Below are 72089 nucleotides of genomic sequence, written 5' to 3' on the forward strand. Positions count from 1 at the left end.
GCACTGGGATCATGATCTGAGCTGAAGGCAGCCGCTTAACCGACTGAGCCACCCAGGCATCCCTACATCTCTGTTCATTCATCTATCAACTACTTCTTCTTCCAACCCCACATCTTAGAGGTCTTTCTAGGTCTGTTTTCATATTTGCAATTCTCTTTTGGACAGAAAAATATGTTCCTATCATCCTTAACATATTTTTATATTTGATAAATCTCTCCTGTGTAACCAATCTCCTATTATCCTCTCTCCCCTAGCCCTAGTGTGCCCTTCTTAGCACATGCCAGATCACCCCTTTCTGTGGTTCTAACATGTTATGACATCCCATGCCATGGAATACCCACCCTGCCATGAGTGCTATCCAAGGATTTCTTTATTTCTAATATATTTATCAGTCTTAGAATATCTATTTGGTTCTGAAATTTCCTCTTTGCCCATTGTATCCATCCTTTCCTGTAAATTCCTCAACACAACTTAGTTTTTTTAAAACATTCTTGTCTGCTAGTAACCTGCAAGTGTCTGTTGACCGCTTACTCTTTTTTTTTAATGTCTACCTTCTTTTTATTATTGTTTTAATTCTAGTGAAATTAACATACAGTGTTGTATTAGCCTCAGGTGTACAATATAGTGGTTCAACAATTCAATATATCACTCGTTGCTCATCATGATGAGTGTACTCTTAATCCCTTTTACCTATTTCACCCATCCCCCCACCTACCTACTCTGGTAACCATCTATTTGTTCTCTGTAGTTATGAGTGCTTTGTATTTGTCTTTTTTCTTTGTTCATTTGTTCTGTTTCTTAATTTTATGTGAGTGAAATCATGGCATTTGTCTTTCTCTGACTTGTTTCACTTAGCATTATACCTTCTAGATCCATCCATGTTGTTGCAAATGACCAGATTTTATTCCTTTTAGCTAAGTAATATTCCATTGTGTGTGCGCATACACCCACACACATACGTATATACCACATCTTTATCCATTTACCTATTGATGGGCACTTGGGTTGCTTCCATAATTTGGCTATTGTAAATAATGCTGCAATAAACATATGGGTGCATATATCTTTTCAAAGTAGTGTTTTTGTATTCTTTGGGTAAATAACCAGTAGTGGAATGATAGATCATATAGTAGTTCTTTTTTTAATTTTCTGAGGAAGCTCCATACTGTTTTTTACAGTAGCTGCACCAGTTTGCATTCCTACCAACAGTGCCTGAGGCGGTTCTTTTTTCTCCACATCCTCTCCAATGTTTATTGTTTCTTGTGTTTTTGATTTTAGCCATTCTGACAGGTGTGAGGGGGTATCTCATTGTGGTTTTGATTTGCATTTCCTTGATGATGAGTGATGTTGAGCATCTTTTCATGTGTCTGTTGGCCATCTGCATGTCTTTTTTGGAGGAATGTCTGTTCATGTCTTCTGCCCATTTTTTAATTAAGTTATTTGTGGTTTTGGTGTTCTTTATATATTTTGGATACTAACCCTTTAAATGATATGTCAGTTGCAAATATCTTCTCCCATTCAGTAGGTTGTGTTTTTTGTTGATAATTTCTTTTGCCGTGCAGAAACTTACTTGATGTAGTTCCAACCTATTTTTACTTTTGTTTCCCTTGCCTCAGGAGACATATCTAGAAAAATATTGTTATGGCCCATGTCAGAGAAATAACTGCCTGTGTTCTTTTCTAGGATTTTTATAGTTTCAGGTCTCACATTGAGGTTTTTAATCCATTTTGAGTTTATTTTTCTGTATGGTGAAAGAAAGTGGTCCAGTTTCACTCTTTTGCATGTAGCTGTCCAGTTTTCCCAACATTTGTGGAAGAGATTGTCTTTTTCCCATTGCATATTCTTTCCTGCTTTGTTGAAGATTAATTGACCATAAAATTATGGGTTTACTTCTGGGCTCTCTATTCTGCTCCATTGATCTACGTGTCTGTTTTTGGGCCACTAACATACTGTTTTGATGACTACAGCTTTATAGTATATCTTGATACCTGTGATTGTGATACTTCCAGTTTTGTACTTTTTAAAGATTGTTTTGACTGTTTGAGGTCTTTTTTGGTTCCATACAAATTTTAGGATTATTTGTTCTAGTTCTCTGAAAAATGCTGTTGGTATTTTGATAGGGATTACATTAAATCTGTGGATTGCTTTGGGTAGTATGCACATGTAAACGATATTTGTTCTCCCAATTCATGAGCATGGAATATCTTTCCATTTGTTTGTGTCATCTTCAATTTCTTTCACAGTGTTTTATAACTGTCAGGTCTTTCACCTCTTTGGTTAAGTGTATTCCTAGGTGTTCTTTTTGGTGCAATTATAAATGAGACTTTTTTCTTAATTTCTCTTTCTGTTACTTCATTATTAGTTTATAGAAATGCGATAGATTTTTGTATATTGATTTTGTATCCTGTGGCCTTACTGAATTCATTTATCAGTTTTGGTAGTTTTTTTGGTGGAGTCTACATAGTATCATGCCATCTGCCAATAGTAAAAGTTTTACTTCTTCCTTACCAATTTGGATGCCCTTCAATCCTTTTTCTTGTCTGATTGCTGTGGCTAGGACTTCCTGTTGACTGCTTACTCTTAATAATAGGTCTGATTCCTCCCCTCTTGATGCCTTAGAATTTTAAAAAATGTATTCTGTATTGTACATAAAAGAACAGTGGAGAGTAAAGTGTAAGTTTGTGTTTGTCGAGGGAGTGCATGCCTTTCATTCTATGGTGATGAGGGAGAGAATTTACCCTTCAGAATTCTCCACAAGTTGAATTGAGCTAGAGCTGGGCTGCAGCTTTAATTAGATTAAGTTCACCTTCAGTTAACCCAGTCCCTAATCTCTCATGCTGTATCTGTCAGACTGAACAATTTGATTATTTTAGTGTTTGAACTGGAGTAAGAGTTGTGTTTCACTTTTAGTTTGGATTCAAATGTGGTTCCAACTCTGGCAATTGTGATGCACAAAGCTACATAAATTCTCTTTGCCTCTAAGTCCACCTCTACTGCCCGTTTTTTGGCAAAATTCCAGGGCAGTTGGGTCAAGCCTTTAATGACCTTTCAGACCCATCTCACCAGCCCACAATATCCTCGAAAGTTCAGTCAGTTTCTTTTTTTCTGCAAAATCTCGTCTATGGCAGCTCCATTTCTACGTCACCAGCATCCAGATAGGCATGTGTCCTAGGTATAGAAGCTGCTTCAGTCTCTGCTTACTTATGAAGAACTCATCTCTCTTCGGGATTTATTTCACCTAGACTTGCTTGTATATACTACTCTGCAATAGCTCCAATAAATTGTATGTTTATTTTATCCGGAATTTTTCTGTTTCCACTGAATCAAAGTTCTTTTGTATTTTATATCCTAACCAGAAGTGGAAGTCAATTTCACCATGTTTTTGTAAAAATGAAATTTATATTCACTTCAAGATAGTGAACACATGCCTTTGTATCTTCTCCTCCAGTTCCCATTAAATTACTAGTAAAGGAACAAGTACATGGTACCATCAAGATGTAGAGAAAGGAAGGATCCTTCTCACCAGACTAGAGATTTCAGTACACAACCAGAAGACAAAATAGATAGAAGAGTGTTGAACTGGGGAGCCAGAGAAAAGCAAGCTGTAGCCTAGTAACTGCCTCACAGAAGATGCTTCTGGGGAGGAACCTCTGACCAGTCCAGGACAACCCCAGAAAGACTCCAGCACCAAACATTGCCGGGAAATTAAGGGAGGGTCTAAAAATTGAGGGTGATATTAGTGCAATTAATAATTGAAGATCTTTGTATTGACCAGTTGCTCCTCTTCGGTATGCTTATGTGCTTGTTGCCAGGTGTTTGGCCCCTTGACAAAATACTCAAAAAACAAAATAGGTCAGTCAGAGAAAGACAAATACCATATGATTCATTCATAAAAGTATATCCATCATAAGAGGTGGTTGTGAGGATTTAATGAAATCATTGCACAGCAGTGCTTTGCACAGTGCCTAGAACATAAAAAAACCATTCAGTAGATGATAGCCATTGTCATTTTTACTGTTATTGATGAATTAGTTGCTTTATTGGGAAAGGAATCTAAAGCTTAGGTGTTGGAGAAAAAGGAGTATGGTAGAAGAGATATAGTGGATATGAATTACAAATTAAAACCCTCACCCCATTTTCCTTACCAGTACCTACTTGTGTAGAAGAAGAAATCAATGTATGTAAGGACTCCAAAGAACTTAGAAATGTCTATTATAAAATTATATTAAAATGGCACCTGAGATTCCATATATATATAGAAACAAAATTATTTGAGAAAATTCATTGTGCTATTTGCGTTTCTAAGCCAGAAGACAAAGGATCCTTTAAAAAGAAATTCTCTATATGGAGCATCATTAACATCCACTATCAGGGTTATCTTCAATGTCCTGGGGTTTGAAGGATAGAACAAATGACCTGCTACAAAAATAAAACTGCTTTCAAGTCTTCTGACTTACACTAAAAATTAATGTAAATCCTGCTTATCAGTACATTGGTATATTTTGATATAAAAATACTTTTACTTTACATGGAGTAAACATTGCTGGCCTAGGAAGATATACCATGTTCCTCTCTGATCCTTGGCATACTACTAAAAATCTTCAGTTTGGGGGATGACAGGGTGGCTCAGCCGGTTAAGTGTCTGCCTTCAGCCCAGTTCATGATCCCAGGGTCCTGGGATCGAGTCCTTCATCCAGCTCCTTGCTCAACAGGGAGCTTGCGTCTCCCCCTGCTCGTGTGCTCTCTCTGACAAAATGCTCTCTCTGATAAATAAATCTTTTTTTAAAAAATCTTCAGTTTGGGATAGATCAATTTTTATAGGTACAGACCAAACAATAACAACAAAAATTTACTAAAACTGTCTACTTATTCTAATCTTTTTAAGTTAATACCTATAAAATGCTGTGAGGTCATCACACAAGATGACTGGTCAGTTTTATTTTTTAATCAAAATGGTTTTTACGTATTAATATTTAAAAACCTAGTGATGAACCTACAGATTTCAATTTCGAATCAGCTTTGGTCTAAGTAAGAATAATAATAGCAACAGTATTTCCTAATACACATAAATGTAAATCGCTGTCAACAAAAGTTGCTCAAAGCAATTACTACTTAAAAGTCATTGTTTCATACTTGATGTATTACAACTAGTAAATAGGGAAGATACCCCAAAAGTGAGATACTTGTAGTTTCCCTAGCTTGTTCTCAATCTGTTTATGTTTATAGGCCAATTTTTTTCTGACTTTACAGTCTGTCACTGATGAGCATTGCCAACTTCTTTGTTCATCACTTTCTTTTAATAATTTCCATTTGTGGTAAGTCTCCAATTTGTCTATGTTTCTAATGGGAAATCGATGAAAGATTCAGTATCATATCGGAGTCCAATGAAAATGAACTCAACCAGCAAAAAGCTATCTTTTTTGAGACATGAGCTATATATTCATTGAAACCTGAGTTTTTCCTTCTTTAATCCTGACACTACTTTTTTAAAATGTGAAATGTTTGGGGCACCTGGCTGGCTCAGTCAGTAGAGAGTATGGGACTCTGGATCTTGGGGTTGTGAGTTTGAGCCCCACGTTGGGCATGGTGTTTACTTAATAAAAATATATTTTAAAAAATGTGAGATGTTTTCCTTTTACCGATTCTGTAATAGTCTTTAGTAATTATTTAATGAGGATCTTGAAATAATATCCACTTAAAATTATAAAGAAAATGAAGTAATTTACAATCAAGTTATTCCAATTTCTCCTTACGATTCTAAATTCACTCAGTCAAAAATATTCTTATACTACCTCCTATTATGGGGCAAGGCACTCTTCTGGGTAATTGTACACCAGAAATACCAACGTGTGTGTTTCTGCCTGAAAAGGGAGGAAGATCTAGTGTGTTTCCAATAGTGGAGATGTTCAAAAGTAATGACAGATCTAACTCCTTTGAGCATTCACTATGAAAGATACCTAACAACTTTCTTAGTTGTTAGGCATACATTTTCTTCTGGCATACATGTTAGCTATCCTCTGTGGAAGGTAATGTAGAACACTACTTTGAAGGAGACAACTCTAAATGGCAAAGAATACATATAAAAGGCAGTACCCACAACAGCAAATATATTTAGGCCAAACTTAACAAACAAAATGTAGAGTTACAAATAGATTCTAATTTAAGTTACAAATAGATTCTAATGAAGATTTTACTTAAAAAAGATCTACCCACTAATGCATTCAATATAAATGCATTTTAATTAGTAATGCAACTTTTAATAAACTTACGAAAACACTGCTCATAAAAATGGTCTTCTGTACAATTCTGTACTAAGAGCAAGATAGAAAGCTATGCAAAGATAAATCCAAATATCCCAGGGAAGAAGAGTTTAGTCAGAGCAAACTAAAACAAAAATTCTTAATGAAATAATAGCATAACTGAAAAATTATAAGAAGAGAAAGAACTTGGCTCCTTAATTCATCACAAACAGTATATAGTTTTTTAAAAGATGTTTTTAGGGGGTAGTGTTTTTCTGGTTTCAGCAAGGTATCGTATAAGAAAAATTAAATCAACATTATGTTGAAAAACATCTCCATGTTAACTATTTTTTAGTGGGGTGATAAAGTTTTGCCCTAAAGTAATCCTATCACTCCCAGTAACTCCTTTGTAAACATATGGTATATAAAATGAAAGCCATGAGAAAATTATCCTTACTAATTGTCAGATATAGTTTTTAATCTTTAAGTTAGAGTAACCAATCAATTTATCCCTCCTATAATGTTCTTTATATTCTGTCAGTTACTTTAATGTTTTAAAATGGCAGCTTTAATTTAGGATGCCACCTCTTGTCATTTTATAGTTTTTTGTTTGGGAGGGGAATTCATCAAAGTGGATTGGATATTCTGTGACTTTGTGGTTATTAATTGGCTTGAATCACATTTTTAGCTCAGAACTTTTCTGGTCATAGAAAATGGATATCAGAACACTAGCTTTGTGGCTGTAAAGTCTGCTACCTTTTGAATCGGATTTTTAGTACCATCTTACTTTATACAGAATGCAGAATATACCTTTATATTTGGCTTTCTCAGAGTAAAGATATATGCTTTAATTAAAGCTAATTTGCTCAATATTGGCTTGGAAATTTAAAAGATTTTACTTAATGTTATTTTTTTGTAGCTAAAAGCTCATAATTTTAACACGACTTTTCTGCTTATACTAATTCTGGATAGTAATGAAACATTAAACTATTTCATTTGGATAATGTTGATATAAATATGTAACCAAATCTTGGAAAATTTCAAATCAACCTACCAACCATGAACTCTAATAACACATGGGCATTTTTTATGACTATCACTTTTAATATATTAAAATTATTCAGTAACTGTTTTTTTGCACATTACATGAAAAATTTTTAAAATTTTATTCAAAGTATTAGGAAAATCATGTTCAAAACACAGAAATCATCAGACTGTAACAAGGCTGCATAGATAGTGGTATACAAGTTCCCTGACACTAAGTGACTTCTACCTAACAAAAACTTCAATGTTCAAGTCACCAGGTAGAAAATGGTAGAGGCATTAGTTCCTCTCTCTGAGGATGGAAAAATGGCTTCAGTGGTGAGAAGTCACACTTTAAACAACAAAGATTAGATTATCCCCTAATTTACTTCTACTCCTCTCTTGTTATTTCTCAGATATGAAAATTTAGAATGTAAGGATTACTGGAAGGGAACAGGGGGTAAATTACCTCTTAGGGGATACCCTGATCAGTGCCTGCTTTAATCAGATAAAACACTGAATTAAGTTTTAAAAATTACAACCACACCATTATGCAAACTAAAACTAAACACTGGCAAACTAAAATTGCCAATACGAATACTTTTTTTACATAATACATTACATGTATACAAGAAAAAAAATGACCTGTTTTCAATCCTTTGACCTTCTGTAGAAAAAAATGTCATCACTAATGAGAGATCTGAAAGATAATTTTCATGGCAGAGCATTAATTCCATAGAGATCAAAATCATTTCTGAATAGCGAAAATAGCCTCAATCAATGAGAAATTGCTAAATTTTTAAAAAGTTTACTTTTCGAAAGGGAAGACAATTTATTTGGAAGGAATTTGTAGCTGGAAACATTGTTCATTAAAACAGTTACCCTGAGAAAGACTCTTAAAATTGCCAGTGCTTTCAGAGCCCCTCCCTCCACCCCAACAATGCAGGAAGGAGCGATCTGTAGGCTTCTAGCCTCTTACAGTTACCTACAGGAAGAATGTTTTGATCTCAACAGTCTTTTGGGCTTTACTACTACACTGGTAATAGGCCACAACCAAGACATCTGAATGGTAGACTATAAGCAAATTTTTGTACTCATTTCAGGCTTCTCCCTTTATCCTTTTTTAAGAAAGAGTTTGTAATTCTTCAAAAGGTCTTGGACTCAAACCTACTGTTGACAAAAAAAAAAAAATCTTTTTGTAAGCAAATTGGAAATTTTCTTATAATAGTAAACGGTCTGGTCTACAATCTCTAATCTATGCCTAGAAAATAAGGCATTATTAATTCCTCATTGGCCACTGCAGAGCACAGACAAGTGTTTTCTTTCTAATCAGAGGCATATGCAAACATTCCTCAAAGTGCAGTTATTTTTAACCTCTGTGATGCATTTACACAGCATCAGCATTTATGACTCCTTACATACTTGTAGGATAAAATGCTTATTCCCAACATCTTACATACACCATAATTACTTGAGAAAAGACAAAGTGAGAGCAGCTACAGAAGTAGCAAGGTATTTTTCACAAATAAAAAAACCATATACAAAAAATGGCAAGTTAGTGGAAACCGGTAGTATGAACTCTCAATAATATTCCACTTTGGGTTCCAAATTAAGATTTGACAAGTTTGAAGCCTTGTCCTGTGTCCAGCACAGTAGGAAGAAACCAACTCATTTTTAATCTTTTCAAACACCTAAAACAACTTTTGCAGATCCAAAAAAGGTTCAGACCGCACAACCAATTTGCCAAATGCACCAGTGGATATGTAATACGAGGAAAGTGTAACATCCAGTGCTTGGCCACATCGCTGCCTGTTGGCAGATGCAGAGTGTAGTCACTCCACCGCTTTGACACACCGTAGACTGCTTTCACAGTGCGTCCCTTTTCAGTCCAGCAGATGTTATTACTGGGGTTGCAGTTATATTCTACCCAGTCCTTTGTAAAGTCACCCAGCTGTGGTGGGTCAGCTTCTTCAATATCTATGGTCTTTGTCATCTCTGCTCCTTGCACCGCAATGTACTGATCATTGATTTTTCTCACTTCTTTCACCCACGGAGTTGAATTCTCACTGTCTAATACGATAATAAGGCGAGAACAGAAGGAGGCATTCTTTTCTCTCCACCATTCTAAAAGTGTGTCAAGGCGCAGTATGTCTCCACCTGTGAACAAAAGAAAATTCAATAGAGTAATAATTTCTGAAGCCTCTTCTTAAGTATAGTTTAAGTTCCTGGAATTAAAGATGTAGGCCAAAAAAAATAGATGGAACCTTCCTTTCAAAGTCTCTTGTCAGAAGAGTTTTTTAAAAACAGACTTTCCACTTCAGGTAAAAAAAAAAACAAAACACCTTGTTATATTAAAAAGGAAATAGGTTATAATAAATTAAGAAAATTGTTTTTATGAAGTTAAATTTAGTGAAAAAATTAAAATTTAGTGAAAAAAATGAAAAGCTAATATTCTGTATCACAGGCAGCAAATTATGGCTCATGGGCCAATCCAGCATGTCACCTGTGTTTGTACAGCCTGACAGCCAAGAACTGATTTACATTTTAACATGGTTAAAAATCAAAAGAACAAAAGTTTGTGACATGTGAAAATACAGGAATCTCAAATTTCTTATTATTTCCATAAATAACATTCACGTGCATTCTGTCTATGGCTGCTTTTGTTCTACAGTGCCTGAGCTGAGCAGTTACAATAGGGACCTTAGGACTACTAAGCCAAAAATACCTGGCCCTTTACAGAAAAAGTTTGTTGGTCTTTTGATAAATCACTAATCACTCATAAATTAATGTTACCTTGCCTTGTATATAGGCATCTACCAAAGGAAAAAGAAACACTCTTCCTACCTGTACCAAGAATGAGTTTAGAATGGACCTTTAAATGTGTTTTATTACCTGAAAAACAACACAGGATTAAAAAAAATACATAACCGGAAAGGTCTAAAGCAAATTTGTCTTAAAGCTAGTAGGTTTTACATCTAGTTCATTATAATAGGTCTTTTTGTATTAATTTTGATTTTTAAATATATTGCACTAAAATACTATCTTGACTATTTAATTTTTGGCATCCTCTTAAATTCTGTGACTCAAGCAATTGCCATCCTTACCCTACTCATGGCTCTGTTTCAACAGTACATTAATAATTCATAGAATCATTCCAATTCTAGGGAATTTATCCTACAGAAAGGGCAGAAATGGGGACAAAAATTACATATAAAGATCTTCTCTTCCCACTGCTATCTATGATAGTGTAAAATCTGAAATGACCAGGAGGAATGGAAATAAATTGTGAGGGAGAATTATAATAAAATGGTATTTATAAAGAAATTTTAATGATGAGAAAATGTCTATGATACTAGGAGAGAAAGCATAACATGGAAGTGTATCAACAAAAACCATAGTGGTATTGCTGGGTGTTTGGATTTCAGGTGGTATTTGTTACACTTTCCTGTATTTTCCACCATTTTTATATTGAGTATATGTTACTTTTATGATTAGAAAAAAGTCTTAACATGGTACAATTTACTGGCACAAGCTCCAGCAACCTCAGATACACATTTCTACCTAGAGCAACCATTCTCTTTGCTAAACTATCAAAATGACACTGGAGAGAGAGAGAGAATCCTTTAGTATTTGGATTCTTTTAGGAATATGACCTCTGAAGCCAGGGCATAACACATTCTTTATGAACAATTAATATTCTTTTATTCATCAGCCTACTATATCTTAGATTCTTGACAATGAAAAAGTTGTTTCATGGATTGTTCTTATACTCATGCTTATCATTTCAGAGCCACTATTTCAATACATGGTCTCCACATATTACTAATGTGTTGCTTCACAGAGAGCTCCCAGAAGATAACCTTTTATTATATGGTAAAATGTTAACTTTTCATTATTGTCAGTTCTCTTCAATTTCTCTAGCGGTCAGAGAATGACACAAATTACAAGAGCTATTATACAAAATCCATCTGCCACAAAACATCATGTCTAACTTGCCTTCTACAACTATTTCAATAAATATTCTAAAAGCACATTCTACACTAATTCTCTTATATACATGCTCTTTAGATATCAATAAAAGATTTAAAGGGGCATTAAAGCCTTTACAAATGACTATTTCTCTTCTCCTGTTTGGTTTGCTCTGCTTTCTCCTATGAATAGGTTCTATGTTGCATTTGGCTTTTGGCCCAGATGGAAAGTACTTAAATTTATCTCAGCTAACAGCCATCTGATGCAGTTAAAGTAATTGAGACTGCTTTTTAAAGGCTTTGTTTATCTGTGATAAACTGCTTTATAGATTATCTACATTTTTTTCATTTATTTCTCTCTTGTCATTATCATAATTGTTTTTACTCTGAAAGAGGCAAAAATATCCAATTCCATATTATGAAACTCCATAAATGTAAGGAGATTACTACATATTCTAAGAAGTAGTGTGAGTAAAGTTAGGTGATATAAGGGCAAACACAGATTTTCTTTCTCACAGTGGTATTTAGTTCTGGACCTGCTCTTAACTTGCTAACTCATGTAAAATCCAGTCATGTTTTCAATTTTACAGGTTTTTAGAAAGATAATTCTCAGAGCTCAAAGCTGTCACATGGGCTGGAATGGATTAAAGCATTTTCCTCTGAGCAGGAGGGTTCAGTACTATTTTTGAGTACTATCTGCCTTTGAGGGCTATGTCTCTAGCAGCCCAGGGCAGGAATTGACTGAAAGGAGGGCTCAGCCTCTATGCCTGGTTCAACCTGGTTACCTCCAAGTGGGCTTGGTGCCTCAAGCTGAGAGAGTACAGAGTTGCTGAATTAGGATGGATGAACCTACCCATCCTGAAGGCAGGGCTATGCGCTTTTTCCATTGTGTTCTTCTACTTTTTACAATAAAGTCTCCAACAAAGAAAGTTACACCTACAAGAACAAATCTTCTTGGCTAAGAGAGGAATTCTATAATGGTCAACTCATTGGTGACATAGTCAAAAAATATTATAAAGATACCATTCCAGAATGTAATTGCTAGATATTTACCTAAAATATAGCCAGACTTTAGAGTTTTTAAGTCTTCATAAATTATTGCTAACTCATAGTGAGTGAAAATTTAAGAACACTGATATATATGTTATTTATCTTGGTGTCTATTTTTCCTAGGAAAAGAAAAGTTGATGTAAATAGTAGTAAACTGTACATCTAGAATTTTTTCCCAAAGCCATCATTTAAAAGATAATTGAAATAAATTTTTAAAAGATTTAAGAGGAAAAATATAAACTTACTGAAAAATGCTTATATTAATAAATCCTTCATGTAAACATCAACAAGCTTACTTTTAAAATTACTTTCTTAAAATACTTAAAATAACCAAGGATATATGCATGACCACCAAAATTATGCCTTTTCTCCCCATTTGATTTGGGGAGAGTTCATTATTATAAGCATTACAGTAAGTTTTCAATAATCAATCCTGGGTTGTAGGTCTGAAATTCTATTTCTGTAAAGATTTCTGAATTGACCATAACTTTTTCTTCTGTGCTCTAAGGTCAAGTACACAGAATGCTATACTTTACCTAGAATTAAAATAGCCATAAAAGTTTAAAAAGTTTTCTACATTGACTTATTAAAAAGCTACAGGTCAAGTAAAAGATTTCACAAACTATATTCAAGTAATTTTGATGTTGACTACCTTCTTCGATAGTATTTAGAAAATGGGTGAACAGCGCTAACAAAAATATCTACTAAACCAGAACATGATTTTTCTCTACCTTAATGGTTTTAGCCTTGGCAGCACATGGTACAATGGGGGAAAAATACACTTTAAGGGGTTAGGCAGATCTGGATTTGCATCATGGTTCCATCACTTGCCAGTTGTATGACCACAGATATGTAACAACTTTAGATTTTCATTTTATTCTTTGAAAAATGAAGATGATAGAGGTGATAGTACTTTCCTCAAAGTTTTTTAAATGAAGATTAAATTTAATGTATATAAAGTACCAAGCATAGTAACTGCTTCAAATGTGCCCAATAAATGTTTGCCTTCACTCCTAGACAGCCATTAAGTTATTCAATATTTATTTGCAAAACCAAAAATTACAACAGTTTTTATGATGAAACCCTCATTACAAACCTAGCATGAAATTAGTGAGACCATGATGGTTTAAAATCATCTCTACTTTAACCTTGAATCATCTCTACTTGGAGTTCTTATGTCGGGAGCTCTACCTCTGTCCTTCCAGAACACTTCTATTTATATATGTCCTTGATCTGAGTATCTATTTCTACTTATGTCTATTTTATTATTTGTAGGTGTTCTTAGTATAAAACATCTATAATATTTAAGAAAAAAGCAGGATAGAATTAAGTTCTAAAAGAACTATTTCTAACATAAAATAAGAAAATTACGCCCCCCCCCCTTTTTCCCCATGATTCATTCAATGATCTATTACTTGAGGATCCCTACTAGGGATCTGCTAGGCTCTGTTCTAGGTGGTAGGCAAATAATTCCTAAGACAAAGCCCATGACTTACATGGTCTCTCTTCTAGTTGGGAAGCCCAAAGAACAAATTTACATATAATATAGATCTCATTTTACCATTGGCAAGAAGATTTATTATAACCCCCTCATTTTACAGAGGAGAGAAATGAAACTGAGAGAAGTTGGTGACAAAAATAACACTATTGTGACAAAATCAGGACCAGAACCAAGGTCTCCTGACCTAAGAGCTACTCCCACCATTTTATCTCACTTGGCTGTTTAAACTCCTGGTGAGTTTTCTAACTTAAATAAAACTGCACATGCGCATAACTATTGAAATCAGCATCCATAACATTTAAAGACTTAGAAGTACTAGTCAAGTTAATCAGCTTCTGAAAAATATAACTATATTTAATAATTCTGAAAATACATTAAAGGGAAACTGATAATGTCTCAGAGTAAGCAGATTTTTTTCTTCCAACTAAGACATAATTCTCAAAACCTTTAGAGATTACTAATACTATGCTAAACAGGTATGCTAGAGAAAAACAAAACAGTCATCTGTATACTTAGTAAACTGTGAAGTAGAAAATTGAGAATTTTGGAAATTTAATGTTTCAGTGTGAAGGGCAGATTTCCATAAATAGGTCTATCTTCATAACAGTTAAATTGCCAGAGGTGCATTTACCTGCAAGAGCCCACTCTCCCGTGCCATGGGTGTGCCCACTGTAATACAAAACATACGTATCATGTCTAGGTCCATCCACAGTCCGAAGTTCAAGGAAAGATTTCAGTTTGGAATGTAGAGTATCAAAAGACAGTCCACTTGTGGAATAGTCACATCCATAGGTCTCAATCATATGATATGCAAAAAATCTTTGGATAGCATTGAGCATGCCAGTAGACCTCAAATTTAACTCCTGTACATGTTCTGGGGGAAGAAGTGTTGGCTGACCATCAGGACTGAAGAAAAAAAAAATTATTTCGGTGTTTATAAAGAGTGTCATTCTATGTCACATTCTTATTCTTCATTTATAATTAGCATCATAAGAGCTGCTGATAACTAAATGGCAGAATTTTTTTTAAATCTTCTTTTCTAAAGTGCTAAGAATTAAGCTTGAACATCGAAGCCTAGTTTCTAAAAGTTGTATTTCTATATAACTTTTATATAGCCAATGAAACAATCACCAACCTGAAAGCTGGGAAAAGATCTCCAAAAGTAGATAATATTATTCTTTGTTCTGTGTTCATACACTTTTACCAAATGACAGATATTGAATAAGACTTTCTAAAAGCAAGATCATACTGATTTTACCCTGTGTTTCAAGAACACTCAGGTGGGAATTATAATGAAAGAACTTTTTTTTCCTTAACAAAAAAATTTTAACAAAATATGGAAGCAATGTTTTATATTTCTATATTGAAAAAGAGTCTTTATAAAGTTGCATTCAAGTTCTAACTTAAGGAACATAAATGACAGAAGAAATTGTTAGTAAATGACATTTTGAAAAGGTTATTAAAATTTAGGCCCACTGCCTTATACTACTGAACACTAAGTGAAAACAGATCTGATCCTAGAACAAATGTAAAATGGTACTATAGTAAAGATGAAAAACCATGTCTTAAAGCTAGCAGAATCAAAATATCAATATCGAGCAAGAAAAAAAATCATCACTCCTATCCAGAAAAGGAATTTCTTGCAGTAGTTTTGAAAACCTCATATTTTGCTTCATATATTATCAGTACTATTCTAATGACACTAGTTTTCATTAAAATAAGAAGACACTTTGTTCTCTATTTGTAACATTTAGCAGTCACAAACAGTAAAAGAATAAGCAATGTATTAACAAAAATCAGAATAAAAATGTGTGCAAATTACTATTTCCACATATTCTCCCTGCTAAACTGTCACATCTTACTTTATGGGACCCTCTTAAATCTATTTCTTCTACTCCTCATAAGAATTTGCAGCTCTTTATAAAGCCTTCAACATGAAGGAAAATATTTACTACAAATAGTCTGTTTTGGTTTTTATGTCAAAGATTTGAAATAAAAAATTTATTTCTAGTCTTCCCCCTCCCCCACCCCAAAAACCACCAAGGATAATCAAAACTTATTAACAGCAAAGAATGATTTTTTTCTGTTTCAAAGGTACTTACTATAAAAAAAATTTTAATGTGGCAATATTTACAGATTCAAAAAGATTTGCCACACAATTTAGGGACAAAAATTATTTTGGAATAAAACTACAACGAAACTAATACATGTTTAACTTCATTCCCAATTTTTCCAGTAAGCAGAGTATTTTTACATTCATATTCTCATTAGCTCTTCATAATGTTCCTCTGAGATGGGAAGACTAGGTATTGTTGTTTGCATTTTTTTTGAGGGGGGAGGGGCAGAGGGAGAGGGAAAGAGAGAATCTTAAGCAGGCTCCATGCCCAGCGCAGAGCCCAACGTGGGGCTTGATCTCACCACCCTGAGATGATGACCTGAGCTGAAAACCAGAGTCGGACACTTAACCGAGCCACTCAGATGCCCCTGTCGTTGGCATTTTAGGTAAAAACACTGAAGTTCAGAGAAGTTATGATTTGCTTAGGGTAACACAGAACTAGCATTTAGGACTCTCAGGTCCAGTATACATTCTATTAAATTTCACCATGTTGTTTCACACGACATTTTCTTAAACAAGATAAACCTTTTCTAAAGAAAGGGTAGGAACTTTCCTTAGAACCATTATTCCTATTTTCTGATTTTTAGCCAAGTATAAGCTAATCACATTTATCAAAAAAATATTTAAATTGAATCCTGAAGATTACATCATTATGCAGAGTAAATAAAAGTTTTTAAACATTTGGCATAAATGAAAAAAACTGCAAGAGCATTATATTTTGAAAATATACTTTTGAAAAAATGAGCTATCACATTTTATATTCAAATTCATACAAATATTAGGAAAATGTTGAGTAAAACAGTCACTACTAATTATACTAGATTACTGTACCTGCAAAAGTTGGTGGGAATCACAATAGCATATCCAACAGATGTTCCTCCTAAACAGTTACCCAATTCATGGAAGAGTCCATGAGCCATGGATTCCAATGGTAAAACTATCAGAAACATGCTCAAGAAGATTCCATTTGTTGGCTAAAAGAAATTTAAAACAGCATATTTATACAGTGATTGCACTTACGTGTGTGCATATGTACATATACATACATTTGCCCCTACTTCCAAAAAAGATGAATTAATAACCTAAAAACAATTATAAGCTGGAGCAGAGAAGTATATATGGATGAGCAATGAAACCTAATTAATCTGGAAGCTTCTTGGAAGTTGTGGCAAAACAAATACAGCACATCATATTTTTTTAATCTGCCAGGTAATATCCTACCCAAACTAAAAAACAAAACAAAACCCTCTTGCTATGACAGAAAAATCCAGAAAACAAATCCTTTCCTGTTAAAACCAACATATTCTAAATCATTTTTCAAATAACATACTCATTTATCAGAAAAGTTACTTTAGAAAGGGCTCATTTTTTTCCTGTGAAAAGTCCAAAATTAAACATCTTACAGAAATCTTAAGATTCTAAAGCTATCAAAATGAATCCCATTCTTATAAACTTTTAATAAACTTTTCCTTTGAAAAGCTCTAGACTTTGTAAATTCAAAGTTGTAAAAAAAAAAAGTGTGTGTATATATATATTCTATATACATAAAGGGCATCTAAGCATCCTAAAAGCAGAAGAGAAAAAGGGAAGCAGAAAAACCCAGAAAAAATAAAGGATCCATTTAAGTGAAAAGAAAATGGAATGATGATAGTCACTCAGTACTGATCTATAGCTTCACAATACTAATAATTATTCCATATTCTTTGTTTTGCTACTGCACATAGTATATGGTTATGTGCTTCTGTGCATGAGCATGCATTTTTCTAACGCTAAGAGATGGCTGATTCCTTCAGAATTTTAATAAAAAAATAGGTGATTCCCATAATGGAAAAATGGATATAATGCCCTATTTTGGGTACATTGTTTGCTATCAATTGCATAAAATACAGTACATGCTCAATTTAGAAACATTAGAAAATACAATTAAAAGAGATAAGTCATTAAAATCATTGCAAGTATTGTCCTCCACACGTTTTAAAATATTCTGACTTCACATAATAATGTTTATCAAAGGATAATGTTCTGTACACTAATATATTTTGTAAGCCTATTAATATAACGCTAATCATTTGTAAAGAATGGCATTCTTATATGTATAAAATTTTAACTAGCTGATCCATTATTGCTATTTAGATTCCATTTAATTTTCTATTCTAATAAAACCAGAATAAGTATTGAGTTCTCTTAATATTTTAAATCCCTTTGATAATTTGAGTTTCATCTTTGGTGAAGTATTAAATATTTTACTCATTTTTCCATGGGGCTGCCTTTTTATTGATTTATAGCTTTGTTTTGTTCTCAGTATATTTAAGACTTTTGTGGGTTGTATGACAAATGATTCCCTCCCATGCCTTTTTTTTTTTGCTTAGCATGGTTTTTTTTAAAAAGATTTTATTCATTTCTTTGAGAGAGAGTGTACATGCACGGGGGAAAGGCGAAAGGGAACATGGGAGAAGCAGACTCCAAGCAAGCGCAGAGCACTAGAGGCTTGATCTCACGACCCTGAGGTCACGACCTGAGCCGAATCCAAGTCTGACATTTAACCAAATCAGACACCCAGCTGCCCCCTGCTTAGCATGTTTTTAATTGTAATGTGACTCTGTGTAAGTTAAAGAAATCTTCCTCTACCCAAAGGTCAAAAAGATTATTTTACATTACCCTTGAAAGGCTTTATTGTTTTGCCCTTCACATTTTTAGGCCTACAATCCAAATATAATTGATTTTTGTTTATGGTCCAACTCCATTTTTTCTATTTGTATACTCAATTACCAATCACTGAAAATCTCAACCATTCCACACTGCTCTACAGTGCCGTCTCTGTCATTATGGGATTTGTTTTTATTAAACTCTATACTGTTCCATTGGTCTGTTTTGTTCTTCAAATACCTCCTTTGGTCTTTATTTCCTCCTTTCTTTTGGGACTCCAATAAAATAGAGATCTTCTCACTGTATCCTCTTTGAGTCTTAGTCTTCTGTATTTTCCCTATTTTTCGTGTTCCTTCTTGTATAGCTTCTTCTGAAATTTATCTTCCAATTCACTAATGTTCACTTCAGCTTTATCTGTTAGTCTTGCACACTGAATTAATTTCAGGTATTTTATTTTCTGATTCTAAAACTTGTCCTTTTTCAAATCTGTCTTGTCACTATTGTATAGTTTCCAACTTCCTACCATTATATACTATCTTTGCTTTTATTATTTTCAACTTGGTAAATATGGTTTACTCTCTTTGATAATTCCAGTATCTCAAGATTTTCTGGTAATCTCTTGTCTGTTGGTCCTGCTGCTTATTGCTCTTGATGCCATGTGTGTATGTGTACCTGGTTATATTTATGAGCTGAACATTGTATGCAAAAATACACACGTGTGCATATGTGTGTGTGCATATATATGTATATACATATGTATATATTATCCTAGGCCTGAAATTAGTCCTTTAACTACATCACACAGACACACACATACATACACACACACACACACACACACACACACACACACACACACTCATAGGACTAATTTCAGGCCTAGGATAATGATACCTTTCTCCAAGAGGAGTTTTGTTTGGTTCTTCCAGGGAGCTGGGGGCATTACAACTCAGTATCTTAATACAGGTTTGACCACTTAATCCAGGTCAGATCACTCACAGGACACAAGGTCTGGATGCAAATTCACGACAGCGCTGTCTTGGACACCGTTCCACTCTTTTCTTTCAGTGTGTCATCTTAAAATGGGAGGTAATTTACCAGACACCCGACCTCTGAAGTCCTGGGCTTTGATTTTTGCTCCTCTTGATGGCACTGGAAGTGCCGCTCAGCTTTAAACCTTCCTTCCTCAGTTTTAAACATGTCCACAGGGCACAGCGTTTAGTACTATCCCAAAAAGTCTGATATATGTATTTTCATTTATTCAAGTCTTCTTTCAAAACCTTCAGTGGAGTTTATATATCTTTGTAAAAATGTCTTAAGTTTCTTTTAAACCTTTTTCATTTTATGCTTGTTGTATGAATGGAATGATTTCCATTACATTTTCTGATTATGGACTTACAGGATATTGACTTTTGTATATTTACCTGTTGTTATTTGCCACCTAAATGCATTAAAAATATATATTCCCACTATACACCATTTATTTCTTCTTATACTACCTACATCCTACAATTCCAAGAAAATTTACATAGTTTTTATCGTGGCTAGGTTTTAATGATAACTATCCACAAAATCAACCTTTTATGACAGAGTTTAGGATGTTAAAGATGCAGCACAATTCTCACAACTGTTACTAGAGCATTTTCAGTTGATTTTCCAGTTAACTCTTAGGTTTGTCAGGTAATCATCTTACCTACAAATACTAATAATCTCAGTACTTTCTTTTTCTATACTTCTATTGCATATGTTGCTCCAGGATAACAAAAAATCTTTTGTTTTTAGGGGTTTAATTGATCAAAGGATTACTTCTACATTATGCCAGCCATTCATATAAAAGAATGACTAAATAACATAACTAATATGACAACTTTATTATTTCTACCTTTAACTTTATACAAACAGTACTTTTCTGATCAAGATAGTAATGTAAGAAACTAAATAACTCACTATGCTATAATTTATAGCACAGGTCACAAAAGCCTTCAGGTGCCAGAAAAGTGGTATGTGAAGCAGCTGTGATAAACAGTGGTAAGGATTCTAAAGGAAAGTGCACTGCTGCCTAAAGGCATACATTTTTTTAAAAAGGCATCTGTAAAAACTTATTGAAGTATAATTGACATACAATGTTATACTGGTTTCAGGTGTGCAACATAGTGATCCAACAATTCCATACATTACTCAGTGCTCACCACGGTCAAGTGTAGTCACCATGCAACGTTATCACAGTTTTATTCACATTTCCTATGCTGTATTTTCATCTCTGGAAGTTTGTACCTCGTAATCCTTTTCATCTCTTTTGCCCACCATCCCACCCCACCCACCTCCCCTGTGGCAACTACCAGTTTGTTCTCTATATTTAAGAGTTTGTTAGTTTTGTTTAGATTCCACATATAAGTGAAATCATACGGTATTTGTCTTTGGCTCACTTATTAAAGGCACTTGTTTTTTAAAAAATTTTCTGGCTAGATAAAGCTGGTCTACTCAATCTTACAGGCATGTTTATTTATTTATTTTGCTATACAGACATAATTACAGGATTTAAAAAATATATTTACAAAAAAAAATAGCACCCTCTTAAAAAAAAGAAGTCCCTGCACGTTATTCCAAAAATTAGGATAGTTTCTAGCAGCAAGACTGAGAAGTTCAGGTTTGTACAAAGACTTTCTGTACTAAGAGTTACTAGGAAATTTCATGACATAGATACATAAAGATAATTCGTAAGCAAGGAACTTGATATTCTAGAGTGGGGAACTAAATTTTGACATGTAAATTGTAAAAGAATGTTGTACCATGAAAAAATGTTAACTTTTCATTTTGTTTAATCAAACCATTTTCCTTTATTTAAGACTATTTATTAACTTGATGTCTCATCTTTCCTATTTCTTAAAGACAATGGAAATTTCCATTTCTGAAAGTGGCCCAGAAATATTTAAATTTGGCCCTACTTATCAAATTATGTCAAGGGTACAGACTAGCCTTTCTTTAAATATTCGTATGGACACAATACCAATGGTTATTACTGACTTCTGTATTACCTTAAAGAATTTTATAAACCTACTAAGATTTTTTGTGAAATTAAAATACCCTAATTTTACCATTAGAAAAAAGCATTGCATTAATGTAGTTCACTGCTAAATTATAAACTATTTAATGATAAACTTCAATTGCAAGTTAGTCTGTACATGACTCAAGTTGGAAGCCTTATTAAATAATTTAAAATTCCAATTAAAATGTTAACTGATAGTGGTGTTATTCAATACTCTCATGTCAGTTATACAACACTGATGGTAATATTTAATAGGACTAAATAAGCAGATATTCAGAGTTACTGATAATTCATATATAATAGATCTGTTATTTTTATAATCTTAGAAAATTGATAATTTTATGTTATTGATTTTTAAAAGTCCAATTTAAAAGAGAAAATGTTAAATATTTGTATTAGGTTATCAAGATAACACACACAAATAACAGCGAGCAGTTCGGCAACACCAAAAAATTAGCAATCTTAACTGAACAGATGGTAAATATGTCCAGGGGGGAGAAAAAATAAATTTAGGATGTTTTATCCACTTGCCACTTTCAGAAAGCTTCGATTTTACTGGCATGCAAAGATTTATAGCTTTAACCTAAAAGTCATTTTTGACTTTGGTGTACTCCTTATATTTTAAACAGTTCCCTGTAATAAATATGATCAGCTTACCTAATCAAAACTATTAAGTGTAGGTACTTTTTCTTCCTCCATTTCTCCAAATCACTGTAAGCTCACTATCGAACTATAGGACATGAGGCAAATTTCAAAGCAGACAGAATCTGAACATACTAGCAGACCAATAAACAACTCTAAGTAATATCCTTTGTAGAAAAGTAGTTACTAGCTATTCTCTGTTCAGCTGGGCTTTCAAGTCATGGTCAAAACATTCAACACTTTCATATCATAAAATTTCTCAGATAATAGGAACAAAATCTCTATGCAATATACAGATATCAAAGTTGGAATTTCATATTTAAAAATCTGGCATTTACCTAAGAGATAAAATTATTGTTTAGAAGTATTTTTGTATGAGTCATCTTAAGTAAACTAGTTTGGGAAAGAGTATACATGAAAGTCTAAAGAAAATGAAGTCCAACTTATTAACAGAATATATAAATGTCTATTACACAGCAATATATAAATGAAGGTATTATGCTCTTTAATATGAGAAACCCGTATTTAAGAAACAATGGCAGCCTCCAAAAATTTCCTCAGCAGAGGAAATTTTAAGAACATTAGGAAAATCAGAGGGGGAGACGAACCACAAGAGACTATGGACTCTGAGAAACAAACTGAAAGTTTAGAGGGGAGGGCAGTGGGGGGGATGGGTTAGCGTGGTGATGGGTATTAGAGAGGGCACATACTGAATGGAGCACTAGGTGTTATATGCAAACAATGAATCATGGAACACTACATCAAAAACTAATGATGTAATGTATGGTGATTAACATAATAAAAAAAACATTAGGAAAGCTACCTCACAGTTTTAAAGTCAAGTGATTTCTTTACACAGAGGCAATAGGGTCTAGTGCAAAGGACTTAAGCTTTGGAGTCAGACTTTGGTTCAGTCCTAGCTCAGCGATTTACCATCTGTGAGTACATGAGCAAATTAATTAACCTTTTGAGTCACAATCTATAAAAGGGAACTACTATTTATTTTGTGAGCCTGTAGTATAGATTAGAAATATGTGAATATGGCTAGCACCATAAATGGTAGCTGTAATTTGCAGTGAAGCATTTTTAAATTGAAATGAAGTCATGAGCAAGACAATAAAAAGCTAAATGACTGTATAGGAGATACTGATGTAGAGTTAAAGCTCTAGTAAATGTATTAGAAATCTTTTTTCTTCTTTTGAGTAATCTCAAACTACAGACAGCAAAACCAGACACTTTTTAGATGACAATCCTGGTAAAGGTAAAACAACAGTGGTATGGAAATCAAACTCAGGAAGTCTACTGAATTTTACTTTTCCCGTGGGCAGAATAAAGAGGTTACATCAAATAATCTCTATCCTCATTTCCAACTCTAAAAATACATGGAACTAAGTAAAGTGGTTAAGAGCTGTGAAGGCAGATTGCCTGGATTCATACCAGCTCTGCAGCCTTGAGCAAATTTCCTAATCTCTCACGCATGTTTCTTATTTATGAAATGGGAATAATAATGGTACCTATCTCAGAGTGTCAGGAGGATTAAGTAAACACAGAAAGTACACAGAATGGTGTAGAGCACATTGACAACAGTTAATAAATGGTAAATCTTATTAAATGGAAAAAATTCTCTACGGTCATTAAAATTTTTAAAAGTTGGGAAATCATCTGGGGGATAAAAGAAAAACCTTGTTTTTACCTCAAGAAAAACAAAATTAGGACCATTGTTGGTCTTTTAGAAAAAAAAGCAAAGTATTCCTGTTTCATAGTGTTCTGGCAGAAATAAAACATCAAATTAAAAGAATGCCTTCAAGCTAAAAAGAATTAGTGCCCCCCCCCCCCATCTAGACTAGCTCAAAACTTTAGAAAATGAAACAAAACAAAAAATTATGAAACATGTGCACTTCTAGTTTTGGCAGGTTTGAAAACTCCCTGCTCCCCATGCCAAGTGAAGTAATATGGCTGATCCTGCCATCTTGCTAGAAATGAAACTGCTACATCTGTGGATTTCATCCCTTCATTGGATGTGAGGCTGATCTTGTTCCATCTGTCACACTCAGTGATTGCCATTGCTTGCCCTATAGAGAAATCAACGGATTATAGTTTTTCTGGTTTGGGTCAAAAGGCTTCTACTAAAAGTTACATCATACTCCCATGGAATCTGCAAATGACAAGGTTGGCAAGGAAAGGCATATAAAATCTCATGTGAATGATATCGGAAAGAATCTCTAAACCTAAAAGTGAGCCATGGGGTATACTTCCTTGGGTATCTGGATGCTTTCCTCCTTTTATTTATATGAATTATCAATTATCACAATTTCTGAAAAGCCTATAGCTGAGCAATAATACTAGTACCAAATGCTGTGGTACTAAGTCTGTCTTATTGACTTATTTAAAAAAAAACAAACAAACACAAGGATAAAAGAGGAAAGCAAATAGTACATCAAATGAACATAACACAAATTGCAGGAAACAACAGCTGTAATGTTCCATTTGAAAGTTAGAATGAGATTATGAATAGAACACAACAGAAGTTAATGGCAAATTCCAGATTTTTAATGTAAATGACTTAGCATACTACTGACTCATTCTGAGAATACTATTAAACTCAGTAAAACTAAGGAAAAACAAAGAAACAAAGCTATCCATGTGGGATAAGCTAAGATTCTATTCAAGTGAAGTCAAAGATTTCTTAGCTAGGACATCAAAAGATTCATAAAAGAAAAAAAACTGAAGTGGACTGTGGCAAAATTTAGAACTTCTGCTCTTCAGAAAACACGGTAAGAGAAAAGATAAGCCACACACTGGAGAAAATATTTCCAAGTCCTATATCTGATAAAGGACTTCTATCTAGAATATATAAAGAATTCTCAGAACTGACTATAAGGAAAACATGCAATCCATATTTTTAAAAATTGCCAAGAAATCTGAACAGGTACTTCACCAGAGAAGACCTACTGTAGCAAGTAAACACAAGAAGATACTTAACATCTGTAGTTACTGGGGTAATAGAAAATAAAACTACAATGAATTACCACCAGACACCTATTAGAATGGTTAAAAAACAAAAAAATAGATAATACCAAGCACTGGTTATTATGTGGGGCAAATGGAACTCCTATACACTGCTGGTCGGAATGCAAAATGGTACAGCCACTTTGAAAGCATTTTGGTAGTTTCTTAAAAGTTAAATGATTCATGTTTATCACATGACCCAGCAATCCCACACCAAGTTAAATAAAAATTTACCTTAACAAAAAACCCTGTCTATGAATGTTTCTAGCAACTTTTATAATCACCAAAAACTAATTTCAACATCCCTCAATTGAGAAATGAATAAACTGTGAGATACCCATACAATGGAATACTGCTCTGCAATACAAAGGAATAAACATATACACAACACAGATGAATCTATATGAATTATGCTAAGTGAAAGAAGCCAGATTCCAACAGCTATATAATGTACGATTTCATGTATATGACATTCTGCAGAAGAAAAGTGTCTAGGGACAGAAAACAGATCAGTGGTTGCCAACTACTGGGGGTTGACTACAAAGGAGCAGGAGGGAATTCTGGGGGGTAATGGAACTGCTCTATATTTTGACTGGTAGTGGTAGTCACACAACTATATGTATTTGTCAAAACTGCAAAATTACACACAAAAAATGGGTGAATATTACTATATGCAAATTTTTCCCTAATGAAAAAATTTATATATTATTAAGCTAAGTAAAACTAACAAAACCCAAAATTAACATGCAAATAAGCTTAATTTAAAAAAAAATTTTTAAAAGCTTAAAATAAGAAAAAGTGGCTAAGCCCATTTTTGGAAATTAAAGTCCAAGCTACAATTGTGATCCACGAGGCAGGTTAATCTCATGCTTTTGCTTGGTTTTACTCCTCTGGTAGTAAAATAATAGTACATTGGACTCTTTAAAAATATACTTAAAAAAAGGTCTATAAAATGTTTTGTTCATTCCAAATGCCTGCTAGGTCAGTAACTCAATGAAATCCATCATCCTACATTCCCAAGTGCTCTCTTTATTCTTTCAACATTTTTTTTTTTTTTTACATTTTAAGACTATCCACCACGTCAGAACATTATTCAACTCTACATTTCATCAACTTATTGCAAGTTCTCTTTATATTATACTTCTCAACAAGACCTTAGGGAAAAATTGCTGTGCTAAGGGTAAGACTATCACCTTAGTCCAGGTCCTTATTTTTGCTCCTAGCTACACTTGATTTCAGGCTATCTCTACTTTCACTGATCCTATCTTTGGCTGACTGATCTGCTCAAAAGGTTTAATTCTTTTTTTTTTCCTGCCACACTGGGTCTGCCCCCACCAATCAGTGGAACTATTTTTCCAGTGCAAATCCATTAAAGCAAATTTTAATGAGACAATGGAAAATATCAGTTTACACTTGAATATTACTCTCACAGAAATGTGAAGAAATGGGTTTAGAATACATTGTTAAAAAGCTAATCACTATCTGTATCATTTAGGAATGTTAAACATTGTTCAATTTCTACAAAACAAAATCTAATTTAAAGAATTTGAGACAGGGCTTAGAATTTACTTGGATTAACAATGACATTATGCCAAAAATAGTCCTGGCCTTACAAAACTCTTAATTTTTTGCCTTTCACTATATAATTTTCTGATGCTTTCATCAGCCAAAAGGGTTGGGACTTTATATAAATCCAGTGGAGTGTTTCCTAAATTATGTTTCATAGGGAGGTTAATAGGTGTGGTAGGAGGAGGTCGTTAATGAGGAGTATAGGCAAGAATTTCATGGTAAGTTTGGAAACGTTTCTCTTTCTTTGACACTTTTTCTCTGAGTATACTTATTAACATCTCACCCAACACCGGGCAGAACACAGTTCGAGAAATCTTTAAACAGAAGACTAATTCAATTAAAATTAAGTTGAAAAAATTTCATTGCATCAAAGACAATGCCTGCACCATAGGCAGCAGTTACCAAATAGCAACTAACTGGGGAATGCAGACACAACTCTGGTAGATGCATGTTAGTCTTAAGTAGCTAAATTAATACCTTGTTACTCAATGGGTATACTTTTGACCAGGAGTTTCTGCATCACCTTTCACTGTTCAAGCTGTCTCCCAAAATCAATTTCAATCTTCAGAAATTTAACAACATCCCCACACGATTTCAATGCATGTTAAAGGTTGAGAAGCACTGGCCTACAACAGGAGTTCCCAAACTTTCTGTAAAGAGCCAGAGAGTTAATATTTTAGGTTTTGTGAGCCATGAGGTCTCTGTCATAACTACTCAACTAGGCTGTTTATTATAATGATAAAAGGTCTATATATTAAGAAGGTATAGTAATTAAAGATGTATATATATACTTGGAACACCAAAATACACTGAACAAGAAAATGACAGAATCAAAAGGACAAAACCACAATTTAGCAACTTATAATGAAGGTTTTTAATATCCCTCTCTCTGTCCTAATGGAAACAGAAAATCTGCAAGGATATAGATTTAGGAAGAAAACCCACCAGCTTGACCTAGCTGGTATTTATAGAACACTCTATCCAATAACAGCAGAATGCTCATTCTTTTCAAGTGAACATGGTGTCTTCTCTAGAATAAAACACATGGTAGGCCACAAAACAAGTCTTAATAAAAGACTAAAATCATATAAAGTATGTTCTCCAATCACATGTAATTAGAAATCAATAACAAGAAAATGTGGGAAATCCCTCAAATATCACATTATCAGACAACCAATTTTTAAGTAACCCAAAGGTCAAAGAAGAAATTTCAAGAGTAATTAGAAAATATCTTGTGAGACAGCATAATACTAGTATAAGGTCAGACATACAGATCAATGGAACAAAAAAGAGAGCTCAGCAATAAAGCCTTATATTTATATTTCACTGATTTTGGACAAAGGTATCAAGGCAATTCAACAGGGGAAAGGAAAGACTTTTCCTGGAACAATCAGAAAGCCGTATTTTGCAACAGTCAGATCCTTACATCATACTACAGACAAAAATTTTTTCAAAATAGATCATATACCTAAAGGTAAAAGTTGCAATAAAACCACTAGAAGAAAGCTACTATAGAAGAAAATCTTTGTGACCCAGGGTTAAGCAAAGACTTCTTAGATATGATACTAAAAACACAGTACATAAAGAGTAAGTTGATAAACTGGTCTTCATGAAATTAAAAACCTGTACTCTTCAAAATGTGTCTTTAAGAAAAAAAGATAATTCACAGACTGGGAGAAAACATTTCCAAATCATCTAATAAAGGGCTTGTGTCCAGAATGTAAAAAGAACCCTTAAAATTCAATCATAAGAAGAGAAGTAACTCAATTTAACAACGGGCAAAAGATGTGAATAGATATTTCAAAAACAAAGATAAGTGAATGACTAATACATTAAATGATGCTCAACATCATTAGTCATTAGAGACATACAAATTAAAACCACAATGAGATAGCACTCCACACCTAAATTGAGAGGCATTTTCAAGTAGATCAACTTTAAAAAAAAAAAAAGTTGAATGGAAGGACAGAATCTGGAAATTGATACTCTTAAAATTATTTTTGCTGACCTATTCTTTGGAAAGCTTTTGTGTACCTCCAGTGGTGCACATACCATATTTGAAGACCAGTGGTATAAGAAAACAAGAAAGATACGGTGGCTTAGACAGTAACACTTAACACGATTTGATGATCTGGAAAGGTGTCAAGCATGAATGAGGCTGATGGGGGGGTGAGGTAGTTAGGGCTGGAAAAGGAGCTAACAGGAAAAAGGTGAGGGAAAGAAGAATTCTTTTAAGAGTTTCTGACAACATCCTCCATCATCATCATCATCATCATCATCATCATCATCATCATCATGATTCTGATAGTCCCCAGCATTAGCAAGTAAAGTGAGGAATATAGCCTCAGGCAACACCCACAATGTTTTTATCATTTACTTGACTCCCCCACAGGCTCCCTGCCCTAGCCCACACTGACAAAAAGACACCATGCCCAGGCAAGTCTCTACATTTCCCTTCAAACACTCACATCTAGAAACCACTCTGTAGCAAGTAACTGGACCAAAGCAGAAAACTGTACCAAGCACAGGTGACCTTCCCTTTTCCCCTACATCTTAATCTGATGTACTCAAATTACATTTCTCACACTGTAATAATTGTTTACATGCTTGCCTCTTCCCTAGACCATTAGAGACTGTGACTTAAGACAGACACTTCTTACTCATCTTGCAATCTTCAGCAGCCAGTACAGTATCTGACCTATCCTGCAGTCAATAAATGTTCAAAGAATGGAAGACTAGGCTTGTTAATTCTATAAATATAAACTCCAACCATACAATTTAAATATCTTTGTCTACAAAAGAACTTTTTTAACATATCATGGGCAGCAAATGTATTTTAAAACCCAATTTTTCTTTCTTAGGAGAGCCACTAATCTATAATTAAGAACCTGATATGTTATATATCTAATCACCTTTTACATACATGGGAAGTGGCTATGTAAAAGAAATGTGTTGTAGTGAAAAGACCAGTGAACTAGACAGAAGCTAGGTAACCCGGTTAGGGCTAGTACTAGACACTCTGTGTCTTCTCAGGCATTCAGTTTCCTCCTTTGTGAAATGAAAGGATTAATGTGCAATCTCTAAGCACCCTTCAAATGTTAATATTTAAGAATCTTTAATCTGAGTGTTTAATGAACAATTAGAAGGCAGAAGGCATGTCAGTCGCTGAGTATTCCTAACATTTTGGTACCTCTTTGCTAGAGATCAAACTAAATGATACTGTCAATATTCATTCAGTACTTCAACTCCATGAACAAAAATAAAAAGAATCTCCGTTTGAAATCAGGAACGTGACTTTTCGATTCTAATAATTTAACTCTTAAAGCACACATTAAATCACACATCAGAGGCATTGACATAATAAACAAACTAGACGCTTACCTGCCAGGAAACTGCTCCTAAAATCGCTGTTGCAAGAAGACTAAAAAAAACTAACTGCTCTGAAATTAAGCAAAAGTGACGCATCCCTTTGGATGCCATGATTCTATCAAGGCTATTGTTATCTACCCTGTGGGTGAAATATACTTTATGGCAGTCATTTAATTTGGTATGGAATCCCCAAAGAGTTAAGAGAAAAATAATATGGCAAATCATCCAGAAAATTCCAAAAATGGAAAAGCCTGGTATTACAAAATACCAGAGGTGAGTATCTCTAAGTTTAAATGCTGAAAGAATAAAAAAGGTAAGTTCAATCATTCCTGTGAAAACGACTGAAAGTCTTCTGCATATTCTTCCACGGTACAAAAAGGGTTTCCACCTTTCAGTCACTGAAAGTCCACTAAAATAAATGTCAAGGAAAGGGTCAGTTATCAGGCAGATGAAAAAACATGCAAAAGCAACTGGATTTTTGGGAGTTTCCAATGAGGAGAAAAACAGCAAGACTGCAAAAATAACTAAGTTTGGAATAGCTAAGAAAGACTTCATTCTCAGGTCAATAATCAGCATGGCCAAAGCTACAACAAGTAAAATGACACTCAGAGACTTCTCCACCAACATGGTTGTGCTGGCAATAGCAAATCCAACAAGTTCCAGAAATTCAACTGTGGTTAGTAAAGTGGGTCGATGATGGACATACCCAGAAATTCTCTCCACCAAAGCGCATAAGATCCTTAGTACTATGGAAGTTAGAAGCAAATATTTGGTTGACTCTTCTTTCACATCATTTTTAAAGGATGAATTGTCAAGAAAACATAGGAGGCCAAGCAAGAATCCAAACCAAAGATTGGAGAGACTTAAACTTGCTGCTTCCATTGAAAAATAATAATAGAGTATGCTGGCAATTCCAAGAACGAAAAGACCAAGAATAAAAATTACCAAAATTAAGGAATTTGCTGTTTTTTCCCATCTTACATAAAGACCTAAGCATATAGCAACCAATAAATTGATTCTGGCTAAATAGCCAAGATAACGCACTGAAGAATGCATGTTCACTTCTCTGTTGACTTCTTCCAGTCTTGTCATTGCTAAATACAGACAATGACTAAAGCAGTAACGCAGTGATTTACACATGTAATCTGGCAATTTGGGCTTTCTCCCCGTGGTACAAAAATTTACTGCTTGTTTTTCATCCAGCAAATCCAACGTATCCGTAACTCCTATTTCAGCATTTCCTCTGGTGGAATTTTTGTTTATAGTAATCTAAAAAGAAGAAAAAAAAGGTCAGTGTTAATTTTATATAATTTATATCTCTCTTCTTTGTAGAAAATAATAAAGAAATGAGAAATAAAGCTTCTTCTGAAACTCAGTTTTAAATTTGACTTACATGTATCTTAATGGTAATTGTTTCTGGTTTAAAAACTCAGTTTATCCATATAAAAATGACAGCGTTTTCTGCTTAACATATGCTAAGAAGTATGACTAAATCACCACCAGTGAAACTGTTTTTCCAAAGACTAAGCCATTCTTACTTCAGTGGTTAGTTTTTCAACTACAATGTGTAAATGTGAGATATTCAACCTAACTTAGATTGTAGAAGATGGATCTGGCACAATCAAAAACTACTCAGCAGCTAAACGGAATGATGGGCTTCATCATTACATCTAATTTGAAAAGCACTAGTATCCAGTAATAGCAACCGTTCCTACCTAAAATCCTCTCCATCTTTTTATAAGGCAGCTCTAACAGGCTATAAAATCTTAGTCTTTACAGTTTAACTAATAAACTTACCAAAAGTAAAGTTTAACTGCATTAAAGTTAGTCCCTGAAGTTAACCCATAATTTTCCCTATACTTTGATCTCTACTAAATTACTTGGATTATCAAACCTCCTTTCTAGATCTAAATACTATCCTGTAGCAAACCAATTCCTGAACTTTCTAGTCAAAATTCTGAAGTTAGAATGCTAACCAATATTTACTATAAGTTAAACTTTATACTTTTTTTTTTTTTAAGATTTTATTTGACAGAGAGAGACACAGCAAGAGAGGGAACACAAGCAGGGGGAGTGGGAGAGGGAGAAGAGGCTTCCTGCCGAGCAGGGAGCCCGATGCGAGGCTCAATCCCAGGACCTTAGGATCATGACCCGAGCCGAAGGCAGACACTTAACGAATGACCCACCGAGGTGCCCCCAAACTTTATACTTTTACTCTTAAAAAGTTAACAACTATTCGTTAAGGAACCCAGATAATTATTTTAGTCTTTGAGTGCCCCCACAAACTGCACTTAAAACATGACAATGGCCAAAAAATGCTTTAACTATCTACCAGATAATTCTTCAAAGTTTATGTTATACTGTTTCAGAACTGATCCATTCAACAGCTCATAGTCACAATAAATATCCATGGAGAACTCAACCAGACAAAAATTCAAAAAAATGTTTGTGATGGGCTTATTTATACTTTAACAGTAGGACACATGAGAGGCACCTGGGTGGCTCAGTCGGTTAAGCGTCTGTCTGCCTTCAGCTCAGGTCATGATCCCAGAGGCCTGGGATCGAGTCCTGCACTGGGCTTCTTGCTCAGCGGGGAGCCTGCTTCTCCCTCTGCCGGCCACTCCCCCTGCTTGTGCACACTCTCTGACAAATAAAATCTTTAAAGAAAAAAAATAGTAGGACACTAAAAGACTCGACAGAAACATGATAACCTGGAATTAACCCTTAATTACTCATTTGGCTGGAGAAGATTTTACTGACAATCTTACAGTCTCTGGGACGTTCTAAGTACTATTACTAATTCTACTTCTCACTAATTCTGCTTCAGCAAGTGTATTTTTTTACAGATAAACCTATTTAAGTATTCTGATTTTCCTCAATCACATTTTCATCCAATCATTTCTTAAGATACCATACACCGCTTAAAAAAATGTCTTCCTTTGGTATATTCTGGCTTTATCTTTTTGCTTATATGTAAGACATTGATAAAATCTAGAGTGCTTTGCATTTTTTTTTTTTTTTTTAACATCACTCCTGTAATATAATCGTTCAACAAACAGGTTGGAATACAGATCCTCAAAGGGTTGATGGTACGTCTGGGCTTAGACAACTGAACACTGCTGAAGAAAAAAACAATCACACACCAGGCTCAATGGTTGCCACTCAACTCAGACATCCTTCTGTTTCTTTGGTCAACACTCTCCCATTCTGTGAGTATCCAACCTCTCTTCCTTAGCCTCAAATCTCTGACACCCACTTCCCACGCACTGCACTCTCACTAGATGACTGCCTCCAACAGAGTTGTCAGAAGAGAGCTTACTTGAGTTTCCAACACCACAAACCCACCTCTACTGACATCTCCTGATACAGGGGAAGAAGGGTGTCCCTTCCCTATCTAAGGCTAAATCTTTCAGACATACTGGTTATCTTTTCCCCTCTACGTCTTCCAGAACTTCACAGTCTCTTGGCTCTTCAAACTCCCACTCTTCCCTTATCCATTAGCACTTAAACATTTGCAAAGCTCTTTTTAAAATCAATACCAAAAAAACCCAGAAACAAAAACAATCTTTACACATCCCCATCTTCTCTTCCAAGTTCAATCTTCTGTCCTCTTTTGACAGCTATTCTATGATTGCTTCACTTCTCACACCACTTAACAATGGTTCCCACCATACAACAAACTGCTCTGCCAAATTCTAAAGTGACCTATAAGCTCCTAAAACCAACGCGTACTTTTCATTTATTATCCTGCACTTTCTTCAAACAACCTTTGACATTGTTGACTCCTCTCAGTTTCTGAAACCTGCCCTTCCTTTAGCTTTCAAAGACCAACCTCTAGATTTTCTTCTAACTCAGTGACCTCTCCTCCGTCTTCTTGCAGACTCTTGATTCTCAATCCATCCTTTGGCTGTTCAATCCCAGGCCTAGGCTTTTCTCTCACTGTACACTTTCTATGAGCAATCTCAACTATTTCCATGTCTTCAATTATTCTCTCTCCCTAATTATATACATATATTAATCTGTCTGAAAGAAATAAAAGCACCAGCTCTCTTAGAAGTAAAACCCTAGAAAAAAGGTAAACAAGGGCGCCTGGGTGGCTCACTCGGTTAAGTGGCTGCTTCAGCTCAGGTCATGATTTCGGGGTTCTGCAATCAAGCCTCACGTCCAGCTCCTTGATCAGCGGGGAGTCTGCTTCTCCCTCTCCCTCTACTCCCACTGTGCTCACTCTTTCTCTCAAATAAATACTTAAAAAAAAGAAAAAAGGTAAACATGTAAATTATACCCATAACATCCAGATCATAGAATATATGCAACCACACTGTCAAAATCAACATGCAGAATATTTTTAAGTGGCTAATTTACAAGTCTTTCCACATTCTGAACTTCTTCAAAGAACAAACTGGCTGAATCAGAGAGTAAGACAACAAAGCAACAGAATCTTTTCAACTGGTCTGCCATTACTTGATTCAATGAGAAATTACTTGTGAGACAGATAAAAATGGAGCACGGAAGAGTCAGTCTGCATAGGGGAGCTCCCAGAGTCTGTTTTATAAAACCCCACATCCTACTTTAACCCTCCTCTCCTTCACCACCTATATTTAGTAATAGCAAAATGCTGATTGTCATTTGCTTAAGGTCTGCATTCCCACTAGATCGCAAGGTCTCTGAAAGTTTGTCTTTAATACTGTGTACCCGTGTCTTGTTAGAAAATTTGGCACCAAGTAGATATTCAACAAATACCTGTGAAAGAAATAGAGACTAATATAGAAATAATTATATTTAATAACAATGCCAGTTATTGGACACTTAGTAATACATGAAGAGACTAAAGTTGTAATAATATCCCACAGCACGTAAGTAATAAAACTAAGGGAGAGTCCATGAATGTTTGGTTTGTTTCTCTTTTCGCCTTACTTCAGCCTTCACTTAATTCATCCAAATTCCTCTAAACCAGTGAGTTCTCGTCCGTATCCTACCTCTAGGGAATGGCTCAACAGAGCCACTACATACACACTCTTATCACTTGCGTCAGCTTTGGACTCAGAAACAATTTCCGTCCCATCTAGGAGAAGCGTCGAAAGCTGAAAGAACTATACTGAGCACCTAAGGTCGGGGAATTCCCGTGCTTTGATTCTATGAATTCACGTTAACCCTCTGGGCCCACTACAGACGAGGAGAATGGCAACTTTAAATATTCAATCTCTTAGTACTGGGGCAACAACAGCAATTCTTCCAGAAAGAGCCTGCCTGTTCTCTACCACCTCTCTACTTTGGGAGATGGCAACGACAACTGGGGGCCCAAGTGCCTGGGGAACCGCGGGGCATATGCAGCACCCCACCTTCCAGCCTCCAACCCCCACCGTCAACTCCTCTCGGGGCAGGTATCGCAATCTCGGCGCCGGGTGACCGACAGGCTGTGCGGAGCTAGGGGCTCGAACTACGCAGAGACCTGGGCGGTGTCTATGCTCAGGTCCTGCCACCCCGCTGTTCACCCCGACCTCCCTACCTGACTCGGCCGCCGCCACCAACGCTCTCTCAACCCCCGGAGTCGGCTCTGGGGCCAACACAGTAAAGGGAGGGCCCTTGGGGCTGAGCTTGCGACTCGGAGCTGGGAGGTGGCACGCCGGGGGGCAGGGGGGTCCGAGGGCCCGAGGCCACAGGCACTAACACAGGCCAGTCTCCTTGGAAACTTTCTCCGTTACCGGCCCGACCGCGGCCGCCATGTTCCTGCCGCTCGGTCCGCGACGGTACGGAACGCCGCCGGGGTCAAACCGCGCGGCGCGCTTCCTCCCTGAGGCCCGGCCCCCTCCCCGCTCAAACACCCCGTGCCGCCGCCGCCCCAGGTGTGCCCGGCGCTGCGACAACACACAGAGCACCCCCCCACACATAGGGTGCCGGCTGAGTCCGGCCTCCGCCGCCTTCTGGGACCTAGGATCGGCGGCGAACAGGGAGTGGGAAGAGCACGAAGGATCACGTAGACCGTGCCCATGAAGACTTCAGGCCGCCGCCTCCGGCTGGACGGAAAGTGGGACGGGACGGGCGGAATGGTCCACACGTGGGCTGTAAATACCGCAGGAGGCGTTGCGGTTCTTTAGTATCCGTAGCATAATGCATGGCTTTGTGTCCGCTGACCAGCAGAAGCCCAAGTTTCTTAGGCTCGCCTTCAAAGCGCTTCTAGCCTCCTTTTCTAATTAAGACTCCTTTTAAATCACTGCCTGGATCTTTACTCCACCGACAGACAGCACTGAGCTCCCCAGGCCTGGCCTGTGCCATTCCCCTTCTTCCACCTATCCCTTAACACGTTCAGCAGCCTTTTTTATTTTTTATTTTTAATTAACATATAAAGTATTATTTGCTTCAGAGGTACAGGTCTGTGATTCATCAGTCACCCCGGCCTGATTCTCATTTGTACTCTGAACTCATTGAATAAACGTAGGGGGAGGCAGCACTTCACAACAGCTGAGTCCGGTGATTTTGGAGTTTGGAACCTGGTTGCTCCTCTTTTCTATATGCAACCTGTGTTTCTCTGAAAAACAAACAAAACAAAAACTAAACCTTTCTTGCAAAGATATTGTGTAAACTTTTTTTTCTGGCAGAAGGTAGGCCTTCAAAAAGTATGAATTCCTCCTCTCTAAGAAGCCTTCCCTTTCTGCCTGCTTTCTATCCCTCCCATCATTTTCTGCTGCTTGTAGCTCTTAGGTCAGTTAATCTCTCTGAACCCCAGTTTCCTCAGGTGTTAATTGGACCCTAATAATACCCACCTCACAGGGTTGTTGTAGGGATTAAATGAGATCATGTATGTAAACAAATACCTTACAAACTTTAGATGTTTTATCCCCTTTAGGGTAAAGCTCAAAATCCTTCAACAGGTATGGACAAGTTCTGTAGACTGGCCCTTTTTTACCTCCAGCGTGATCTCCCACAACACTCCCCCAATTGTCTGCACCCCAGTCTGCTTTCATTTCCTCAAATGCCAGGACATGTCCAGTTTTGCTCACCATTAAATCAGCCTGGTGTAGTACCATAGTTGGTACTTAAATATTTGTTAAAGTAATAGTACACAATAGGCCTTCAGCAATCACTAGTTCTCTCCCATTTTCTGTTAGTATCATCTATGCTATTCCTGTCTTTGCTGATAGAATGTGAATTTCTTCATTTTCATTTAATAGATGTTGGGGATTTGGGGTGTGCAGCAGATCAATAGTGATAAAGCACTCTCAGACTCAGATTCCTCCTACGTAAATAAAAAGTGTGAGATTCTGTCCAGACTCCTGTCTTAACTCTAAAAGCAGTCACTAGCCAACTCCCAGATCCGTAACTCTGGCTCTTTGGGGGAACACGTGTCACATTTCCAACTACCTACTAGATGTTTCTACTTGAATTGCCATCACTTCTAATTCAACTTACCTTTAATGGACATTTATTTATACATATATATTTTGTTGGTTGGTTGGTTTTGTATTCCCACCCTCTGAACCGTCATTCTGCGTTTAGAGAATTCCCCACCTCAGTCTAGTGGCTGAATCTGAAATGCCACATACTTGTTCTACCAATCATGTTCACCAGCTGGGAGCTGTTGACTCAAAAAAACGAACACAAGCAAACACAGAAAGCCATGCTTCCTGGGTAACTACAGGAGTATAGCAAGGTAGGCTCCTGGGGCAATAGTGAGAGTGGTTCTAGTGGTCTGCATCCAGCATCCAGGATTCGTGGTGTCTGTGACTCAGTATGCTTGTGCAGGCCACGGCAACCCTAGAGCCCTCTCCCATCAGTTCAGTGTGTGTTGTTACTGGTTGTATTCTGACCACGCAAGTCCAAGCTCCGTTTCCAGCTGTCCTGTGAGCTACCCACTAGCCTCCAATAAATTTTTCTGCTTAAATCAGCCACAGCTGTTTCCTGTTCCTTAGCATGAAGGTCCCTCATTAAAATGGTGCTTTTTCATCTTCCTCAAACATGATCCACAGCCTTGTGACCTTGAAACTATCTTTGATGCTTGCTATCTTGTCAGTATACTTTAGAATACTGCAGTGAGATGTGTATGTGTTTGAGAGTTAACTTTCATCTGCACACTCCAGGGTGGATAATTAGCATTTGAAAGACTAATCAGGAATCTTCACTATAAAGTTGGATGCACAAGTGTTTCCACTATCACTGTTAATCTGCACTAGAGGTATGTTAAAAGATGATAATTTTTCGTTGTGGAAATAACAGGTGTTCAAGATACATGGCTTGCTAGGATATTGTACAGGCACTTCCGTTCTTGCCTAAATGGAGTTTGTGGAAGAAGCTTCAGATTATGGCATACTGACAGCCTTCAGAATGGCTCCCTGAATCTAGAATGCTGTTTAGTGCTTTGGCACCAAATATTTTTTTGTGTAGTGTTTTTTTGTGCCTGCTTGTTGATAAATATTTATCTGTGTAGTTACAAGTCTGAGACTTGCTTTCACTGGAGGACACTACCTAATAGTAAAGGGAGAGGGTAGCTCTCATCGATCTTTAGTTGTTTAAGGCTGTCAGTATTTACTAAAAGAACCGGACAATTGTGAAGGCCAAGTGTTGTTCGTCTTTATTCACTCCATTTCTTGCATTTATCATATCTTTTCACATCCCATTCCTACTACCCAGGTTGAGGTCCTAACCCATGAATTACTTCAATAACTTCTGTGGTTTGTCATTTTGATGTCAGCCTCACCCCCGTCTAATCCATCACACTGATATTCTCAGAACACTATTCTGTGTCACTTCTTAAATTAAAACCAATGAATTCTACAGGCTACAGAATAAAGTGCAAACCCCTTAGCCTGGCATCTGAGGCCCTCCAGAGATGAAGCAAACCCCCTCTGCCCAGTAACATTTATCCCGAAGTTAGAAGTATTAGGGTCAGTTCCTGACATCTGACACATCCTCAGCCAAACACCTGGATATAAAACAGCCACTTGGGAACCACCCCAGTGACAGGAGATTTCAAGCTGCATTACTGATGGCAGTGTAATGATCTTAATAGCAGGAACATCCATTCTTCAACACTCGCTTCCAATGCAGGCAAGGTCTGTGTGCTCCGGGCCAAATAGTTCACCCAGAGGAATTATTTCAGACTAGGAACACCTGTGGAAATACCATTTTTTTAATCAAGGGAAGGAAGGAAGGTAGCACCTGTGGCAGGAGAAATGGAGGATCCTATTTCAGTCCTCTGTAGCACAGAGGAGTCCTACATTATTTCTCCCATCTTCTCTCTTGTTTTTCCCCCTACTTCTTTCAATTCTTCAATCCTGTTCCAGAGCTGAATGGACTCAGGATCTCCACAGATGATCTGCTGGGTCTACTCCCTTGTTATTTCTGTGTAATACTTTGAGATTACAAAGTGCTTTCACCTATGTCCTATCATTCACTCTACAAAACCCGATGATGTAAATATTATCATCATCATTTTACAGGTAAAATAACCAAGGTCCAGAGAAACTACACTGTACTGAGCAGTTGCTTAAACCTCAGTCTTTTGGCTTCAAATCCTAGGTCCTCAAGTGCAGCTTTCTAAATATCATTCCCGTCTGTGGGGGAACACAGGTATTTCTGTCTCATTGCTGTAAACAGTAAGCAGGAGAGGGTTACAGTATCCTCTCCTGGCGTACTCCTTATAATCATCTTGAAGATTTTTAACCTACACCCATACCCAGGCCCAGCACAGATCAATTAAATCAGTCTCCTCTGGAGTGAGTCCCAGGTAGATGGTGTGTTTTATTAAAGACTCTCCCTGCGCCCGTCCTAGCCTCCGCCGCCCACCCCCACGCCCCGCCCCAGTGATTCTAATGTAAAACAAGTGTTGAGAACAACTGGGTTATTATCTCCATCAGTGCAGTGGTTCTACAAGTGTGGTCCCTAAACCAGAGGTATCAGCATCATCTGGGAACTAGTTAGAAATGCAAATTAGATTTCAAGAATCTATGCAATGAAAATGCATTATTTTTAAAATGTTAAATATTAGCAAAAATAAAAGAAAATTAAAGACAAAGCTTTCTGCTGCCAAAAATGTAGTTAATTGACAGCGGGACCACAGAATGGTTTCTTCCTGGTAAGAAAATCAGCAGTATTTTCCCTCAGCCCCAGCCCCAGATACACTGAATCAGAAACTCTAAGGGTAGAGCCCAGATGTTAGGATTAGGTGCAGGTGTGTATATCAAAAAGTTCAACAACCGAGGCTTAATACCAGTTTATTTCTCACATAAGAAGTCTAGAGGTAGGTATTCTAGAGCAGATGTGGTGCTTCTTAGTGTTAAAGATCCTGCTTCCTTCTCTCTTTTTCCCCTTCCACTCAGAACATGGCTTCCTCCTCATAGTGCAAGATGTCTGCTTAATTTCCAGCCATCACTTCTGAATTCCAATCAAGAGAAAGGAGGAAGTACAAGAGGCAAATGTACTCCCCTCATCCCTACTTTAATGACACTTCTTGGAAGTTACATGAAACACTTCAGCATATATCACTTTGACCGGTATTTAGTATTTATAGAATCTGGGGAAAGTGGTAAGTTTGGGGGTAGCTATATGCCCATCTAAAAATCAAAGTTCTTGGAGTGCCTGCGTGGCTCAGTTAAGCATCTGACTTCAGCTCAGGTCATGATCCCAGGGTGCTGGGATGGCTCTCCGCTAAGTGCTCAGTGGGGAGTCTGCTTGTCCTGCTCCCTTCACCCCTCCCCCCACTCATGCTCTCTCTCTCTCTCTCTCTCTCTCTCTCTCTCAATAAATAAAATCTTTAAAAAATCAGAGTTCTCTTTCTGAGAAAGAAGGAAGAAGAGATAAAGATGGCAGCAAGCCATGTTTGCCAGAGTTTAACTACACTTTTTCCTCACATCCCAAATTCTTAAGTCAGATAATAGATGTCATTATTGTTTCAACCACTTTTGACTTGCCCTTTCACCTAATGCATCTTATCTCATTAGCACTTACTCTGTATTACCAATGGCAAATATTGCATCATATGGCTCAGCCATGATTTAGTTAACCTTTTCCTTAATTTGGAAAATTTAGGATGTTTTTGATTTTTGTTCTCAAATTCTACAACTTTGGCTCATTGCACTTGTGATATGTTACATTTCTGATCATCCTTTTGGAATAGATTCCTAATAGGCTAGAGAATATGAACATTGTTAAGGCTCTTAATTAATACTGCTGATTTTCTTACCAGAAAGAAACCATTCTGTGGTCCTGCTGTCAATTAACTACATTTTTGGCAGCAGAAAGCTTTGCCTTTAAATTTTTTTTTATTTTTTGCTAATATTTAACATTTTAAAAATAATGCATTTTCATTGCATAGATTCTTGAAATCTAAAGATGCCAAAAAAAATTTGGTGCCAATCTGATTCCCATTCCTTTGTAAGTAATATGTCTTTTTCTCTCACTCAGCTTTTATTTTTTTTATTTTTTTTTTTAAAGATTTTATTTATTTATTTGAGAGAGAGAGAATGAGAGATAGAGAGCACGAGAGGGAAGAGGGTCAGACAGAGAAGCAGACTCCCCGCTGAGCAGGGAGCCCGATGTGGGACTCGATCCTGGGACTCCAGGATCATGACCTGAGCTGAAGGCAGTCGCTTAACCAACTGAGCCACCCAGGCGCTCTCTCACTCAGCTTTTAGAAAACTGTCTAAATCTTCTGAAATTTCGTATGTGTAAGTTTAGAAAAACTGTTTTTATTTAGCAATTCTTTTTTATTGAAGGATTTTAATCATTCTTAAATTCTGGGAAAATGTTGGCATTTTTTTTTTCAGCATTTCCTTTCTTCTCTTTTCTCTATTCTCTGGAACTCTGATTTCTAAGATATGTTGGAACTGTATCTAATCTTCATGTTTCTTTCGTATCTTTACCTCTTTATTTCTTTGTGCTCTTTTCTGGAAGAATTCTTCAGTTTAATCTTACGGCCAGTAATTTATTTCTTAGGCTATTTAAAAATTTTTTTCCTAGGCTTCTACTTTCTTTTTTCTTTTCCTTCCTTCCTTCCTTCCCCTTGAAGTATCTGCTACCCTTTAATGAACTTTGTTATTTTATGGCATTTTCCTCCTTTGAGGATGCTAAATATACATGTTTTAACTTGTGTTCTGTATACTCCTTTTATTCCATTTCATCAGCTTCCAAGTGCTTCCATTTGTTGGATTTGTCATCTTTCATGGTGGTGACTTTCTTCAGGTATTAGGAGCTTCTTGCTTTGCCACTGCAGCTTCCCGGCTGGGGTCCCTGAGTCTTCCTGTTTTAGTCTTTTGGACTGAAAAAGTATTGCTTGCTTTCTGTTCTTAAAGAGGGCTCACAGTTCTCTGGAGACTTACCTTCTAATTTTCAATGCAGCTATATTTATATCAAATGATTTAAAACATGCTATTATTTCTCTGGAGTCAATATAGGAAGGAGCTATTATTGCATATGCTGATTTTGCCTTCTTGAATTTCGTTTTATATTTTCTGAGTATTACTTTATAGAAAATATATTACATTTTAAAACATTTGGCCATCTCACTAAATTTTTTATTAAGCACTTTTTTCTAAAAATAATAATCACTTATTTGCTTTTCATTTGTTATGCCTCTTACTTTTTAAATCCAGATTTAAAGCATTGTTTAATAATTTTTGTTCAAGTAAGCAGTGAAAGCAGGTCCTGGCATGTTCCTGACATTAATGGAAACACTTCTAGTATTTTCATCATTAAACATAATCTTGATGGTTAATTTAAAGGGAATATTTAAAGAATGTATTTTTTCATTCTTAAGAAATTTTTCATTGTGTGTTTTGTTTCAGATATTGGTTTTGAATTCAAATTCTTTTCAAGGATCTTTTGAGATGTTCATATGGTTTTCCCTCATTGATGCACTGATAGGTTAACGTCTCATACTAACTACTACGATTGATCTATCCTCGAGATTCTGGAATAAATCTTCATTGGTCTTTTAGTGAATTGTTAAAGTAAGTATTGAAGATTTTATTTTTGATATCACTAAGTTTTTAAGTGAGAAGTGTACATGGTTTTCTTTTCTAGTATTATCTTTTTAGGTTTTGGTATAAGTGGTGTATTTGTTCCTTTGAACAAATTGGATAGCTTTCCCCTTTTCTCTATTTTGTGCAACAGATTATTTGGTATGGAAATCTTTTCTTTAAGTTTGAAGGAACGAAATCCTGAAGCATGTGGATCTAGAGGTGGTGTCCTTTTGAGAGGTAATTCTTTGTTACTATAACATACGCTATGCTCATTGGTCTTTCAGATTTTTATTCCTCCTTGAGTTTATTTTAGTAATGGACATGTTTTCAGAATATTGACCATTTAATCAAGATTTCCTAATTTGGTAGTTTAAAAAGTATCCCCTATCACTTCACATATTTCATTTATAAATTTGATTTTTGAGAACTTATTTGATATCTTTTATTTCTCTGTTCACCATATACTTCCCCAAAATATTTTGTCCCAAGTGTCGCACTGGTTTCTTGGCCTCTCAGCCTCACTCCTTGGCTCAGCCATTTGGTATTTCTTATGAGAAGCAGTACAGGGTAGTGGTTAAGACTGAGCGTTCTGGAGCTAGACTGTCTGAATTTGATTCTGTTTGAAACTCTGACTAGCTCCATGTGTAAAATGAAAGAAGTATTTATTCATGGGGTTGCTGTGAGGATTAAATGAGTTAATATATGTCAAGTATTTGGAACAATGCCTGACACTGAGTAGGTTCTCAGTTGCTAAGCCATTTTCATTTTTATACAGATCAATATAGCCTCTCAGGGCTTCATTTAGTTTTCCCCTTCTCTAATTTTTCAGATAAGCTGCTTAATTAATACCCCAAGCTCAGCATGGGGCCAGAAACCTTGTTAGGACACAGGGGGAAGGGAGAAGCCTACAAATACTCAAAATATAATATCCTTTCTTTTATCTTTGTCACATCTAATTATAAAAACAAAGATAAAACAGTAACTTTCGACTTTTTTAAGTGAAGAAATTTAGCTCAGCTTTGTCTTTCTCCTCCAATTATTACTTTCCCACATATCCTAAGATATAATAGTTTTTTTTGAAATGCATAACAATTTTTATGGAAGTTATTTATGCTTTATTTATGTGGGTTAATTTGGTTTCAGTGTTCACTACCTTTCCTTTCATACTATAACCCAAATTATATCTGGTTTAATGGCCCCCAAACTGCAAGGGAACTTTTTAAATACACAGACTTTGAGATGCCGCATAAAACCTACTGAATAAGTTGTAGAGTTGCTGCCTCCATCCTACTGAATAATAAGTTGTAGAGTTGCTGCCTCCATGTTCTTTAATTTAATGTCCTCATTCCCAGGTGATTCTGATTAACTGCTATGTTTGGGAACCACTTTTCTAGCCAATAGAAAAATGAAACTAAAATTTCCAGACCAGCGGCACCTGGGTTGCTCAGTCGGTTAAGCATCTGCCTTTGGATCAGGTCATGATCCTGGGGTGTTGGGATCGAGCACCGCATCGGGCTCCCTGCTCAGCAAGGAGCTTGCTTCTCGCTCTCCCTCTGCCTGCCGCTCCCCCTGCTTGTACTCTCTCTCTTTGTCAAATAAAAATCTTAAAAAAATAAATAAAATAAAATTTCCAGACCAGTGAGGGTAGTGGTGGAGAGGTGGTGGTGTGCTTGACCAAGATCCATGTTCTACTTCTCATCCTACATCTCTGACTACTTTTTCTTTGCTTTGTTTGAATTGTTTTAAAAAACTGGTCTACTACCTCCTGAGCAGATTTTTCTTGAAAATCCATTTTGGTCCTCTTTTCCTTTCTCTGCCCCCTTAGCTAGATCTTGATGTTAATTTTGACTTCTCTGCAGCTGATCCCCAAGCCTATCCTTAAGCTCTTCTGAAATCTGGCCACGTTTTATACTTCCCTAAATGCAGAACCTCCCAGGGTGAACTCCTCCCTCCTCACCGCTCTCTTGTGTATTCTCTACTCAGAGCCCTGCCTCCTTCTGCCTCTGTCTCCAAGTCTCTGCCACAATTCGTGCTCATTTCTTCTGTAAAGGACTATAGCCTCCAGCTTCCAGTTGCCCTTCAGTGCATCCTGGTATCCAATGAAGCTTCTTAGAATATTAGTCTATCACACGATTCTTAGGCTTGAAACTTTCAGTTATTTTTCACTATTTGTAGAGTCAAAATCTTTAGCCCGATAACCAAGATTCTTCAAAAATACTGACTTAACTACGAAACTCTTAATTCCTAATAATTTCTCTTCAGTGCCCTGAATTCTATGAAATGGAAATATTCCCTAATTCAAAGTCTATTTCCTCTTGTGTGTTCTTATCTTACTCCTCTACCCTCAATTTTACTTGTTCTAATCTTAGCTTTTCCTTCAAACTTCATTTTAAATGCCACTTCCTCTAGGAACTTTCCTTGATTGCCCAGGTGACGATATTTTCTTCCTTTGATTTCTCATAGATTTTATGTGAGGTGACTAAAGACACCTCACTTTCTTTTTTGTATTTTCCTTGTTTTTGTTTTAATTGCTTTAAAATGTACAAACTGGGGCACCTGGGTCGCACAGTCCATTGAGCGACCGACTCTTGGTTTTGGCTCTCGAAGCGATCTCAGGGTCGTGAGATCTAGCCCGGCGGCAGGCTCCGCATTCAGCGTGGAGACTGCTTAAGATTCTCTCTCTCCCTCTGTCCCTCCCACTGGTGCTCTTTCTCTCTCTAAAATAAATCTTTAAAAAAAAAGTGCAAACAACTAAGTATACAGAGTAGTATAGTTTAGAATTTCCCCTTCAGTCCTTTGCCAAAGCCACTCAGGAGCCTGCAGGTAAATCGTATTACTCCTTGATAAACTGTATCTCTCTAAGTTGGAATTTCTCAAGATGCTGGCCATAGACTCTCTAACTGAAATCACGTGGCAGATTGTTAAAGGTGGAGGGAGGTGTCTGTGCATCAGCCCCGACCTACTGAATCACAATCTCAGGAAGTGTCACCTAGGAAGCTGCCCTCTTAATCACACTGTTTTGTGAGTTATTGATTTTATCCTCTTTCCATGTGTCAATAGGAGTTCTTATACAAATGTATAATTTTGTTTTTTGTTTGGTTATGTTTCTTCTGTTATTCAACTTCTTTTTTTGTTTTTAGCAATTATCTTAGAGATGTTTTCAAGATAGGACACAGAGATCCCTGTGGGGTTTGGTTTAAAAAAATTTTTTTTAGGAAGATTTTATTTTTTAGAGAGAGAGAGAGAGGCAGAGAGAGAGAGAGAGAGAGCATGAGTAAGAGGGAGGAGGGAGGAGGGGCAGAGGCAGAAGCAGGCTCCCTGAGGTAGGGTTCCTTCCCAGGACCCCAGGATCATGACCTGAGCTGAAGGCAGATGCTTAACCAACTGAGCCACCCAGGTGCCCCTAAAAAAAAATTTTAAGCAACTGTATGGGATGAATGTATTAAGTTTCATGTTAACTATTTTTTCTTTTGAAGGATTTTTAGACTTCCCAGTTTTTTGTTACTAGATCTATGCTTCAATGAATATGTAAAGTTTGCAAACACTGTGATATGTTTATGGATTAGAAATTGCTGGATTAAGTGCATACTCAGAATGTTGATATTGCTATATTGTTCACCAAAAAGACTTTTTGAATATAACAAATTTCTACCAATAGTGAAAGAATATTCTTATGCCCATACCTGTTATCAGTAGTGCATATTATCATTTTTTATTTCTCTTAGGCTGATGGATGAAAAATAGTATTTATTGCTTTCATTTGTTCTTTTTACCATTACTAGTAAGTTGAGCCCCTTGTCATTTTATATTTTCTCTTATGTTAACTGTTGCTCTTTTTTGTTCATATTATCATTTACTGAATTGTCTATTACCAGCACAAGTGAATTGCCCTTTTTTCTCTGCTGATTTGAAATGTCACATTTGTCCTGTACTGAATACCTATATGTACACTGGCGAGTTTCTGGACTTTTTATTCTGCTCAGTTAATCTTTTTGCACCTATGCCTTACTATTTATATTATTATAGGTTGTATGTTTTTATACCAATACCTTCTCTATTCTTTTTCTAAAATTTTCTTCCCTTTTTTGTTGCATATGAAATATTTTCAGCTTATAAAATCAATACAAAGATCTTATTTGGAAATTGATTGAGATTGCAGTAGATTACTGATTAATTTGGGGGAAATTTGACGTTTTCCAAATCTTGACATCTCCCCAAATCACAGACTTATCTCTGAAATTTAGTCTTCCCGTCAGAACCTGGCAGTGTCTGTAGCTATTTAGTCTTATGTTCTTTGGTAAAGTTTTAGTATATTATTTATATAGGTCTTAATATATCTTTTTATGTTTAATTTATTGCTAAGTATTTGTCATAGTTTTTTGTGCTGTTTATTTTTACAACCACGAATGGGGTATATATTATATTAAAGCTAACCTAGCAAACTTTGGTATTAAGTCTAGTAGTTTTTTGGTCATTTCTCTTGTACTTTGTACTCAATGATAGGTATAGATAATGAGCTTTATCTCTTCTTCTCCAGATTATACCTCACTTATTTATCTCATTTTACTTCATCAAATCTGTACATTGAATAGTCATGGCGCAACATGGTGCATACATCACTGTTATTCTTTTTGCCCTTAATGAAAGGCTTCTAGTGTTTCTTCATTATGAGGTTTCCATAGGTTTCTGGTAGACTCTTTTGTCATGTTAAGAAGACTTTCTTCTATTAATCTAAGAGCTTATTTATGAAGGGGTATTGGATTCAATACATGCTTTTCTCAGCATCCAGATGATCATAGGGTTTTTCTCTTTAATTGGTGGATAGAGTGACTTACATTATTCCTTGCCTGAATTCATTCTTGGAAGAAAAAGAGCTCTCTTTGATATTACTGAATTGTGTCAATATATGACTTTTAATTGTTTTTTTCTCAGTATTTTATTTACTAGTTTTGCACTCATAGTTATAGCTGAAATGGCCTGTGAGGTTGGCGGAATAATGGCCTTCCAAAGATTTCCCATTTCATGGAACCCTGTGAATAGACAACTTCACTTGGTAAAAGGAAATTTGCACAAGTGATTCAGGTTAAAGACCTTCTGATAGGGTGATTAACCTGGATCATTCTCATTGGCCCAATCTAATCACGAGTCCTTAAAAGGAGAAAACCTTTTCCAGCTGCAGTTAGATACAGAGAGGGGTAAGCTGATGATGGAAGGAGGTTCAGAGCTACGATATGAGCAGGACTTAACCTGACATTGCTGGTTCTAAAGATGTAAGATGAGAGCTTTGAGCCGAGGAATTCAGGTAGTCTCTAGCTGGAAATGGCAAGGAAATGGATTCTTCCTTGAAAGCTTCAGAGGGAACACAACACCTTGACTTTTGTCCGGTGAGACCCATGTCAGAGTTCTGACCTACAAAACTGTAAGATAATGTATTTTTTTAAGGCAGTAAGTTTGTGGCAATTTGTTATAGCAGCAATAGATAATTAGTATAAAATGTAATTTTGTCTGTGTGCTCTCTAAATTTGAATCAGTTATGGCTCAAAGTGCCCTTTTTATTTTTTTTTCAGTGCTTTAGAACTGATTTTAGGAAAAAAAAACCCCCAGAAGTTTGATAAAACTTACCTATAATATTGTGGTTTTTATGCTTTTTAAAAAAAGATTTATTTGGGGGGGAGGGGCAGAGGGAGAGAATCCTCAAGCAGACTCCCTGCTGAGCATGGAGCCTGATGCGGGGCTCAGTCTCACCACCCATGAGAGCATGACCTGAGCTGAAACCGAGTTGGACGCTCAACAGAGTGAACCACCCAGGCACCCCTCTCGTGGCCCCCCCCTTTTTAAAGATTTTATTTGTTTGACAGAGACAGAGATAGCAAGAGCAGGAACACAAGTAGGGGGAGTGGGAGAGGGAGAAGCAGGCTTCCCACTGAGCAGGGAGCCCGATGTGGGACTCGATCCCAGCATCCTGGGATCATGACCTGAGCCGAAGGCAGACGTTTAAGGACTGAGCCACCCAGGCACCCCCACTCTCGTGCCTTTTTAAAGGAGGAAGTTTTTGACTCCCTTTTCAATTTCTTTGTGACATCCCTTTTATTCCCTTGTATTATAATTTTCATGGATATATTTTGTCTTCCTTGATGGAAGGAAGCTTCTTGAAGGTGTAATTTATCTGGGTATCAGAACTCAGTATGTAACAGAATTTTGTGCCCATTGTTTATGAAACAAGTTTCAAATACATGTTCTCATTCAACAGCCACATTGATTAGGCAACTCCAGTAACGTGGTGAATGAGCATAAGCTTTGAAGTCAGACCCAAATTGTATAGTGGCTAAGCCACTTTTCAAACTCTGTAACTTTAGGCAGTTGCTTAACATTTCAAAGACTTACTGTCCTCACTAGTACCACAGGGAGAATAGTACTTCGTAGGCTTGTTGAGAGAAGGAAAATGAGGCATTGTTTGTAGAGTGCTTAGCATAATATCTAATACATAATAGTTGCTTAATAAATGATGCTTGTTATTATCATGACCATTGAAAGGACTTTATTTAGAACTGAATGGTATTTTTCAAAATGTCTTTTCTGTTGGTCTTGTAATTTTCTAGGCTATTATGTATTTTCTAGGCTGTCATACTAAGTCTCCAATGTGTTCTGTTTAAGGCCTCTGTAGTGCCATACGTTGGTGGATTCAGACAAGTATTCCCATGGATGGGTTTATATTCATAACTTCAAATGTAATAAAAGCAATGGTGGGTGTGTTTTTGTGGAGCTAGAGAAGTCCTTTAGAAACTGAACTATGTTTCAAAGGTTTTCTTCCCACTTAATGATGAAATAACCCTAATCTCCTCCTACTCTTAAATAAATTGGTTACATTCCTGTTGGGGAAGGTCATCGAAAAGATGTGACTGCCAGTTGACCTATGAGCTGGAGCTGGGGAATCGGAGGCTCTTCACACCCTCCCCTGTCCTTGGAATGCCGGTTCTGCTTACCTTTCCCACTCCTACAGGCTGCTCCAAGGACATAGCCTTGAGATAATGATGTGGTGTTGAGAACACCTGAACGATATGCATAACTAAACCCAGTTAAGGCCTTTTTATAAGCTTTTAAGATTTCACGAGCAGGTGTAGGGATCCATTTGTCTTGCTGCTGCCCAAGAGAAGCCTTGTGTAATAAGTTCCCTTTGCTTATTAAAACTGCCACCTACCAGGTTGGAGTGGTCTCTTTCTTTGGTCTCTCCCTGACCTTCACATCAGGGCCTGTTTCAGATTACATTCAGGAAGCTCTCGAGAGGGTTGTGAACCAACAACTACTTCATATTAACTGATGTCCTTTATATTTATGGAAACTCTTTCATGATTAATAGATAGTTGAATCAAACATACTGAGGAAGTGGTTACCCATCTTTATGAATTCATCTAATAAAGAGACAAGACGATCTTGTGTTGAGGTTTTGTAGTTTCCATTGTAATCTTGCAGGGTAGGTTGTAGTAGATTGGGTATTTTTTGTCTTCTGGGAATTCATAGGGGAGAAAATTGAACACTGACTATTTAACTTGCTCAGTAAGATTCTAAGGAGTGGATATCAGATTTTGAATTGGTGGTGGATGGTGGAGATGAAATGGTCAATGTGCATGGAAGGCACAGAATAGTCAGGACTAAGATAAGAGGAATGGGGCTATTAATGGCTATTTGCTAAAATAAATAATAGAAAATGTGTGCTGATCATACTATGTGACAAGATGGTATTATTTGCTTTACAGAAACTTGGTAAGCTTACCAGGAGCCCTGTAAATGAATTTTGTGGATTAAGAAATAGGTCCTATGAAGAAATTTGCCCCAAATTTCACAGTGTTCAGTGGTAAAACATATCTGCAAAGTGGTTGGCATAATGTAATCCTTACATGAATTAAGAAACTGCTGGAGCACTGCTTCTCTTGTGGAACCAAAGAGGTCAACTGGCTGAATCTTCCTGAGATGTAGCAAAGTTAATGATTGTGTACAAACTTCAATTCTTTATTGTCAATGAGAGGGAGGTAGGGATTGGATAGCATTGACAGAGACATGGTGAGAAAGTATTATGAGATTAAGATGGAACGCATTTAAATGAGTAGGAGTAGAAGGGAGAAAAATTATATGGCTCCAAATCACTTACTATTGATCTAAGTGACATTTTCTACAAACCAATTCAGACTTTTTCTGAGGTATAAATTGACCTACATCCTAATTTTGAGAATATATTAATAAACTAACAAAACCAGACCACCCTGCAAGATTCATAAACCAAGTATCAGCCATGGTCCTGTGTCCTCAGTTGGATTTTGTAAGGGCAGATGAATTTATTTATAATAAATATACATATATATAAATTTATTTATACTTATTGATCACCTGCTTTGTTGCAAGGCACTTTGCTAAGCTGAAGATACAGAATAGATGAGGGCCTTGGCCATACATATAGACAAGGAAAAAGATAAAACAATTAGTTAAGCAGAGACTTTTAGTGGTGATGTGAAGACTACTTGATTACGTGGACTGGGAAGCACCCCCTAGGAGGTGACACGTAAGCTAAAACCTGAATAACAAAAATGAACTACTCCTACAAATCCAAAGAGGAAGAAATTCTAGGCAGAGGGACTAGCTGGTGCAAAGGTGGGCACAGGCTTGTTCCCTTCCCCGTACCCCAGAACTTGATCATAGAAGGTTAGGGAGAACATGCTGGAGGTTGACTTGGAGAGGTGGGAAGGGGCAACATGATTGACATTTGGCACTTGCATGTTGAGGGATATCCATATTTGAGTAAATTGCATCTAGATTCGTTATGAACATAATGCCAAAAGGTCATGTGGACAGATTTCATTGCTATGTACCACCAGATGCTGCAGCGTAGTATGCTATTCTGCAATTTTAAAGTTTTTGTTGGCTTATATTAAAGCTAATGCATTTTTTTTTTAAAGTTATATTGTCAGCCCTGGAAAGCACAGCAGACGTACATTCCTTATAGTACCTAGTCCAATGTAATTGTGCAGTAATTAGGTCTCAACTTATGAGTCAGTATTGAGTGAATGGTAAAAACAACTTTGCTGTTAATCATTGCCACAAATTGAATCCCTAGCTTGAATTACCTATTTCACCAATAATCCTCATGATTATTTGGGGACCATAAGGCCTAGTTGATCAGTGAAAATTCATCATTACTCAAAAACAACTCCAAGTATATTTGTTAAAGTTATACTGTATACAATCTAAAATGACCTGTTACAAGATCTATACTTGCTCTCTTCTGAATTTCATGCTTCACATTCTTTGGAAAGGGAAATTAACCTATAGAAGTATTATTATCCCCTTATATTTGTCTAGAATACTACCTCTACACCAATTATGTTAAAATGGTGTTGCTTCTTCACACTTGAGAACTTTTAGAAAGAAAAACATGTGTTCATTAAAAAGGACTTGTTTTGACTTTTTGAAGTATAAAATTGGTATTAGCAGTTTTTTTAATGTGTCCAGTCACAAGCAAGACTAAAGAGATGATCTATGACATCCTAACTCCCATTCCATAGCTCCTCATTCCAACTGGCACCATTCTCCATGCCACTGGGGTCCCTTCTGTCTTGGTAATACTTATGGTTACACAAGCTCCAAATGATCACATTTCCTCTTGATCAAAATGTTTTCTTCTTTAAAATTCCCAGGTCCTTACTGTTTGCACAGTAACCTCTCTGGGACATTAATTGGTGCTAATGCTTCAGTGAGTTTAGAAAACAAAGCTCTGTTTTTATAGTTAAGCCATAGCCCCTCTTTCTGTCTTAGGTCTGTTTCCTTAAGCATTTCTTCTTGCAGGGAGGCTCTGGGAATTTGGTCTGACTGCCTCTCTTCTTGCCAGCAATCACCCATCTACCTTATTTCCAGAGAATGGTTCATCCATGCTTGGTTTTGGGAAACATGTTAGTTCTTGGATTCCTAATGAAAAGGACTGTGTTAATTAGGAGACTGTTTTTTGTTGTTGACTTTATCTTTTCTACCTCTAACCTGTGTCTGCAAACTCTCTCATCAAAACAAGGATGTGTTACAGAAAAAGAGTTTGAAGAACTAAATTAATACTGGCCATGGCCATGTTTGTATCCTTTTTCTTGGGTACAAGGCAATAGGCATAGCTAAAGCCTGGCATTAGTTAGCTGTAAAAAAGATTTGTAGGTGTAGGGAACAAATACAAAGGGCTTAAATGTGGACTCTACAATAGCTTCATATAGAATACCTCTGGGCCCACAAATAATTTTCTTCTAGATACCTGTTTTCCCTATGGCAGCTCAAAGAACTATAGAATGTTATCAGGACACTACTGAATGATTTACTTGGTTGTGACTGCCTTTAGGTGAGACATATATGCAATAAAAGTATGCAAGTATATTCTCCTGACTTTTCTCCTTAAAGTACTGCAAAAAGGCTTGGGTTTAGGAAAACTATTGGCATTGTTTTATATTTTGAGCAATGCTCCCTACCACTTTTATGGTTTATATGGGCATTCTAATCTGGTAATATTAACAAATTTGTTTTACAGCCTTTTCATTATTTATGACAAATTCAAGAAGCAATTCTGCAGTCAATATTTATGACCTAATTCTTTGGGTTTTCCTTTAATTTAAAAAAAACAGAAATAGGTAACCATCTTGGTACTACTGATGGACCCAATCTAAGAAATTTTTAAAATCTGATATAAAGTAGTTGTATTTCTGATTACTAAAACTATGCAGTGACATTAATCACAAATGTTTTATATGGCAAAAAGTAGAATAGCTTTCTATTAATAGAACAAAAGTGTTATGGTTAAAAAAATTCAAAGTAAGCTGAACACTGCCGATGTTGACCAAAAGTTACTACTCAACAGTGCTAGATGTAACAAGATTCTTAGTTGAAAAATGCATACTAAACTACTGAACTCATTCTTAAATTTAGGATGATAAAACATTCAAATCTAAGTTTAAGACAGTCTTTCCAATTGTTGGGATATAAATTTCTCTAATAAGAAAAATAGGGTTTAGAAAACCCAATACTTCCCTCCTTTTATAATATTTACAGGTCCTTAATGAAATCGTTAGCTCTTATAGCTTGTTTATTGAGTACTGCGTAATATAGGCTACCGCTAATCTTGGGGAACTTTTTGTTGGCAGTGGATCACGGACATGAAATTTTTGTGAGCCATTATGGAGATTACTCCAATTTTTTTTTGGAAAAATCAAAATTTTAAAATATATTCTTTGTAATAAATGTTTTTTGTTAAGAAAAATTTCTCTTCCACCTTTGCTATTACCTACCAATTTGTAACACCAAAAGGGAACCAAATGTTAGTGTGTGGACTCTTGAAGAGGAATACCATTCTGGCACTGTGCTCAGAAAAATGTGGGGAAAATGGAGTGACAGCTTGATTTCCCCATTTTTTTTTTTTTTTTTACCTGCCCTTTACAATCAGAGAATAGGTTTGTAGCTTGCGCTTTTCTAGAGAGAGGAACAATACGTCCCTCTTACCCACAATGTGTTCATAATTTGTTGAACAGTTGTGTTTAAAACTTTTTTGCATTCTGTTTCATTTTTGGTAAATTAAGGGACTTGAGCAGGGGCAAACGTGTAAGGATCAGTAGGCAATCATTCCTAGATACAGACGTTAACTTTATGTAGGATGCTTATCTTCTCCATTAGATCATCAGCTCCATGAAAGCAGGGGACTATGACCACTCCAATCCTAATGTTTCCCCAGCATACTGTATATGGTAAAGTTCAAACATTCGTTCAATGGATAAAGAACTGTTCGATGTCATGAGAAAGCCATCTGCTGCCGTAAAATAACTAATACACTTAGTTATCTCAGATATAAGTAACTTTCAAGGAAAGTAGACCTACAATGAACTAGAATTTGTGTGGGCTGTTGTCCCTGGTTCTCTGATAAACAGCATAACAATACGTAACAATATGGTAGTCACTTGAGCTCTCTGTATTTTGGTGAATCAATTTCTGAAATGAAGGAATTTGAGTAAGTGAACCTAGCTTGAAAATTCTGGATGTCAAATTCTAAACTGCGTCCCAATTTTGAAATCACTCAGTATCTAAGTCAAAGAGCACAGAACTTTCAGGTTTTAAGTAACAGACAATGAATATTAGAAAATTTAAAATTTTAATAAATGTGCTTTGTTCACAAAATGTGAAAAAATACAACAAACACAAACATACATTTTCAGGTATGCCATCTCCCACCATTTGGCAACTATGATATAAACCATTTTTGATCTAGTCATGATCCTGAAGAATCTAACCAATGATCAGTTTTAAAACTCCAAATTATTTTGGAGAATCCTGTTGTGAGACAGGGAGACCCCTTAAAACTTATTTATACCCAAATGAAATCATTCTCAAGAGTACCCATTCAGTATTAGAAGGCTTTGTTAACTTCTCTTGTCATTACATATGTAATCTGGCACCAAGCCACAGGACTGCTTATATTTTAACATTTAAATGTTAAATTGGCTTTGGTGGAATATGTTATTAGTTTAAATCCTGTACCAACCTAATATGAAGCTGAATTTATGGTAACAAATGATATTTATAAATCCAAACAAATTTATACTAAGTGGGAGTAGGTTTTATAAAGAGACTTTTCTTTAAAGTACTACTTAAAATACATCATGCACACTTTGGAGCATAAGCAGAATCAACATCTGTAAACAATCAGAAGAATTTATAGCACCAACATGTTAGCTGTTAACACAAAGGCTGACTCCAAGGTCATACTTACACCAGCCTCTCAAAAGCATGGTTTTCATTTACTTTCAAAGCACTTTAATTAGATACATTGTTTTCTTTGCCCTTAAAGATCAGATTTAGCCAAATCAAAGGAAAAGGGCAGTATGGGTAAAAGAAGTACTACCAAAACACAGTTTTGTGTTACCTGAACACAGTGGAGTTTTTTTTCCCCTTCTTCTGGGGGAGATAAAGATGTGACCTGTAGTGCTTAATTGGAAAGAAAAGTCAATCTTAATTATTAAGGGCTCTGAAGCTACTGAAAGTAAATGAAACATTTCAAGCTACCTTTTGGCATATTTGAGCAACCAAAATTTATTGCGTTCATTCAACTGACTTTTTAGGTTAACTACAATCCTGTTACTTTGATTAATTTAGAACGTGAAATTTGAGAAATATTGGGCATATATATACCCAAACACTTAAAGGGTAATTTTGTCTTTCTAAATAAAGTTTGACATTCAAAGTTAACTACAACAACTCACAATAAGCACAAAAACATCAGTTTTACCAGAGTAAAGAAGTGCAGTTTATGAAATTTAGGATCAACTATTGAAAATGCAAGTTTCCTTTAAAAACACACACACACACACACACGCACACACACGCATTAACCATGAATTCTGAAACTGTGATATTTCAGTGCAAAAACCTCAGTATGAGGTAATTTTAATGTAATAACCACTTGAAAAAAAAAATCCACACAGTGGCACTCTTAAAAATGACTGCTTACATGACAATTGCTGGCTGACAGACAAGACAATGTGGACCAAATGTTCTTAGCTATTTAAACTAATCTTGTCTTGTTTGGACATTATTTTTCTCCTTAATCATCTGCTTCTGATTCAGAAACACAAAGTCATTTATCAATGTGGAAAGGGAAAATTCCCACAGCCAACTAATGGTTTATATATTCAAAGAAAATTTTCTGCTAGAATTTTGATAGAAATTCGAATACCAAAAGGTCAAAACCATTTTATGAGATCGCTAGCAGAGGGTTAATTTAAAATTTTTCTATATACTTCCAGACTTGTAGTGCAGCACACCTCCTTAATGGAAAGGTGAGAACCCTAACAAGGTTGGTCTAGACAGAACATAAACTCTTACAAGTGCAAACCCTTTCACAAAGGTGTTTCAGGTCAGGATCGAGTATTGTTCCTTGCTTAAATAGAAAATTTTGTAAATGAAACCTAAATTTAAAAAAGGTAAGAGTGACCTCTCACAGTTAAATATACTTAACACCAAGGCCTAAATCAGTATGAAAGATATGAACATTCTACTTTGGCCATGGTGTTTATTGTACTGTACTAATGAAATTAGAATACATACTTGGGGGAAATCTTTCCCCAAATGTCTGATGCTGCCAAATGAGCAAAAAAGAAAAAAAAAAAATTCCAAAAAGTTGAGGAAATGCTGGATCATCAGACAAAACTGAACAGAAAATGGCTTTCTGTAACAGATAACAATTTAGCTAGAAAAGAGAATAAGTGCATCACAAAACAACTAAACCAATCTAGCTCTGTGTCACATTTAACTTGTGAGTCATCAAAGTGCAAGCTACAGCTTTCTACATATCTTTCTCATTGCAATGGTTTAAAGTCAACACTGAAAAGATTAAAAAAGGAAAATACATAGCAAGTTATGCTTCATTTTCACAATAGCACTAAAGAAAAAAGGTACCTTTCTATGATATCTTAGTGCTAAATGCTAAAGTAACAGTGGTTTCTGCTATGACAGGAGTCACTCTGCATGAAACTTTAAGCTTTCTATATAAGAATAAATTTTAAAATCCAGAAGTAGAAAAAAATAGCAAACTCTGTAAACCTTTGCATTTCTTCTATGCAAACCAGGTTTTAAGTACTGAGTTCATGTTAGTATTTCTGATTAGTGTAAGCAATTAGTTTAGAAGTCTGGACTGAAAGGGCCTTATACTTTAATATTAACTTAAAAGTAATATGGGATCTTCTAGCTCATAGAAAGGAATAGAGCTGGCTTGACTTTCTCCAGAATCTGAGTCGTATGGAGCATCAGGGAGCTCTGTGAAACCATATGCTAGTTGTTCATCTTCTATATCTGATCGAACGTAGCAGGAAGGGTTAGAATATTCCTCCTCTTCTATACTGTTGAAATCTTGAGGAATATATAACATCCCTGGGTAGTTCCTACTAACCAAGTCACTTGTGGTTTTTAGGGAGATTTTTCTAAATGCCATCAAATGCATATGTGAAAATTTTGAATACTTGAAACGTTTAAAGCCCAGGGATTCTATAGCAATCTTCCAGCTTTTCATCATCATAGCATGACGGTTTTGATGGGAGGAATCAGGTGTGATGATAAGCAATAAACCATTTAACACTAACAGTTCATGGGCTTTCTTGCAGCAAATCCATCGTTGGTAAGGTGATGGAAAATAAGAAAGGAGGAGAGAGAAAACCACCACATGGAAAAGTTCTCCAGGAAGAGAATCAATAGGGTTTTTCAGCTGCTTCAAAAAGGCATCTATAGCATCCTGTGCAAGCTGGAGTGGCTGCTGAAGCTGTAAGTTCAGGAAGTCACATTTATATACACTCTGCAGAAAGGGAAAAACAAGGAATATTAAGAATATGAAGATTACTTCCACCCTATTACACAGATTTTTACACCAAACTGTGGCACAGCATTTCTACATCATCCAAGCTTTAATTTTGAATCCTTCCCTTCTACATTATTCTGCTTGCACAAACATTCAAACTAAACTTTTACTTACTAAAATCTTGAAGAGTAATCAAGCCCATAGAATTTCTACTCATTTAAAAAAATATTTCTGCCTAACAATTTGAAATTTTAACTTGGGTAAGAGTTTACAAGAAAGATTTATCTAAACTTTGTCATATTTACTTATTTACTTTCACTTCAACATTTACAGTTAACAAAGACGGGCCAATAAAAAGACTTTAAATAAGAAATACCATGAAATAAAGACGAATCAAAGAATATAATGAAAGGGGCATTATAAATTTGTACAAGCAGAGCACCAAAACTTTTTAAGGTTATGAAAAATGTCCTTAAACCATTAGCTCGAACTATCTTAAAAATAATTTTAGTATTACATTTAATCTATTAACAAGTTAATACCTGATTTAAAACTACGTATCAAAGTCAACTTAGATGACAGAGGAACTACCACGACAAAGTTAATATACAATACTCCACAATTTGCTGAATATTACAACTCCATGGAAATGATCCAGAATAAAAGTTTTAAAATTAGATAAAAATTAGTGCCCTTTAAATATAATAGTTATTAATTAACAATGTTACAGACTAATACTGTATTTCCTCATTCTTGCTAGTAGGTAGACAAGCTGGCCACATAATCATGTGGACTATCTATTAGGGAAAGTGATATGTAAAGTTCTATTACACAGAAAAAGATGTTTTTCTTTGTCCCTTTGCTCCCCCACCCTTTTTTTTTTTTTTTTAAAGATTTGTGCGAGAGTGCGTGAGTGTGTGCAAGTGGGCGGAGGGGCAGAGGGCAGACTTCCTGCTGAGCAGGGAGCCCAACGCAGGGCTCAATCTCATGATCCAGGAGATAGATCATGACCTGAGCTGAAACCAAGAGTCAGACACTTAACTGACTGAGCCACCCAGGCACCGCCCCCTTTTTCCTCTTAACTTTACTGAAATATACTGATGTACAAACAAGTATAACTGACACAAAGTATATTTAAAGGGTACTCATTGATAAGTTTTGTCATTTAAACATTCATGAAAGCATTCCCACAATCAATGAATAGATCTAACACCCCCAAAAGCTCCCTCCCTGAGCCTTTATAATCTCTTCCTTATACCTTTCCTGTTCTTCCTGGCCACCAGGCAATCATTCATATGATTTCTATCATTACAGATTAGTTTGTATTTCATAGAATTTTATATGAATGGAATAAGACCGAATAATGTATTCTTAATTTGCCTGGCTTCTTCCACACAATACAATTATTTTGAGATTCATCCACTCTTTTGCATCTATTGATAGTTTATTCCTTTTTAATTGCTGTAAGTTATCCTACTCTATTAACAGTTTATCACAGTTTATCCATACATCTGTTTATGAACATCTGGGCTGTTTCTAACTTTTGGCTATTTTAAGCTGCTACGAACATTCCTGTTTGACTTTCAGTGGACATGCTTTCATTTCTCTTGGGTAAATACCCAGGAAAGGGGTGGCTGGATCATATAGTAGGTGCATGTTTAACTCTTAAAGAAACTCCAAACTGTTTTCAAAAGTGCTTATACAGTTTTACATTTCTACCGCGAGTGTTTTAAATATTCTAGTTCCTCCAAATCCCCATCAACAATTGGAGTAACCAGCCTTTTAAGTTCTAGTCATTATAATATAGGAGTGGAGTGGTATACTGTGGCTTTAATTTCCATTTTCCTAATGTGTAGTGATGTTTATCTTATTTACCTATACTTACTTGCTATTCGGATATCTTCTTGGTGAAGTGTCTGTTTAAATCTTTTGCTCACTTAGAAATAATTGGGTTGCTTTACATTAGAAAAAACTATTATTGAGTTTTGAGAATTCTTTATTCTGGACACAAATCCTTAATCAGATGTAGGAGTTAAAAGTACTTCCAGATTCTGGCTTGTCTTTCTTTAAACAATTTTCATTTTGATGAAAGACCAATTAATCAATGTGTGGCTTGATGGACTGCTTTTGGTGTCATACCTAAGAAATTTTTTCCTGACCCAGTGTTATGAAGCTTTTCTTCAATGTTTTCTTCTAGAAGTTTTATAGCTTTGTTTTACATTTAGGTTTATAATTTGAGTTCATTTTTGTATACAGTGTGAGGTATGGACTAAAGTTTTTTTCTCTTTTGTATATGGATATCCAATTGTTCCAACCACCATGTGTTGAAAAGACCATTTTTTCCATCTGGGTTGAAAATCAGTAGTCCATAAATTTGGCCCTTTTTGTGGACCCTCTCTTATATTTCACTGATACTCCTGACATCAATACTACAGTATTTTGATTACTGTAGCTTTAAAATACATTTTGAAATCAGGTAGTGTTACTCAAACACTGTCCTTTTAAATTTCCTCGCAAATTTTAGAGTAACTTTTTCAACTTCTACAAAACTGCTAGGATTTTGACAGGATTGCATTGAATCTATAAATTTTTGGAAATTGATGTATTAACAATACTGAGTTCCTCCATGAATAAACATGGTATATCTATTATGTATCTAGGTCTTTAATTTCTGTCAAATTTACAGTTTTCAATATGCAGGCTTTCTCCCATCTTTTATCAGGCTTATGTGAAATAGGTATTTCATACGTTTATTAAATATTTCATATTTTTGATGCTACTGAAAATGGTACTGTTTTTAATTTCTAACTGATTGTGGCTAGTGTGTGTGTGTGTGTGTGTACACACACACACACACACACAAATATATATAAACCAGCTGACTCATATATTGATCTCCCATCTTGCAACCCTGCTAAACTCATTTATTCTAGTAGCTTCTCTGCAGATTCCAAGGAATAATCTAATGAATGATCAACGTCATGTGTGACTAAAAACAGTTCTAGTTCTTTCCAATCTTGATGCCTATTACTGCTTTTTTTCTGGCTCTACTGCACTGGCTAGGACTTACAGGGAATGCTGAATAGAAGTGGTGAGAGGAGATACTCTCGTTCTAGTGGGGAAAACTTTTTTTTTTTTTTTAAGTATGATGTTAGCTGTAAGTTTTTCATTACAGCCTTTACCAGGTTGAAGAAATTCAGTTCAGTTCCTTCTGAGTGTTTTCATAAGGAAAGAATGGATTTTTATCAAATGTTTTTTCCTGTCCTTATTCAGATTACCCTTTTCAGTGTGCTAAGATAAACTGTTTTCTGAAATTAAACCAATCTTGCAAACCAAACTTGGCCATGATGTATAACCTGTTTTAAAATATTATCGCATTCAGTATGCTCAAGTTTTGTATAGAACATTTGCGTGTATGTTCATGAGGGATATGGTATATAGTTCAGGAAGGTCTGTAGTCTGGTATCAGGTAATGGCCTGATAGAATAAGTTGGGTAGTATTCCATCCATTTCAATTTTATGAAAGAGTTTGTGTATAAATAGTATTATTTCTTCCTTAACAGTTTAGTCAATATTCTTTTAGATTTTACTTATTTGAGAGAGAAAGCAAGCGAGCATGAGTTGGGGGGGAAGGACCAGAGAGAGGGACAAGCAGACTCCACGCTAAGCATGGAGCCCATCCTGAGATCATGACCTGAGCTGAAATTAAGAGTCGGATGCTTAACTGACTGAGCCACCCAGGCACAACAGTTTAGTCAATTTTATCAATGAAGCCATCTGGGCCTGAAATTTTCTTTCTGGAAAAGTTTGTAACTCTCAATTCAAATTTCTATAATACATTTAGGGCCAGTTAGGTTATCTATGAGTACCCTGTGGTGGTGTCCGAGGTATTTGTCCTTTTCATTTACATTGTGGAATTTATTGGCATAAATTTTTTTCACAGTATTTCTTTCTTATCCTTTTAATATTGGTAAAATCAGTAATGATACCACTTCTTCCTCTCTTTCTTAATCAGTATGGCTAGGAGTTTATCAATTTTAACTTCTCAAAGAACTAGTTTTTGCTTTAATCAGTTTTCCAAGCTGTTTTTTTCCTCAAAGTTTTCTATTTCATTGATTTCTACTCTGATACTTACTTTCTTGTACTTTGAATTTAGTGTGTCTTTTTGTCTGTTTGGAACTTTGTCATTGGTTTGAAACCTCTGTTATTTTATAATAAAGGGGGTCAGGGCTATAATTTTCCTCTAGCGATTTAGTGGCATCCTACACATTTCAATCTCTTTTTCTCTTCATTCCAAAATATGGTCTAATTTCCCCGATGAGTTCTTCTTTGACACTCTAATTGTGGTATCAATTATTGAGAGAGAGGTTTTAAAATCTCCAATTATAATTTTATAAATGTCAGAGCACCTGGGTGGCTCAGTTGGTTAAGTGTCTGCCTTTGGCTTAGGTCATGATCTCGGGGTCCTGAGATCAAGCCCTGAACCGGGCTCCCTGCTCAGTAGGGAGTTTGCTTGTCCCTCTCTCTCTCTGCCCCTCCCTCTCCCTGCTCATGCTCTCTCTAATATATAAAAAATAATATTTTAAAAATGTTATAAATGTCTACTTCTTGCTATTTTATCAGTGTTTGGTTTATGTATTTAGGCTGTTTATAGATGCATGAATGTTTAGGATTATTTTGTACTCCTGATAAACTGACCTTTTTATTATTTTGAAATAACCATCTTTCTGCTGATAATTTTCTTTGCTGCCAGTTTCTTTGTCTGATCACAATGTAGCCACACCAGCTTTCTCTTTGTCTAGCTTCTCGCTCTTAATCTATTTGTATGTTTATAACTGAAGTGCATTTCTTAAAGGCAGCATATATTTGGTGATTATTTTTTCCCCAATCTGACAACCACTGCCTTTTAAATAAATGGCTTACAATTTACCCATTTCTCTGCACTCCCTCTGAGAACTATCAATCTGTTCTCTGTATTTGAGTTTGGTTTAAAAAAGATTTGTGTTTCTTTAGATGCTACATATAAAAGAGCATATTTGTCTTTCTCTGACTCCTATAATTTCATTTCATTTAGTATAATGCCCTCAAGATTCATCCATGTTGTTGTCACACATGGCAAGATTTCATTTATTTTTATGCACAAATAATACTTCATTATATACGTACACACTAAATCTTCTTTATCCATTCATTCATCAATGGACACATAGGTTGTTTCCAAATCTTGGTTACTATAAACAATGTTGCAATGAACATGGGAGTGCATATCTTTTCAAATTAGTGTTTTCATTTTCTTTGGATAAATACCCAGATGTGGAATTGATGGATTGAATGGTAGTTTCATTTTTAATTTTTTGAGAAGACCCATTTTTATAATGGTTGCACTAAATTTGCATTCCTACCTACAGTGCACAAATGTTCCCTTTTTCTCCATATCCTCAGCATTACTTGCTATTTCTTGTCTTTGATAACTGCCATTTTGACAGGTATAAGGTGGTATCTTATTGTGGTTCTATTTGCATTTCCCTGATAACTGTGTAGAGCATGTTTTCATGAACCTCTTTGGCCATCTGTATGTCGTCTTTGGAAAAAAATGTCTATTTATATCTTCTGCCCAGTTTTTAATTAGACTGTATGTTTCTTTGCTATTGAATTGTGAGTTTTAAAATTTATTTTAGATAGTAGTCCCTTACCACATGTAAAATGGTTTGCGATACTTTCTCCCCTTTGGTAGGTTCCTGTTATTGGTTTCCCTTGCAGAAGCTTTTTAGTTTGATGTAGTCTCGCTTGTTAATTTTGCTTTTGTTGCCTTTGGTTTTGGTAGTCAGACTTAAAATAGCACCATAACTGATATAAAGATGCTTACACTCTCTGTTTTCTCACAGGAGTTTTATGGCTCCTGAGCCATGTTCAAGTCTTTAATCCATTTCTAGTTTTGGTGTGTAGTGGTCCAGTTTCATTCCTTTGCATGTGATGTCCAATTTTCCCAGCACCATTTATTGAAGAGACTGCCCTTTTCCCTCTGTATATTCTCTGCTCCTCTGTTGTAAGTTAATTCACCATATATATGGTGAATTAGTGGGTTTACTTCTAGACTCTCTATTTGTTCTATGTGTAGGTTTTAATACTAGTATTATAGTGTTTTAATTACTATAGTTTTGTAATATAGTTTGAAATCAGAGTGTGATGCCTTGAGTTTTATTCTTTCCCAAGACCGCTTTTGGGGTCTTTGATGATTCCAATTCAGTTTTAGGACTGTTCTGTTTCTGTGAAAAATGACGCTGCGACTGTGATAGGGACTGCACTAAATCTGTGTATTGGTTTGCATAGTACGGATATTTAAAAGTCTTTTAATCTATGAGCACAGATTATCTTGCCATTTATTTATATCTTCAGTTTCTTTTATTATTTTAGTTTTCAATATACAAGTCTTTCACCTCCTCGGTTCGATTTATTCCTGGGTACTTTATTCTTTTTGACATATTTGTAAATGGAATTGTTTTCTTAATTTCTCTTTCCAATATTTCATTATTAATGTATACAAATACAATGGATTTTGCGTTGATTTTTTTTATCTTGCAACTTTACTGGATTTCTTTATTCTAACAGTGTCCTGATTTGAATCTTTAGGATTTTTATATATCGTATCATGTTATCTGCAAATAGTGCCAGCTTTACTTCTTTCTTTCCAATTTGGATGCTTATTTCCTCTTCTTGCCTAATTGCTCTGGCAGTCCTTACCTAGTACTGAATAATAAGTGGAAAGAGTGGGCATCCTTGTCTTGTTCCTGATCTTAGCAGAAAAACTGAAAAGCTTTCCATAGTTGAATATGATGTTACCTGTGAGCTTGTCATATTTAGACTTTCTACTATGTTGAGGTACATTCCCTCCATAGCCACTTTGATGAGAGTTTTTATCAAATGGATGTTGTATTTTGTGAAATGCTTTTCCACATCTGTCAAGATGATATGATTTTTATCCTTTATTTTGTTAATATGGTCTATCATATTGATTTGTGGATGTTAAACCATCCTTGCCTCTTTGGAATAAATCCCACTTGATCATGGTGTATGATTATTTTAATGTACCACTGAATTCAGTCTGCTTATATTTTGTTGGGGATTTTTGTATCTATGTATTAGGGATATTGTTCCCATAATTTTTTTCTTGTGGCATCCTTGTCTGGTTTTGGTATCAGGGTAATGCTTTCCTTATAAAATGAATTTGGAAGAGTTTCCTCTGCTTCTTATTTTTTGGAAGAGTTTGAGGAGAATTTTTGTTTGTTGGAAGGTGGGTTTTTTTTTTTTTTTAGTATTTTTAAAAATTTAAAATCAATTAACATATAATTATAACTATTATTAGTTTCAGAGGTAGAGTTTAGTGATTCATCAGTTGCACAGAATACCCACTGCTCATTATATCAAGTGTTGTCCTTAATGCCTATCACCCAGTTACTGCATCCTCCCACCCACCTCCCCTCCAGCAACCCTCACTTTGTTTCCTAGTTGACAGTCTCTTATGGTTCATCTCCCTCTTTGATTTCATCTTATTTTACCTTCCCTTCCCCCATGTTCATCTGTTTTAGTTCTTAAATTCCACACGAGTGAAATCATAGGACATTTGTCTTTCTCTGACTTATTTCACTTAGCATAATACCCTCTAGTTCCATCAACATCACTGTAAATGGCAAGATTTCATTCTTTTTGATGGCTAATAATCCATTGTTTATACCACATCTTCTTTATCCATTCATCTGTCAATGGACATCTGGGCTCTTCTCATAGTTTGGCTATTACAGACACTGCTGCTATATACATTGGGGTGCAGGTGCCCCTTCGAATCACTATGTTTGTATCCTTTGGCTAAGTACATAGGAGAGCAATTACTGGGTCTTAGGGGAGCCCTATTTTTAACTTTCTGAGGAAACTTCATACTGTTTTCCAGAGTGGCTGTACCAGTTTGCATTCCCACCAACAGTTTAAGAAGGTTCCCCTTTCTCCGCATCCTCACCAACATCTGTTGTTGCCTGACTTCTTAATTTTAGCCATTCTGACTGGTGTGAAATGGTATCTCATCAGTTCTGATTTGTATCTCCCTGATGCTGAGTGATGTTGAACATTTTTTCATGTTTGTTGGCTGTTTATATGTCGTCTTTGGAGAAATATCTGTTCATGTCTTCTGCCCTTATCTTGACTGGATTATTCTTTGGGTGTTGAATTTGATTAAGTTCTTTATAGATTTTGGATACTAGCCCTTTATCTGATTAAGACATTTGCAAATATCTTCTCCTATTCTATAGGTTGTCTTCTGGGTCTGCTGAGTGTTTCCTTTGCTGTGCAAAAGCTTTTTATCATGATCAAGTTCCAATAGTTCATTTTTACTTTTGTTTCCCTTGCCTTTGAAAACGTGTCTACCAAGAAGTTACTGCAGCTGAGGTCAAAGAGGTTGCTGCCTGTGTTGTCCTCTAGGATTCTGATGGATTCCCGTCTCACATTTAGGTCTTTCATGTTGGACGGTGTTTGATTACTGATTCAATCCACTTACTAGTAGCCAGTCTGTTCAGATTTTCTATTTCACCTTAATTCAGTCTTGGTAGGTTGTATTGTTTCTAGGAATTTATTCATTTCTTGTACGTTGTTCAATTTGTTAGCATACAATTGTTTATCATAGTCTCTTATGATCCTCTGTACTTCCGTGATACCAACTGTAACATTTCCTGTTTCATTTTGGATTTTATTTGAATCCTCTCTTTTTTTCTTGGTGATTATAGCTAAAGGTTTGTCAAGTTTGTCTACCTTTTCCAAAAAACCAGCTTTTAATTTCATTAATCTTTTCTATTTGTCTTTTTAGTCTCTATTTCATTTACATCTGCTCTGATCTGTATTTCCTTCTATCTTTGGACATTTTTTTGTACTTTACCTGGCTCCTTGAGGTGTACAATTAGGTTGTTTTGAAACTTGTTTCTTGAAGTAGGCATTTATGGCTATGAACTTCCCTTTTAGAATTGCTTTCCTGCATCCCATAAATTTTGGTGTGTTCCATTTCTATTTTCATTTGTCTCAAATTATTTTTATTTCTCTTCTGATTTCTTCTTTGACCCACTGGTTTAATAGCATGTTTAATCTTCACATGTGTAAATTTTCTAGTTTTGTGTAAATATCTCCTTTCATACCACTGTGGTTGGAAAAGGTGGTTGGTATGATTTTAATTCTCTTAAATATGATATAATGCAAGTATTTCCAAGACATATGATCTGTCTTGGAAAATGCTGCACTTTCATTTGAGAAGAAGAAGGTGCATTCTGTTGTTTATGTTCTGCAAATACCTATTAAGTCCATCTGGTCTAATGTGTCATTTAAGACCAACTTACTGTTGATGTAAGTAGGGTACTAAAGTCCTGTATTATTACTGTATTGCTATTTTTCCCTTTTGACCTAATATGTATTTGCCTTATATATAGATGCTCTTATGTTGAACGCATATTTACAAATGTTGTATTTTCTCATTGGATTGACCCATTTATTATTTTTGATAACCTTCTTTGTCTCTTATTACATTAAAGTCTGTTGTCTGATAAAAGTATAGCTATTCCAGCTTTCCTTTGGATTTCATTAGCATAGAATATCTTTTTCCAACCCTTCACTTTTTGTCTGTGTTTCCCCTCACATCTAAAGTGAGTCTTTCAGATGAGTCTTGTTTATTTTATCCATTCAATAAACTTTTATTGAAAAAATTAATGCATTTATATTTAAAGCAGTTATTTTTTTTTTAAGATTTTATTTACTTATTTGACAGAGAGAGAGAGAGAGAGAGAGAGAGAGAGAGAAAAAGCGAGAGCAGGGACACAAGCAGGGGGGATTGGGAGAGGGAGAAGCAGGCTTCCCACACAGCAGGGAGCCTGATGCGAGGCTTGATCCCAGGACCCTGGGATCACGACCTGAGCCGAAGGCAGACCCTTAATGACTGAGCCACCCAGGTGCCCCTATTTAAAGCAATTATTGATAGGTATGTGCTTATTTCCATTTTGATAATTATTTTCTGGCTGTTTCTGTAGTTCCACTTTGTTCCTTTCTTTTCTCTTGTTCTCTTCCTTTGTGGTTTGATGACTTTCTTACTGGTATGCTTATATTTTGTCTCTCTATCTTTTGTGTATTTACTATAAATTTTTGCTTTGTGGTCACTATGAGGCTTAGATAGAACAACTCAGATCTCTAACACTCTATTTTAAGTTGATAACAATTTAAATTGTTCACATTGTAAAGCTTAACATTATTACCCATCCCCATGTTTTATGTTTTTCACATTTTGGATCTTTTAATCTTGTGTGTCCTTTAACTATTATAATCACTTATTTTTGCACTTTTGTCTTTTAATCTTTATAGTTTATAAGTGATTAATCCACTATATTTACCATATATTAACCTTTCCAGTGAGATATATTCTTTCCTATTTTTTCTTAATACTAATTAGTGCCTTCTGTTTTCAGTTTAAAGAAGTTCCTTTAACATGTCTCATAAGGCCAGTTAAGTGGTGATGAAATCCTTTAGCTTTTGCTTGTCTGGAAACTCTCTCTCCTCTACTTTTTCTTTTAAAAAGTCACACCTAAGACATTTACTGTTGGATTTTAAATAAGCAATACATATCCAAATTTCCTCATTTATGCCCAAAATGATTTTCTTACGATGATGAGTGCACTCCTTAATCCCCATCATCTCTTGGACCTGTCGACCCACCTCCCCTCTGATAACTATCAGTTTTTTCTCTACAGTTAAGAGTCTGTTTCTTGGTTTGTCTCTCTCCTTTTTTTCCCCCTTTGCTCATTTGTTTTGCTTAAATTCCATGTATGAGATCATACAGTATTTGTCTTTCTCTGACTTATTTCACTTTGCATTATATTCTCTCTAGCTTCATCCATGTTGTTATAGATGGAAAGATTTTGTTCCTTTTTATGGCTGAGTAAGATTTATTTTCTCTCTCTCTCTTTTAGAGTGATACAGGTTCCACACCCATTGTGGAGTCCAAACGGGGCTTGAACTCATGACCCTAAGATCAAGACCTAAGCTGAAATCAAGTATCAGATGTTTAACCAACTGAGCCACCCAGGCACCCTTTGAATAATATTTCATTGCATACTACCTATCTACCTACCTATAACTTATTCTTTATCCGTTCATCTATTGATGGACACTTGGGCTGCTTCTATAGTTTTTTTTTTTTAATATAAATAATGCTGCTATAAACAGGGGTGCATATAGCTGTTTGGATTAATGGTTGTGTATTTTTGGGGTAAATACCCGGTAGTGTGATTGCTGGATTGTAGGGCAGTTCTATTTTTAACTTTTTGCGGAACCTCCATACTGTCTTCAACATTGACTGCACCACTTTGCGTTCCCATCTGCATGGGGGGTCCTTTTTCTCCACATCCTTGCCTACCCTTGTTTCTTTTGTTTTTGATTGTAGCCATTCTGACAGGTGTGAGTGATATGGCATTGTAGTTTTGATTTGCCTTTCCCTCATGAGTGATATTGAGCATCTTTTCATGTGTCTATTGGCCATCTATTCTGTCTTCTGCCCATTTTTAAATAAGATTATTTATGGTTTTGGTGTTGAATTGTAAGTTCTTTATATATTTTGGATACTAACCCTTCACTTGCAAATATCTTCCTATTCAGTAGCTTGTCTTTTTGTTTTGTTGATCATTTCTTTTGCTGTGTGGAAACTTTTTATTTTGATGTAGTCCCAATAGTTTCTTTTTTGCTTTTTTTCTCCCCTTGCCTTAGGAGACTTATCTAGAAAAATGTTGTTATGGCCCATGTCAGAGAAATGGCTGCCTGTCCTCTTTTTCTAGGATTTTTATGGTTTCAGGTCTCATATTTAGGTGTTTGAATCTATTTTAAGTTTATTTTTGTGTATGGTGTGAGAAAGTGGTCCAGTTTCATTCTTTTACATGTAGCTGCCCAGTTTTCCCAAGACCATTTATGGAAGAGACTTTTTCCTATTGTATATAAATTCCTCCTTGGTCGAAGATTAGTTGACCCTATAGTTGTGGGTTTATTTCTAGGTTTTCTATTCCATTCCATTGATCCATTTGTCTGTATTTATGCCAGTACTCTGTTTGATTACCACAGCTTTGTATTATAACTTGGAAATCTGGAATTGTGATACCTCTAGTTTTATTTTTTAAGACTGCTTTGGCGGGACGCCTGGTTGGCTCAGTTGGTTAAGCGACTGCCTTCGGCTCAGGTCATGATCCCGGAGTCCCGGGATCTAGTCCCACATCGGGCTCCCTGCTCAGCAGGGAATCTGCTTCTCCCTCTGACCCTCCCCCCTCTCATGTGCTCTCTTTCTCATTCTCGCTCTCTCAAATGAATAAATAAATAAAATCTTTAAAAAAAAAAAAAAAAGACTGCTTTGGCTATTTGGGGTCTTTTATGGTTCCATAAAAATTTAGGATTCTTCTAGTTCTGTGAAAAATGCTATTGGTATTCTGATAAGGATTTCATTAAATCTGTAGACTGCTTTGGGTAGTATAGAATTTTAACAACATTCTCCCAATTCACGAACATGGAATATCTTTCCATTTCTTTGTGTCATCTTCATTTTCCTTCATCTGTGTTTTATAGTTTCTCTGTCACTTCTGAATAACTGCCAGGTAGAGTATTCTTGGATGGCAGTATCTTTTCTTTCAGTCCTCTGAACATAAAATGCTATACCTTTCTCGCCTGTAAAGTTTCTGCTGAAAAATCTGCTTATAGATTTATGGGAGTTCATTTGTATGCAGTAAGTTGTTTTTTGCTTGCTGCTTTTAATATTTTCTCCATTTTCCATTCTTTTTTGCTGCTCTGTGTTGTCTTTATGTTGACTGATGCTTCTGCTTCTAGTCTCATGTTGAACTAGGCCTCTAGTCTATTTTTCAGATCAGTTCTATTTTTCAGCTCTCTGACTTCTACTTGGTACCTTCTCATATTTTCCATCTCTTTGTTGAAGTTCCCACTGTTAATTCATTTTTCTCTCCAGTTTTGTAAGCATCTTCATGACCATTACTTTGAATTCCTTATTAGGTAAATCACTTATCTCTATTTCATTAATTTTTTTCCCTTTATCTTTTTTCTTTTCTTTCCATTTGGAACACATTCCCCTCTTTCTTCATTTTACTTGACTCTCTGTGTTGGTTTCTATAGCAGATGACACCACAGCCTCTTCCAGTCTTGAAGGAGTGGCCTCGTGTAGGAGATGAAACTTGTTATTCAATCTGTCTCAGTTCTTGGTTGTCTTTCAAACCTTTATGCTTGTCCAAGCAGCCTATTACATTTTTAATAGCTTCCAGTAGTTGGGGATGTGCCAAGACCTGTCAGCATCCTGGTGGGGGATGATCTCAGTACCTAGATTGAAACTGACTAGAAGCCAGACCTCCAGGCATCAGCTTTTAAAAGTATGTAAATATATTACAGTCCTGTGGGACCACAAATGTAAGCCTCCACTGGCCATAAGAACCAGGCCATCTGGAGGTATCCCTGGGTGGCAAAGTGATCAGGGCTCCAGACAAGTGTATAAGGTCTTTTTTGGGTGATAGTAATGAGGTGGAGCAAGGCAAATGAAGAA

The 72089-nt window shown here is 35.9% G+C and overlaps 2 protein-coding genes across 6 annotated transcripts in view; both read right to left on the bottom strand.

Annotated features, from left to right (window-relative positions):
• Window positions 1-6092: 6092 nt before the first annotated feature.
• TMEM168 (transmembrane protein 168) lies at window positions 6093-36165 on the bottom strand. 5 transcript variants are annotated; one of them, XM_073899091.1, is made up of 6 exons: window positions 35685-36164; window positions 34281-34422; window positions 30191-31447; window positions 16729-16871; window positions 14413-14687; window positions 6093-9419 (listed from the first exon to the last, which is right to left on the bottom strand). In XM_073899091.1, exons 3-6 carry the CDS (start codon window positions 31316-31318, stop codon window positions 8872-8874), a joined length of 2094 nt encoding a protein of 697 aa, XP_073755192.1. In that variant the 5' UTR covers window positions 31319-31447; window positions 34281-34422; window positions 35685-36164; the 3' UTR covers window positions 6093-8871. The 5 variants fall into 5 exon arrangements, with proteins under 5 accessions (XP_073755192.1, XP_025728980.1, XP_025728977.1 ...); XM_025873195.2 differs by lacking the exon at window positions 34281-34422 and having other exon boundaries at window positions 14413-14450; window positions 35685-36165; XM_025873192.2 differs by lacking the exon at window positions 34281-34422.
• A 19109-nt stretch (window positions 36166-55274) lies between these two features.
• The window catches only part of SAMTOR (S-adenosylmethionine sensor upstream of mTORC1), a 94887-nt gene continuing 78072 nt past the window's right edge, over window positions 55275-72089 (bottom strand). Inside the window, exon 5 of the mRNA XM_025873197.2 lies at window positions 55275-58483. Within this exon, the coding sequence (XP_025728982.1) occupies window positions 57854-58483 (630 nt within the window). The 3' untranslated portion in view covers window positions 55275-57853. The remainder of the gene's footprint in view (window positions 58484-72089) is intronic.

Source organism: Callorhinus ursinus, unplaced genomic scaffold (assembly GCF_003265705.2).
Source record: "Callorhinus ursinus isolate GAN/ISIS: 27379988/994484 unplaced genomic scaffold, GSC_fseal_2.0 scaffold12, whole genome shotgun sequence".
In the NCBI taxonomy this organism is placed as follows: domain Eukaryota; kingdom Metazoa; phylum Chordata; class Mammalia; order Carnivora; family Otariidae; genus Callorhinus; species Callorhinus ursinus.

Coding starts and splice junctions, on each gene's coding strand:
- TMEM168 (XM_025873192.2), bottom strand. CDS start 31,318: ATGTGTAAATCACTGCGTTACTGCTTTAGTCATTGTCTGTATTTAGCA. Junction 16,872..30,190: donor TAGGAGCAGTTTCCTGGCAG/GTAAGCGTCTAG, acceptor AATTTCTTTTAG/CCAACAAATGGAATCTTCTT. Junction 14,688..16,728: donor ATTCCCACCAACTTTTGCAG/GTACAGTAATCT, acceptor TTTTTTCTTCAG/TCCTGATGGTCAGCCAACAC.